This window comes from Durio zibethinus, chromosome 27 (genome assembly GCF_047325235.1).
Source record: "Durio zibethinus cultivar Kanyao isolate XHJ-2024 chromosome 27, ASM4732523v1, whole genome shotgun sequence".
In the NCBI taxonomy this organism is placed as follows: Eukaryota; Viridiplantae; Streptophyta; class Magnoliopsida; order Malvales; family Malvaceae; genus Durio; species Durio zibethinus.
In genome coordinates this window covers 16,700,279-16,755,882 of record NC_143188.1, presented here as the reverse complement: position 1 = coordinate 16,755,882, position 55,604 = coordinate 16,700,279, and the positions used below count along the sequence as shown (strand labels likewise).

The following is a 55,604-nucleotide window of genomic DNA, read 5'->3' as shown; positions in this document are numbered from 1 at the left end:
TAGCTTGAATGAATTAGGGACGGATCCACATGTTTAGTTAGAATGTTCATGGACACCTTTAAAAATTGCAAAGCAAGAAAATTTGAAGAAAAAAATTCACTGAACATATATATGTCCATCGATAAATTGATAAATCCGTCGACAGCTTTCTTTATATATTATAAGTAGACATTCCAAAAAAAATCTTAAATCCCGCATTGAAATTAACTAATCATGAAAATCACACTATCCCCCACACCATCAAAGAAAAATTTGCAGTGAGACAACAACGCGTCTTGTTTGGAAAACCAAGCACCAGAGGTTATAATTTTCAACGAACTAAAACTCTATTCAAACACGAAATTCACTTTCATATGAATCATGTATGGAGTATGAAATAACATTACGGGGCCAACCGAGTTAATTTTTCGAAAGGACTTAATTTCTATTAGGCCTAACGAGCTCAGGTCAATGTCAGTGTCATTAACATCACACTCTTACAAAAGTGGCTGACATAATTTAAAAAAAAAAAAATCAATGAGACAAGTACGCGTTAAAAACCAAGCCAAAGACATTGTTTTTCAAAAATTATACTTTGTTCACGAGGATTGAGGTCTTGGAACCTTTGGATCTCATGACCGAATCTCATCGTATTTGGACTTAATTCAACTTTTGCTTTGTTTTTGTTTGAATTGTTTATTGATTTTGCTTATGAATATATATTATATTAGTTTTCAGCATGTACGTGATGTTAATGTAATTTTATCTTTAAAAATTTTATTTAATAAATAATTTTTTGATATTATGATAATAATGATAAATATTAACAATTTAATTTCAATTTTGGTATCAAATGAATAAAATTTGATAACTTTTGATATAATTTTGATTTGGATTAATATAATGAATGGTCCCTAAACTATAGTGAAATGTTCAATATGTTATTAAACTTTAAGAATTTTTAATATGATATCTGAATTATAAATCTTTAAGTTAATATGATACTTGGAGAATTATTTATCTATCATGTGTTATCATTTAATGCTAGTAATGTTAAGAGTGAGTACTACATGAGTTAGTAAATTCATAGTTCAGTGTTCAGGTACTACATTAAAAAATTTTAAAGTTTAAGTACCACATTTAACATTTCAATATAATTTAGGGGCCATTCATGACATGAATCCTTTTGATTTTGATCACCTTTGATATGTTTTGGTAACCTTTGTTAGAAGTTTGAAAACTTTTGATAAAATTTTGATAACTTTCGATATAATTTTGGTAACCTATGATTAGTTTGGTAACTAATTATATAATTTTACTAATCATTAATATAATTTTGATAATATTTGATGAAATTTTGATAACATCTTGATGTAACTTTGATAACCTTTCATATATATAATTTTGATAACTTATAATATACCTTCGGCAATTCTTTACAAAATTTGTGTCACTATATATTTAAAAACGGATTCCCACTGTAAAGCATGGGTTTCATTCTAGTATAAGATAATTTCTTTTTATATAATTATATTATTACTTCATTCAAATTTAAAATTTTTTAATAATTTTTTTATTGAATAGGTTTATGATAGGCTTTTCCTAACATTCCAAGATAAAAGTTCTAGCTTCATTTCTACTAGACTTGGCAATTCATGCATTCATATCATCTAAAATACTAAAATTCGTATATTCTTATTATATTTTACACAAAAACTATGTGTCATAAATTCGTGTTGATACGAAAACATGAAATACATTTTTTTAGTTTGTTAAACCTATATATAGTGATTACTAAAATTTTAAGCCATGTCACTTTCGCGTCCTATTTTCATATCGTGCTTGTGTCATGTAACCATGTTATATTTTAAATTATCAGGTTTAATTTCTATTAGTAACTAAGGTTTAATTCTTGATAACCTTAAGTATAATAAAATTATCAATAATTAACAATTAAGTTATTATTGATTTACTATTATGTTATCAATTATTTACTATTAAGTTATCAATAATTTATTATTAAATTAGTATTAATTTACTATTAATTTATGAATAATTTACCATTAAGTTTTTAATAGTTTCCTATTAAATTGTTGTTGATTTTCTACTAAGTTACTGATAGTTTATTAAAGTTATAATTGATTTACTATTAATTTATCATTGATTTACTTCAAAATTATCAATAACTAACTAATTTACTGTTAAATTATCACAGATTAATAGCTAAATTATCACTGATTTGTAACAAGTTATTAGTAATTTCCTATTTATTATTAATGGTTTACTACTAAGTTATCAATAATTTACTATTAAATTATCGATGATTTAATATTATATTTATTATGCATTTATTACTATTGTAGACACCCAATTGGGTCCGGGCCCGGATCAATTGGGCCTGACCCGGATCAATTGGGCCTGACCCAGATCATTTGGGCCTGGCCCAAATAGGCAAGGCCCAATTGAATTTTTACCCGTATTTTTTATTTTTTATTTTTATTTTTTTTCTCTCTTGTGTATTTTATTATTTATTATTATGTATTAATATATGTATATATATATATATTTTTTTTTTTCATTAGAATAGATTTATATGTATATAGTTATATATTTATTATTATTATATTATTATTCTTATCTTTTTTTTTTTAATTATCTGTTCTGATTTTTTCTGATTTTCAGATATTATTTGAAAATTTTTTATCTTTTGATTTATCTTTCCAATTATCTAGATTTTTTTTTTTAATTTTATTTTAATTTTTATTTTGGAGGGCTAGGATTCAAAGTTGAAGACTCCCACTCTGAAGGGGAATTCAATCAGAAGAGTCCAATTGGATTCAAAGACTAAATTCCCGTCCAAAGAGGAATTGGGATTGATCAGAAACTCCTGATCAATCCCTATAAAAGGGACCCCCCTGGAACAGTCAAGAACACACAGAAAACAGAAGCAAAAGCTACTGATTGAGAGAATAGGGGTGTTTAGAGAGCTAAGGAAAAGTTTAGGAGTGTTCTGGCAGTGAGAAAAATTTTTTAGAAAAATTTGGCGAAAAAATTTTCTGGAAATTTCTGGGAAATTTCCAGATTCCGACGAAATTTCCGGCGACTTTTGAATTTTCCGGTGACAATTCCGGCGAACTTTGAAGTTTCCGGCGACAGACCCAGTTTCCGGCGGAGAATCCCAGAAACCGGCGACCATCCGGCCAACTTCCGGCCAATTTCCGGCGAAATTCCCAGATTCCGACGAAATTTCCAGAATCCGGCACCGGCGTTCTTCAAATTCTAGAGAGAAGGCAGAGAAGAAGGGAAGAAGAGAGAGAGAGGGGAGGAACGGTCTGCTGAAAAACGGAGGAAGGTGCCTTTTATACCCTCCCAAAACGACGTCGTTTTGGCTTTAAGTTAATAAGAGGATCCGCGCGTTTTGCCGAACCCGACCCGACCCGAAGCGTCGACCCGCTTTCTGACCCGCGCGTTTCAGCCCCTCCGAGCCGAGCCGAGCCGAGCCGAGCCGCACCAAGCCGAGCCGCGATCCGAGCCGCTCCAGGTTTTTTTTTTTTTTTTTTTTTTTTTTGAATTTTTTTTTATTTGACTTTGATTTTGATCTTGATTTTTTTTTCTTTTTTCTTTAATTAATCCGACGACGGAGCCTCTACAAGTAAAAACAGTAGTTTTTCTTGCATACTCCTGAGGTGAGGGAATTTTCTCAATTTTCTGCTAAAAGTATTAGAGTCAATTGAGAATAATTTCCGATAATTAATTACTTGGCTGATTTTGATTTTTTTTTTCTTTAATTAATCCGACGACGGAGCCTCTGCAAGTGAAACAGTAGTTTTTCTTGCATACTCCTGAGGTGAGGGAATTTTCTCAATTTTCTGCTAAAAGTATTAGAGTCAATTGAGAATAATTTTCGATAATTAATTAATTGGTTGATCTTGATTTTTCTTTAATAAATCCGACGACGGAGCCTCTGCAAGTGAAACAGTAGTTTTTCTTGCATACTCTTGAGGTGAGGGAATTTTCTCAATTTTCTGCTAAAAGTATTAGAGTCAATTGAGAATAATTTCCAATACTTAATTACTTGGTAAAATTTTAAGGCTTTTGGATAACACAAATTTAAGCTGGTACCATCTTTTGATGGGCGTTGTGAGGGTGCTATAACCTTCCTCACACGTAATCGAACTCCCGAACCCTGTTCTGGTTAGTAGACCTGAACCTATTCTTTTAGGGACCCTTAAGCTTAGGTGTTCCCTGAAAGGACAGATTCTTTAGGTGGCCAATCACACCTAGATAAAAAAGATTGGTGGCGACTCCCTTATAAGTCAATGTCTAGCGATAGATCCTCGGATCTAGACGTTACGACAACTATAATATCATTGATTTACTACTTAATTTTCGATTATTTACTACAAAATTATTCTAGATTTATTACCTAATTATCTCATGATTCACTATCAAGTTATCACTGATTTATATTAAGTTGTCCATGATTTACTATTAAATTATCACTGATTAACTATTAAGTTTTCAATAATTTTCTACTAAATTATATTGATTTATTTTTAAGTTTCTAGTGATTAACTATTAAATTATTATTGATTTACTATAAGTTATTTATGATTTATTACCAAATTTATCAATTAGTTACTATTAAACTAAAATCAATTTATTATTAACTTATCACTAGTTTACTATTATATTGTGATTGATTTATTACTAAATTATCAGAGATTAACTATTAAATTATCACTTATTTTTATTAACATATCTTTAACTTATTAATATGTTGTCATACATTTGCAACTATGAAACATGGATTATAAAATGTTAACTAACAATATATGAGATAATTTTCTTTTTATATAATAACATTATTACTTTACTCAAATTTAAAATTTTTTATTAAAATTTTATTAAATAAATTCATGATAGGCTTATCTTAGCCCCAAGATAAAAGTTTTGCCTTCGGTTTTGCTAGATTAGGCTTCAATCCTTGATACTTGCAACTATAAAAAAGCTATTAAAGATTGACAATTAAGTTATCATTTATTTACTACTAAGTTATCAATGATTTATTAGTAATTATCAATGATTTACCATTAAGCTAAATGATTTACTATCAAATTATTGGTGATTTACCATAAAGTTATTGGTAATTTATTATGAAGTTATAATTGATTTATTATTAATTTATCAATAATTTACTATAAAATTATCAATAATTAACTAATTTATTGTTAAATTGTTACTAATTTACAACTAAGTTATTAGTAAACTGCTATGCTATTAGTAATTTACTGCTATGTTATCAATAATTTACTACCAAATTGTCAATAATTTACTACTATATTATTATGTATTTACTACTATGTTATGATTGATTTACTATTTAATTTTCGATTGTTTACTATAAAATTCTCATTTATTTATTATTAAATTATCTATGATTAACTATCAAGTTATCACTTATTTATATTAAATTATTCATAATTTACTATTAAGTTATTAATTATTTATTAATAAGTTATATTGATTTACTTTTAAATTTCTAATGATTAACTACTAAATTATATTATTTACTACTATCAATTAATTACTGTTAAACTTATATTGATCTATTATTAATTATCACTAATTTATTATTAAATTATCATTCACCTATTAAGTTATTAATAAGTAACTACTAAATTATCACTTATTTTTTATTAAATTATCTTTAATTTACTAATATACTTTCATGGATTTACAACTATAAATATAATTGATTTATTCTAAGTTAAAATCTACTTACACCTCTTTAAATTTAAAGATGAATGTTGATGTAATTATTAAAATTTAAAATTACGATATGATTATTAAGTAATCAACTTCATTCTATCTAAATTGGTGAAAATACTGTAAATATAAACTCTTATACGAATTTGTCGCAGCGGTTTTGTGTCCGCTCGATGAATTTGGAAATGAAATAAAAAATGGAAAACGGAGTTGCAATCAATTTTTTTTTGGCTTGGTGCAATTGGCCACCTATTAAAATTTATCCTTCTAATAAGATTTAAAAATTAATTAAAATTTATTAAAAGGGTAATTTTATGGTTTGTTGAACAGTCAGGGTTTGGAAGTCAGTTACGCGTGGGGAAGGATTAGCACCCCCACAGCGCTCGTTTAAAACAGTACCAATTAACTACGTGTTATCCTTCAATTTTGATAAAAAACAGTCTCATTTTCTATGTTTGGAAAAATAATTTTCTTGATTTTTTTTATTTATTGGAAATTAGTTTTTTTATTTAAACTTATTTCATATTTATTATTCAAGTTTAATTCAAGAAAAAATAAAATTTAACCCTTTTATTGAAATAATTCTTAAAATATTCTAGTATGTTGGTAACATTAGAATAACTTTTTCTCATCTAAAAATTTCTTAGGCATCACTTCTCAGAATACCTTAAAATCTCATCCTCGGTCGTCCAAATTTACTTTTTGTAAAAATTATGTTGTGCATGAAATGCAAATACTGACATGTTGATGCACACATCTTATGTTTTATTTTTAAAAATTTATTAATTTTTGTTAATATTTTCATTTAAAAAAATGAAAAAAGAGGAATTTTTATTATATTAAAGATTTTTTTATAAATATTTCAATACACTGGTAATATTTAAAAAATATCTTCTCACTTAAGGAGTTCTTAAAGTATCTCTACCCGAAATACTTTTAGAATCCCATTATTGGAATAATTTTCCTTTTTTTTCTCATTTTTATTACTTATTCTTAATTTATTAATTAATTTTTTTATTATTTTTTTAATTTTTTTATTGCATTGAAAATTTTTTAATAAATACTCCAATACACTGGTAGTATTTAAAAAAAATCTTCTCACCTAGAGATTCATAGATATCACTACTTGGAGTACCTTTGAATCTCATCATCGGATAAAAATTTATTTTTTTCTTATTTTTTATTATTTTATAAGATTTATTTTAAATAAAAAATAAAATTATCACAATTTTTTACTATATGTTTCATTATTTAATTTTATTTGTTAATATTATAAAACAACAAAAATTTATTCTAGCAAATTTAAACATTTTAACATGCATAAATATTAATAACAAAATTTAAAATAACAAAAATAATATTTTAAAAAATTCAAAAAAAAAAAATTTTTACTTGAATTGGACCGATCAATGGTCCAGTCAATGTGAGTCCGGTCGGTTCGACGGCTCAATTCGGTCTGGGTGATTCTGTAGTTCGATGCGATCTAGTTCGATCTAGTCCAATTTATGTAGATCGATTAGGGTCAAAGGGTGAGTTGGGTCAGTGGGTCGGGTGCGCAAACCCCGGTAGGGTCACGGGTTGACGCGTGAATCCTCAGGGGCTTAAAACGATGTCGTTTTAGGGTTTTATTGAAACAACGTCATTTTGGCTTTGGTAGTTTCTATAAAAGGACTAAAATTTTTTTTCGTTATTTTTCCATTTCTCCCTCTCTCTTTAACTCTCTCCCATTCCTAAAGCCCCTATTTCTAAGATGATTGACCGATTAGTCTGGCCACTGTTGCCACCGCTCTGGTGGCCATCGGTTGTCATCGGGCGGTCGTATGAAAATACCCAAAAACACCAAAACGTTCCCCTCAATCCCCTCTTGTCGGATCCGAACCCCTTTTCACCAAAAATAGCCCTGATCGACGTAGATCGGAGTTTAAAGTTTTGGTCTCCTTTTTTTTCAGAAAAACTAAAACTAACTTTTTTTTTTGTTTCTGCAGGTCTTGCTTGGTGCTAGATTCCTTCCTACGGGGAGGACTGTGTTGAATTTTTTTTTATTTTTTTGGCAAAAAGCTTTTCTCTTTCTTTTTTGGCAGGATATCCTTCTCTCCCTTTTAGGTTCAGCCAGGAGCTCTATTTATAGAGCTCCGGTCGTGCCCTATGCTTGAGTAGGTGACACAGGGCTTAACATGAGGCTTAAGCACGAGTTCCTTACCCCTTTTATTTCTTCTGTCTTATTCAACAATGGTAGGGCATGATGGCTATAGGGTAGTGAACAAGGGATGGTAGTGGCGAACATAGTATGGGTGACCAGAGGGTAGGGTATGGTGGCCAATGGTGTCGTACAAAGCACCACTAGCATTAGCCTTTTTGTTTTTTTTTTCTTTTTTTTTTATTTTTTTATTTTTTTTTTTGTATTTTTTTGTATTTTCATTTAATCAATAAATTAATAAAATAAAACAAAAAAAAAACAAGCAGGGCCTAAATAACAAATTGGGCTTTAGGCCCAATTGAAATCACTTTTGGCCCAGTTAAAATTAAAATTGGGCTTGAAGCCTAGTTGAATTAAAATCGGGCCTGAAGCCCAATTGAATTGCAACCAGGCCTTAGCCCGAAAACCCAATATATTCTATAACCAAGACTTAATTAAAATCCGGGTAAATTTGTTGTCTATAAAACTTTTACATTAGAATACAAAAGTTCCTTTTCTTATAACAAGTGCTATTAATCATGATAGATATTGTTTGGTCTTTGTTGCACCAAAAAAAAAAAAAGATATTGATTGGTCCCTTTCTTAATGATTCAACTAAGAATTTGGCAAGAAGCCACGAGGATGGAACATACTTTTATAATTTATTGGTGCAATTGTGGAATGTTATAGAATATGATATGATTCGCTGGAATAAAATTATTTTCTCAAAATCCATTCATTCATGGTGCTAAAGACGACTATGCTGTGAAGTGCTCTTTTGGTTTAAAGTGTTAGTCAAATATATATTATTAAAAACAAAGACTTTTTATGGCTATCATTTTTTAATTAAAAAAAGTTATCTCTATTTTTTAAGTAAAAAATAAAAGCATTAATCAATAAATCCAATGTTCGAATGCTTCATATTATAATTAATCAAGCTATCATAAAATCAAAATATTATAAATTGATATGAATGAATAACATTAAGATACACATTAGTAAAATTCAAAAATTGAAAATTTTTTTGGATTAACAATAACTCGGCGACACATCTAATTGCATTCACGGTTGCAAATAAGAATAACGACTTATTTTATTCCATTCCTTGGCTTAAAACAAAAGAAGGATAAGAGCAAAGCAAGATGCATTAGCATCAATAGTCAATTCCACAATCCTAGGCTTGGCAAGTCAAGGTCTCCTCTCTCTCTCTCTCTCTCTCTATCTATCTCTCTCTCTCTCTAATCATTACTAAGTTCCAATTCTTTATAGTTGAAGACAACTTGAATGGACTAATCATCAAAATTAGACAATCTCTAACACCATTTAGGAAAATTTGCATTCCAATTCTTTATAATTGAAGCCAACTTGAATGGACTAATCATGAAAATCAGTCTGTAACTCCACTTTTGAAAAATTTGCAATTCAAATCTTTATAATTAAAGGCAGGTTGAATGAATTAGGGATGGATCTAAATGTTTAGTTAGGGTGTTTATGGATATCTTTAAAAATTGTAAAATAATAAAATTTGGAAAAAAAAAATTTTGTCAATAAAATTGATAAATTTGTTGACAACTTTTTATACATAATATAACTGGATACCTTAAAAAAAAAAATCCTCAATCTCGCTCTGGAATTAACTAATCATTAAAATCACAGTATCCCCCAACACCATCAAGGAAAAATTTGCAGTGAGACAATAAGGCGTCTTGTTTGGAAATCCAAGCACCAGATTTTATAATTTCCAATGAACTCAAACTCTGTTCAAACATGAAATTCGCTTTCATATGAATCATGTATGGAGTATGAAATGACATTGTGGAGTCAAGCAAGTTAATTTTTCAAAAGAACTTAATTTCTATTAGGCCTAACTAGCTCAGGCCAATGTCAATATCAAAAAGGTGGATAAATTATTCATTTTATCACTTAATTTTTCGGAAACTTCTATTTCTGTCATGTAACTTTGAAAAATGAATTCCAAAAATTAAAGAGGAGTGTTAAACTTCTATTTCGGTCACTTAATTTTTATTTTCCATAAATTAAAACTTTATTCACGCTAAAGTAAAAGTAAAACCATGGGTGCGGGGTAACAATAGTCCCCAAAAATTTTAATACATGTATATATATTTATATTAAATAAATTTAAATTGATCTCTAAATTAAAATTATAAATTTTTTTATGATTTTATTACTTAATGTATACATTATAATTTAAGAGATGTTTAAATCACATTGGTATTTATTTGTTTTTTATACCAAAATAACATTACTTGTAAATTTTTAAAATTAAGAGACTTGTCAAAAATTTTAAATCACAATCATGTAAATTTAATATTAATTTAATTTTAATTTTAATTTTCTGGACGAGTCTCTAAATTTTTTTATAAGTATTAGATTTTTTTTGGGTACAAAATAGACCTAACCTAGGAGATTTAGGGAAAATGAAATTACAAATTTTAAGAATTGAACTCTAACCCTCTTTTTAGCTTACTTCAAATTTTACTCTCCATATAAATTTTTTTTTTATTTTAGATCTATATCTCATGTTGTTGTAATTTTTTTCCAACAGAAAAATTATATGGAACTACTTTGCAAAAGAATAAAAAAAATATTATAACTTTTAATCTCAAATTTTCATCATCATTCTTTTAAGAGTATATTTAATTTTTCTTGTTCTAACAAAATGTTTAATAATTTATTTATTGGTATCTCTTTTTTATTTTAATTTTCAATAACCAAAAAATAAAAAAATTCTCATAATTCATTGATAAATTATGTAATTAGTAATTCTATCATTAATTCTAAATCCTTTTATTGTTAAAATATAATATTGTCACAATAATATTTTTACTTTATAATTTTATGTACGGGTCATATTTTTATTGATCCATTATTTGCACTAATAAGTATGATATAATATGTCTTTTGAAAAAATAAAATAAAATATATTATATATAATTAGTTGGTGCCTTCAAAATTAAACGTCAATATCTGCCATGGTGAAGATATGACTGGAAATAATGTGAAGTGTCAAGCAAGTTGGAGATAATTTCTCAATAACTTTCTTTTGGGTTTGGCCAACACCCAACATTGCAGTTGCTTTTAAGGGACCAATATTTACTTTTTCTATTTAGTTGTTTTTATATGTATTTTACTTTTTTTTTTTTCACTTTTTTGAATTCCTTTTTTCCTGCATAAAAGCTAAAAGTCCAATTTGATATTAAAGTAAGTATTTTGAAAATTTAAAAATTAAGAAAGCATTATTTTTTATAAGTATTATTATTTACCAAATTATTCAGTTTAAAATTATTTTTTATAAATGATTTTTTTTAAAAAAAATCCCATGCAAAGCGAGAGCTTCATTCTAGTGATATATGAAATTATAAATTATTTTATCCTTTATTAATTGCTTATGTAAATTTTTAAATTACCATTATGAAATTTAGTATTATATTATCGATCGATTACTACTATTTTATTCATCATTTACAAAGAAATAAAAAATGAAAAAAAATTAGACAAATCACAACATTTTTTATTCATTATATTCTTTAAAAATCTAAGCATATATTCCAATTAAATAACGAGGATATGACGCAATTGTGAATTTCAAGGTTGACGCCAATGTCAAGATCCACTCAAACAATGCAATATTTGACGTTATAGTCTCGTAGACTTAAAAAAAAAAAAAGATATCAAATGGAACTCGGCATAAACGTTTCTTCTTTCCACGAAGAAATAAAATGCCACAGGAAGCTACTTCGAAAAGGTGGAAAGAAATTTTTAACCCAAACCCCACGATTTCATGTACAAGTCATATGGGCTAAAGTATTAATTACAAAATGGAAAAAAAAAAAAAAGGAGAGAGAAAAGTCAAATATATCATTTACAATTATTATAATAATTAATCACAATTTAAAATTATATAAGGTGAATAATTGTAAGATTATAATAAAAATTTACAAGTGAAATACACCCACATTGATTTACTCATTTTAATTAAATTAATTATTAAATTATTTTTATATTAATATTTTCATATTAAAATTTAATATAAATATATTATTTATTAGTATAATAAATTTCTCAAGTTGAACTCAAGCCTGAAAAATCATATTTAAGATTGGATCCAAGTCTTTTGACCAATAGCTTAGAAAGTAGCTGCGTTTATAAACACCTAATAATTAACAAGTACTCCAACTATAACAACTAAGAGAACGATTGTGAAATGAATGATTTTTAATCAACATTGATCATTGGTACAAAAATAATAATAATCAAGAAAATTGTATAATAGAACATAGTAAATTGATAGAAAAACAATAAATAAATCAATCTAAACCAACATAGAATTAAATTAAATCCAACATACAATGACAATGGATAAAATATCTAATATTTCCAATCCCTTTTTCTTATTATTAAGACAAAACCACATTGATAACATGAAAAAAGTTTTAATTTGAGGAAAATAAAAAGTCTATTGCTTGATTTTACACGCAAAGGCACGTACTTGTCTCATTGCAAAAAAATTTTTAAATTATGTCAGCCACTTTCGAGAGAGTGATTTTAGTGTTTAGTTTATTCAAGTTTCAATTCCAAAAATAATAGAATTTACGAGAAGACAAAGAAAGAGACTAACACTTCTTTTGGTAAGAAGGAAAGGAGAAGGGAAAAATTTTCCGTATTGCACTGTCAATATATGTTGATTTTGAATAAAAAAATAATTAACCAAACTAAAATATTTAGCAAAATATTTAGACAAATGTTCATCATTTTATATTCAAAAGTCACTTTATAGATGGATGACTATTATTGCCTGCCTCCTTGGTTATCTATATATATTAAGCTTGATGCAAGGCTTGTTATTATACGTTTAGAAGTAGCAGTTGGGAGAGAATTGAAAATATAGAGATCATATATAGAGAGAAAGAGAAGATGGAGGCCAAATGGTTGTGGTTGAGTATGGTGGTGTTGCTGTTGTTGTTACTATTTGATTTTTTAAAATTTTACTTATTTAATTTTTAATTACCAACATAAATTAAATTTATTATTTTTAAAATTTAAAAATAATGCATTGAATAAAAATAATAAATAATGAAAATAATAAATTGAATAAGTGAAATTTTATTATTTTAATTTTTTAAATTCAATATTTTAAGTTTATTGTTTTGGTTTTATTATTATTCATATTATTTTAAAAATAAATATTTTAAAATTAGTATTTTTGTTTTATTATTTCCATTATTTTGTTTTATAAGCATTATTGGAATTAATTACCATATTATTCAATTTTAAAATTATTTTTCATAAATAATATTTTGAAAAAATGTCCCGTGCAACATGATAGCATCATTCTAGTGATATATTGAAGTGTAAATTTTTTCCTTAGTTAATAGCTCATGCAATTTTTTACTATTAAAATTATGTAATTTAGTATCAGAGTTTCTAACTTTGGCAAAATATCAAGGATTGAATCTCGAAGATATAAAAATGAATTACATTTGAGAAAAGCAAATGCATAAGCATAAGTAGTAATTAATTAAATTACAAATTGAATGAAATTAATTTGGTAAGTCCTATGAAGGTTGTCTTTCTCTCATCGTTGGTAAATTCTACTGTTCTTCGAATTGATATTTGAATGAGCTAGTCGTTAACATCACACTCTCTCGAAATGTGGTCAAAACATTATAGAAAAAATTTGCAATGAGACAAGTAACATTTTCCTTGACATGTAAACCAAGCAGAGAAAGAACTTATTTTTTGAGATATAAGGTTTAGTTTATTGCTATTATTATTGTTATTTATTTTGCTCAATTTAGTCACATATTTTCATGGGATAAAATATATTGAATTTTATAATTTATATTAATGGAATATAAATTTTTTAAATAAAAAATTAAAAGGTTAAAAATTAAATTTGATCTACTTTTCATATAACAAAATTCGAATAAATGACTAAAAATATTCAGTCGAATTAGGCTATAATAATTGTCCAATTATCTACAAGGAAAGTAACAACAGCTATATAAAGATGCAATTATAAAATCAAATTATTCAATTTTATTTTAAATAATGGGATGAGATATATTTAATTTTATCATTTATATTTTAGATTTGAAGGAAAGGAGATTCGATTGGGTTAAATTAATATTTAGGTGTTGATCTTTTATATTCTTTTTTTGTAATTATTTATATTCTTTAAAATGAAAATAATCTATTTATATACTGTTGAATTATATAAAATTTGTCAATAAATCTATTGGTAGAATGATGAAATCTTAATTTTTAATTCAATCATTGACACTCAAATAAAAAAAAATGTTTAAATTATATTAGTATGTAAAAAAAATGAGTTTTTAGGCATCAATTAGAAACATGCCACACATAATATTTTAGAATGCTTTTAGGGAATATTATACACTTACCAACATCAAACCAATTCTCTTTTTAAATCTTAATACTAGTTAACTTATTTAAAAACAATTAATTGAATAAAATTAAAAAAAAAAGAAAAATCTAAATCATTTTTTCACATTTTCATCTAAAAATATCGAACGTGGTTAGCAGTACTTTAAAAATCTTATGTTCAGGCAAATTGCTAATGTCATTTTTTATTTATTATTAAGATATTAAAAAGATTTAAATATTAATAATTTAATGTTTTTAAATATATTTTAAATTAAATTAGCAAATATTATTTAATTAAAACATAATAAACAGTCAGCTTTGATAGAAACTTTCAAAATTTTATTTAAAATTCTATTGAATGAGACTAGTAGATGGTCTGATGCATAGACGAGTCTAATAACAAGATATTGTAGAAACATTTACGCTATTTTATATAGACAACATCTAATTTACAGTGGCAAATAATAAAACAAATTATATCATTGTAATTGAATATATTGCTTTAAAAAGAAAGACCATTCATTTAACCCCAATGATCAAGATTTGTAGGACAAAAACAAAGCAAATGCATCAGCATCATCAATTGTAATTAATTAAATTGCAAATTGAAGGAAACTTGGGCAAGTCAAGTCAAGGTCGTCTTTTCTTTCTCTGACTTTTCGATCTCATTAGTTGTAAATTCTATTATATTGTGACAATTTTATATTTTTAGTAATAATTTTTGTCTTCACTAAAAATGCATTTTGTTCGAATACATTCTTTGAAAAGACACTTGAAATAATTAATGATTACCATCACGCTCTCTTGAACGTGATCGAAACATTATAAAAAAAATTATGCGATTAAAACAATTAGTATTTTGCTTAGTGTGTAAAACCAAGTGGAAGACCTTATTTTCCACAAAACTAAAACTTTTTTCACGCTACATTCTCAAAGTATAAGTCTTTGCCAACATCATTAAGTGCATGAACTGAATTGGCTGTGACGTTTTGACCTAACGCGTTTATGATGCAGATATATTACTCTAACATTGCACTTGCTTTTTAAGAGACCAATAATTACTTTTTTTTTTACTTAGTTTTTTTTTTTTTCACTTTTATTTGCAGTGTTAATATTTGATATATTTTAGTATAAAATTTTAATTTTATAAGTGATGTTAATAGATTAACACATATTTTATTTTTATTTTTAATTTATTTTTTTATTTTTAAATATATCATGTCACCCTCTTACTCTCCAGTGAAATAAAAAAATTTTATTATTAATATATTTAATAATTTTTTTAAATAATTTTTTTCATGTACCTATAAAAGCAAGATGAAAAAAATGCATTAGAGAAATCCAAAGATTTTGACAGCTATGAAAGAAAAAAAAATGAAATTAAGTCTTGTTCTCAGGGCATTTGAACTATGGAAAAGTTAGTGGGAGTGACAACAAAATTAAGATCCAAGGGAACTATAAAATTGGCTAATTCAATGTCTTCTTCATATGTTGTGGCTTTCTAATTAAACATCATAATAATTTGTTAATAGGGAAAATAATTCTTGAAAATAAACATCCTAATAATGTTATTTGCAAGGGATGAGTAATTGTGGAGAATTTTATTATAGCCGCAACAATAATTGGCTTTCTTAATTTTGCAAGAATATATTGTTCAAAAATAAAAAATAGAGATGTCCATGAACTAAGAGTAGCCAAGCATGGCTAAAATCTTGAAATCTTAGGTTTAGGTTCAGTCTGCTTTGCATTTCATTTTTATTTATTATTACAATATTAAAAATATATTTATATTAATATTTTACTATTTATAAATATATTCTAAAATAAAATTAAAATAACACAATTGACTTGAGTTGGACTTTTTGGTTTCATACATAGTTGTGTTATTAAGAATTTTTTGAATATCCAAATACCCAAATTTAAACCAACTTGAACAAAAAAGAAATGATTCGAATCAATTTTTTATTTTTTTTTATTTTTTTCTCATATTACAGGTTAGCTTCTTTATATTCTTTTATGAGGAATAATGATGAAATCCTCGTGGCTATGCTGAATTGGTTCCTATATGGTTATCTGGAGAAGAGTTTAGGTATTGGTAAAATATCAAGAATTGAATCTCAAATGTATAAAGACGGATTACATTTGAAAAATCAAAATGCATCAAAATCAGTAATAATTAATTAAATTGCAAATTGAAGGTTTGGCAAGTTCTGTCAAAGTCGTCTTTCTCTTATCGTTGGTAAATTCCATTATTCTTCAAATTGATAACATCACACTCTCCCAAACGTAACCGAAACGTTATAAAAAAAAGTTTACAATGACACAAGTGATATTTTCCTTAGCATGTAAAATAAAAGCAAAGAAGAACTTATTTTCCACAAAACTAAAACTTTGTTCATGCTCCACGCTAGAAAGTAGAAACTCATTGTCCAGCAAATTGGAGTTAATTTCACCAATTACTTTCTATCAGGCCACCCAACATCATTAAATGCATGACCTGAATTGCCAATGACGTTTTAACCCCAAACCCGGTTATTACTTTTGTTTGAATTGGATTTTTCATGTATAAAAAGCTAAATGCAAGAATGCATTTGAGAAATCCAACAGCTTTGGAAAAAATAAATGGAATGAAGTCTTGCTTATTAGGTCATTTAGTTGTAGTATGAGAAAGTTAGTTGGGTGCCAATAAATTTAAGATCCAAGGGAACTATATAATTGGCCAATTCAATGTCTTTATATGTTGTGGCTTTCAAATTAAACAGAGTAATAATTTGTTAACAAGGAAAATAATTATTGACTATAAACATCCTAATCTTGTTGTTTGCAAAGGATAAGTAACAGTGGAGAATCTTTACAATTACGTGTTATTAATGTGTTATGAAGAGAATCTATACATTATATTAACGCTTCAATTAGTTTTCATTTTACTATTTTATTTCAAAATTTTTTGCGCTATTTAATTTCTAATTACCAGCATGAATTAAAATTATTTTTTAATAAATAAAATAATGCAGAATAAAAATAAAAAATAACAAAAATAATAAATTGAACAAGTAAAATTTTATTTTTTTTATTTTTTTAAATTCAATATTTTAAGTTTATTGTTTTGGATTTATTATTTTTATTCTATGTTTTAAAAGTATTATTAAAATTAAATACCATATTATTCAATTTAAAATTATTTTTCATAAATAATGTTTTAAAAAAAATCCCATGCAACATGAGGACATCATTCCAGTAATATATTAATAGCTCGTATAATTTTTTACAATTAAAATTATGTAATTTAGCACTATGTTATTGATAGACAAATCTAAACATTTGGTATTCATTGTTTAAGAATATGTGCAGACATACATATCCCATTTAATTAACGTGAATATGAAGTCAATGTCAATATCAAGATACTTTCAAATAATGAAATATTTGATGTTATATAGTCTAATAGACTTAAAAGTAGAAATTTTCTGGAACTTACAAATAAAAGTGGTGGACCCATATATAATTTTTTAATGTAATTAAATAATTATAATATTGTAATAAAAAAATTATAGGTGAAATGTTCCCAAAAATCATTTACTTATTTCAATTAAATTTGTTATTAAAATGTTAAAAATATTTTATGTAAATATTTTAAAATTAAAGTTTAATTAAAATATATTATTTATTAATATAATAAAATTCTCAAGTTGAACTCAAGTTTTAAAAATCATATTTGGGACTGGATCCAAGTCTTTTGACCAATAGCCTAGAAAGTAGTTGGGTTTAGCAAGTACTCTTAACTATAACAACTAAGAGAACGATTGTGAAATGAAGGACTTTTTTTTATCAAGATTGATCATTAGTAAAAAAATAATAATAATCAAAACAATTAAATAATAAAAAATAGTATATTTATAGAAAATTTAAATTAAATCCAATATATATACAATGAGATTCGATCATAAAATCTAATTCTTCCAATCACTCCTTATTATTGAGACAAAACCTCATTTATATATAGCACGAACAAATTTTTAAAACCTCATTTATATATAGCACGAACAAATTTTTAATATGTGGAAAATAAAATTCATTGTCTTATTGCAAAATTTTTTTCTACATTATGTCGGCAACTTTTGAGAGAGAACGATTTCAGTGACTAGTTTATTCAAATTTTAATTCCAAGAATAGTAGAATTTGTTGGGATTTGCCTTGAATCTCAGAATCCCACATCGAAAGTTAAGTAAGTTTGAGTTTGTCTTGTATCCCACATCGGGAAGTTTAGTAAAGGTATAATGGGTTTCATATTTATAAATATGATGTTTTGGTTTTGGTTTGGAAACCCCAGAGAGTTAGACACCAAGAGAATAGCTAAGTGAGTAGGCTATTAAAGGGTGTAATTGGGTTTTGCGTTAAGTTTTGAGTAAGGAGTTTTAGGAGACTTTTCTCATTCTAAAAGTCTCACAATTGTAAAGATTTATTTGTTAGTGGATTGTGTTTGGAGTAGGCCATTTTGAGTTGGGCCGAACCAAATATATTTGTGTGTTCTTATTCTTGATTTGAGCTTGCTGTTTTATGTGTGGTTGCTGCGCATGGGTGTTGTTTTTCCCAACAAGTGGTATCAGAGCGAGGTTCGAGGTTTGAGGTTTAAGGTTCGTGGGTCTAAGAGATCGTGAAGTAGTGTTTGAAGATGTCTGAAGAAGGTATGTCTGGTATGTCTATGCCTAAGTTTGAGATTTCGTTATTTGATGGAAAGAGTAATTTTATGTTATGGCAAAGTACGATTCAAGATCTGTTAGTACAACAAGGGTTGGATCAGGCATTAGAGAGTAGTAAGCCTGAGGGAATGTCTGATGCTAATTGGAATAGGATTCAGAAGAAGGCTGTTAGTACTATTAGATTGGCGTTAGCTCCAGAAGTAAAGTACAGTGTGTTGACTGAAAGTACTCCAAAGAGTTTGTGGGATAAGCTTGAAGGTATTTATGCTTCGAAGTCGTTGACTAATAGATTATGTTTGAAGATGGATCTGTATTCTTTGAAGATGGAAGAAGGTATGAGTCTTCATAATCACTTGAATGAGTTTAATAGATTGGTTTCTCAATTGCTAGCGATTTCTGTTGACGAGTTAAAAGATGAAGAGAAGGCTTTAATTTTACTGGCATCTTTGCCCAAGTCTTATAGGCCTTTAGTTTAGACTGTGTTGGTAGGTAGGTCTACTTTAAAGTTGGATGATGTAACTGCTCTATTGCGTGAGAATGAAAGGTTTATGGGAGCTCAGAACTTATCACCTGGGGGAAGTACACTAGCTGTAAAGGGTTTTGATCGAGGGAGGACTCAAAAGAGGATTGATGGATCAAGATGGAGATCTAAGTCAAGAGACAGAGATTACAATGATGTAGAATGTTATTATTGTGGTGAGAAGGGACATATCCAAGTACGCTGTAGGAAGCTGAGAAGGGATATGGCTGCTTTTAAAAGGGCGAATGATGAGAAGAAATCAGATGAAGAAAAGAGTGATACTGTTGCTGTCGTGTCTGATGATGATGATGTTGTTTTGACAACTTGTGTGGATGAGAATCAGACTTTGAAAAGTGATAAAGGTTGGGTTTTAGATTCAGCTGCTACAGTTCATGTTTGCAATGATAGGAGCTGCTTTGTGGAGTTGAATGAGAATGAAAAGTATGGGGATATTGTGATTGCTAACAAAGAAAAGGTGCAGATTCAAGGCATTGGGAGTGTTCGCCTTAGATCTCACAATGGTGTTATTAGGACACTTCGTCATGTAAGGTATGTACCAAATTGTCACTACAATTTGATTGCTTTGGGTGAGTTAGCTTCTCGGGGGTACACATTTTATGGTAGTAATGATTGGTTGAAAGTGTATAAGAATGGTAGTGTGATTCTACAAGGGAATAGGGTCAATCACTTGTACATGTTTGATGGAGGCTCAGTTGCTGAGATGCCTGTGATGAAAGAAAAGAAGAAAGGTAAGCATGTTAGCTTTGCAGATACTATTGAAGTGTTTGGAGATTCAAGTCAAGGGAGGATTTGTTGGGATTTGCCTTGAATCTCAGAATCCCACATCGAAAGTTAAGTAAGTTTGAGTTTGTCTTGTATCCCACATCGGGAAGTTTAGTAAAGGTATAATGGGTTTCATATTTATAAATATGATGTTTTGGTTTTGGTTTGGTAACCCCAGAGAGTTAGACACCAAGAGAATAGCTAAGTGAGTAGGCTATTAAAGGGTGTAATTGGGTTTTGGGTTAAGTTTTGAGTAAGGAGTTTTAGGAGACTTTTCTCATTCTAAAAGTCTCACAATTGTAAAGATTTATTTGTTAGTGGATTGTGTTTGGAGTAGGCCATTTTGAGTTGGGCCGAACTAAATATATTTGTGTGTTCTTATTCTTGATTTGAGCTTACTGTTTTATGTGTGGTTGCTGCGTGTGGGTGTTGTTTTTCCCAACAGAATTTACCACCGATGAGCGAAGACAAAGAAAGAGACTAACACTCCTTTTGGTAAGGAGGAAAAGACGAGGGAAAAAAAGTTCTAATTGTTCTTGACTTTCCCTTTTCTTTCTTTCCTACAACAGAGTCTAAACGATCGAGGACTACCTTGATTTTCTATATATATTAAGCTTGATGCAAGGCTTATCGTTATATATTTACAAGTAGCAATTGAGAGAGAATTGAAAATATAGAGATCATATATAAAGAAAAAGAGATGATGGAACCCAAATGGTTGTGGTTGAGTGTGTTGTTGTTGTTATTAGAAGGATGCAGACGGTATGGTACTGATGCGTGTTGGGAGGATGAGAGGATTGCTCTCTTGCAACTCAAACCTTTCTTCAATCCTTACAACGATCTGAACAGCTGGGTTGATGAGATCAAGGGTTCAGATTGCTGTCAATGGGATAGGGTCGAGTGCAACACCTCCTCCTCTTCCAAGCGAGTCATAGGACTCTTTCTTGTTTATATAAGATGGTCCAAAAACGAAAGATGGTATCTTAATGCCTCTTTGTTTCTTCCTTTCAAGGAACTGAAGTATCTTTATTTGCCAGGGAATAACATCGCTGGTTTTGTTGAAAATGAAGGTCCCTTTTGCCTTTTCATCTTTAATTTTTTCATTGTTAATTTGCAATATGAAAATTCATTAATCAGTTCTTCATTTTTACAATTTCATATTTAATTCTATTTTTATTTTATTGAAGAAAGCCGCTAAGTCCTTATTATATATTTAAAAGAACTCTCTTGCAGGTTTTGCGAAGCTAAATTTGGAGATCCTTGATTTAAGTGACAATTACCTCGATGATACAATTTTATTATCTTTGAGTGAGTTTTCAACTCTCAAGAATTTAAATCTAGCAGAAAACTTGTTCAGAGGATCAACTCATGCAAACGGTAGAGTTAAAATTAATCTAATAATGATTACGAATGATATACAGTAATTAAAATATTAATTTGTCTTCATTACAGGTTTCCAATGGCTCTCAAGACTTAGTACTTTGGAAACTCTTGATTTATGGGGCAACTCTTTGAAAAATAACAAAGTGTTTGATATAAATGGTCTTTCATCTTTAAAGATTTTAACTTTAAGTGAAAATCACTTGGAAGGAACCGTTCATTTTCACGATAAACTCATTTTACCTCTAATTTATGTTAAATTCAATTGTTGTTTCAAGAAAAGGTCTTGCATATTATTTGATTTTATATATAATATAATTAATTACTTGTTGAGGTTGAATAGAATTGAATAATTTGACGAACTTGAAGAACTTGGATTTAAGCTACAATAGAATTGAAAGCTTCCGACCATCAAAGCAAGGTTAAATATATATTTCAATTCACTCAACTAAGATCTTAACTATGTGATCATCATATAAAATTTTCGATTGACAATAACATATAATAGAATTATATATTCTTGTTCAGGAAACGAGACACAATTGACGTTGACCAATTTGGAGGAACTTGATTTGAGCCATAATCTCTTCAGGAACAACATATTTTCCTTCCTTAGGGGGTTTTCAAGTCTAAAGTACTTATATATGTACGAGAACCAATTGCAAGGCTCCATAGATGTTAAAGGTAAAGCTTTTACTACCTTTGTTTTTTTTTTTAATTCTTTTTGAAAGCCTTACACTCATAAAAAGAAAAATTTTTTGCTAAGTCAAAGGTATTTATTAATTAATCAAAAGGGTACAAAGCCAGCATAAAGTTAATTCAGCAAAGCAAATAGATCTATGCATTCAAACCAAACTGACAAAACACCACCCAAAGTATATAACTGAAGACAAAACACCTAAAAGCTACACCACCATAAGCCAATTACCCCCCGACCAAAGCGAGCCATGTGTGTTTTCAATTTCTTGTATTGTCGGCATAGAATCACTCTCCATTATCACCTGCTCTGTACCCTGTTCAAAAGCTAGTTGCAGTCCCCAAAGGATCGCTCTTACCTCTGTATGAAGGGAACTTTCAGTCCAGTCTACTCAAGTCACTGCTGAAAAAAACACGTTACTATTTGAATCTCTAAGAACAGCACCTAGCCCAGCTTCTTGTTCTCTGACCCTATTCACTGCATCCACAATGACCTTTAACATATCCAGTACAGAGGTTGCCAACTCTACCCTTGTGGCGTCCTCGAGATCATAGTTGGTTGGGCAACCAATTCTAGCCTTTCCCTCACGCGGGCTGTCTTTACTAATGATTTCCACATAGCACATGTTACTTGATGGAGGCATTTTAATTACAATCATCGTATTGTAATTCTTATTGTGTTAATTATAATATCATAATCTTAATATTATTATGTTTGATTGTATAATTACATTAATATTAAGTTAACAAATATTATATTATTTTCAAAATGTGAAATGAAACCCAGTTAAGATGTTAATTGTACCTTTTGACTATTGGATAGTTGCAGTTGCTAATGTTAAAACTTTTGGTTGCAAATAACATTTCTTGTTCATACTGTCTGGTAGGAAAAAAGCTCCTAGCTTAAGAATGAAGCTACACTTATTGGCCCAAAAAAAAAAAATCAAGCTACACCTACTTAAGAAGGAGGATGTCACTTATTATACTGTCAGTCATTTCAAATTTTTGATTGGGATAAGAAATTCGAATCCAACTCTATGTAAGATAAAGACAACCAAACCAAGTGCTCAAGCGTGATACTTATTATTGAAGTGGGAAAATCGATACATGACTGAATTAGAAACTGTTGAGAAACCATTTTGTGGTTTTTTTTATTCACTTTTGTTTTCTGAAGTTTCCTAAGTATTTGTGTCAATGGATCAAGTCATGCAAACGTTAAGAGTTAAAATTAATCTAATAGTGATTATGAATGACAAATAGTAATTAAAATATTAATCTTCTTTCATTATAGGCTTTCAATGGCTTTCAAGACTTAATGATTTGGAAACTCTTGATTTAGGATACATCTCTTTGAAAATTAACATATTATTTCATATGAATGGTCTTTTATCTTTAAGGACTTTAAGTTTGATGGAAAATTACTTGAAAGGAATCATTCATATTCACAATAAACTTGCTTTATCTTTCTTTTATGTCCAAATCAATTGCTGTTTCATGAAAAGGTGTTGCATATCATTTGCTTTTATATGTAATGTTAATTTCTCATTGGCATTGAATAGGATTGAATAATCTGACAAATTTGAAGAACTTGGATCTAAGCTACAATAAAATTAAAAGCTTCCGACCATCAAAGCAAGGTATAAATATATATTTCAATTCACTCAACTAAGTTTTTAATTATGTGATCAATGTATAAAATTTCCCATTAATAATGGCATATAATAGAAATATTCTTTTACAGGAAAGGAGATACAACTAAGGATGACTAATTTGGAGGTTCTTGATTTAACTAATAATTTCTTCAAGAACGACACTTTTGCATTCCTTTCTGGCCTTCCAAGTCTAAAGTCCCTGTGTATGGGGGACAACCAGTTGCAAGGCTCAATAGATATTCGAGGTAAAGCTATTACAGTTTTTTTTTTTTTTTAATTCTGTTTTAGAACATTTTTGCTCATAAAATAGGTAAAATCTCATATCACATTTGGGGATTTTTCTTCTTCACTTAAAGCTTTAGATTTGTCTTGCCGTTTACTTCATTATACATTAAAAATATTCAGTAAAAGATTATTTGAGTAACCAGGCTAACATAATGATTATTTGAATTGAACTTGGACATAGAATTGAATAATTTGATGAATCTGAAGAATTTGTATTTATACGCCAACAAAATTGAAAGCCTTCATTCCTTACAAGGTATGCATTTATATTTGCTCAATTAGTTAAGTTGTTATATATAATTAAATATTATGTAAATCTTTTTTTAGTGATGAAATTATGCAAACCTTATGTAGATAGTGGGAGACAGCTGAACTTGACCCATTTAGAAGAATTTGATTTGAGTGATAATCTCATTAAGGACAGCATATTTGCATCGCTTAGCGGGCTTTCAAATTTGAAGTTTTTGGATGTAAGCTCCAATCAGTTAAATGGATCAACAGATATGAAAGGTAAAATTACTTTTTTTGCAAAAATTTTAAATTTGTTAACAAAAATCTTAACTCATGTTTCAAAATGATATAACAAATAAGTTCATCTGTTTTTTTCTTTAATGATGAAATTACGTAAATTATTTATAGATGCTGGGAGACCGTTAAAATTGACCAATTTCTAAATGCTTGATTTAAGTCATAATCTAATTAATTATTACTTTTCAACCAAAATTTCAACTCTATTATAAATACTTAAAAAAAATACAAATTTCATGTTTTCAGATGATTTAATGACGTTTATTTATTACTTTTTTTTTTCCAGACTTGGGTGCTTTTACCAACTTAGAGGTATTGGATATGAGCTCTAATGATCTGAATGAATTTGTGGCCTGTAAAGGTATGGATTTAAATAAATTTTCTATTTTTATTTGTGAGGTTTATAATGATGTAGATGTTTTAATGATCAACAAATTTAGTATATTAAAATTTAATACTCAATTTTTTAAAGGAAGAAATTAATTATTATTATATGCTTTTTACTACAATACTACAATTCTCTAATTATAATAAAGAATTACGTAAGAATCCATCATTTATAAGTGTGAACTCCACATAAAATTTTATTAGACCTCATGCAATTTTGAATTGTGATTGCTTAATGTATTACAATGATTATAGGTGAAATGCTCTTATTAAAATTAATGCCCAATTTTTTAAAGGAAGAAATTCATTGTAATTTGATTACTGATTAGAAAATGATATATATTTGCCTTAGATAATTGCTTTCTTTAAGAAGTGTTGCAACGGCATATCAAATATTTCCCTTTTTGTTTGTGTTAGCTTGTTGTGTCTTAGAGTTGGACTTGTTTGCCTTTTGTCATTTTGTTTTAGATTACTACGTATTCTTATTACCGTTTAAAAAATTTTGCCTTTTCATGTTACCGTTTTGTTTGATTTTCATCTTTTTGATTGTTTTGTATATTAAAATTTATATTAAAAATTCATCTTGCATTAATCTTGAATATATAATCTTATCTACAAAAATGAAAATTTTCACTTGTTTATTTTTTTCATTTACAGAGTATAAGAGTTTGAAAAAGTTAAAAGTTCTTCATCTAAATGCGGTTTTCACCAATCGAAGCATTCCACGACTACTAAAATTAGTATATGCATTCCCATCAGTTAAGACCTTCTATCTAGAAAGGAACTACTTAAACAAGACTATGGCTACTCAAGATCAAGGTAAGTCATTAATTTATTCCAAAAGAACGTAAATTAGTAGTTGTTTGTTGATTAACATCTAATAATACCTCCTATTCTATGATTACTCAGAATTGCATGTGTGGAGCAATGTGGAGGATATATTTCTAGACGGTTCTTATCTCAACAACAACATTTTGCAAAGCATTGGAGTATTCACTTCTCTTAAAACTTTGTCTTTAAGTGACTGTCGACTTATTGGTTCCTTGCCTAATCAAGGTAAATTAAAGACTATTATTGTCCAATATAACTCATGGAATACACCTTTTTCCAATAATCCTTTATTCTTTTTCTTTCATCTAATATCTTTTATATATATTCTGTTTTGGAAATCAAAATTTAATTAAAATTTCTTCCATGAATTTATAAAATTTTCAGGTTGGTGTGATCTAAGGAACCTTAAGAGTTTGGATATCAGTGAGAATGCACTTGAGGGGATACTTCCTTATTGTTTGGGTAACTTGACATCTCTTCTTGAGTTAGATATCTCCAACAATCAATTTACTGGAAATTTGACTCCTTTAGCAAATCTTTCATCACTTAGATTTGTCTCCCTTTTAAGAAATCGTTTGCAAATTTCAATGCCATTCTTGTCACTTGCAAACCTTCCAAATCTCAAGTGTCTTTTGGCTGATGAAAACAAGATAGTAATGGAACCTAATTCCTTTCATACTTCAATTCCGAAGTTCCAACTAAACATCATCAGTTTGTCAGAGTGTATAACAGACAAAGGACTTAGTCTACAACCTCCTAAGTTCCTTTATTACCAATATGACTTGAGATATGTTGATCTTTCCAATAACAATTTCAGTGGAACAGTCCCGTTATGGTTGCTAGAAAACAACACAAAATTAGAAAATCTCTTCTTGTTGGGTAATTCTTTCACTGGTCCTTTCTTGTTACCACATCTTTTTCATCATAATGTGTCTTTAATTGACATATCTGAAAACAAATTACAAGGTCAAATTTCGACAAATATATGTTCAACTTTTCCAAATTTGGAATTGTTATTCTTATCTAAGAATGCCTTTGAAGGTAATATCCCTCCTTGTTTAAGTGGCATGAACACTTTATCATTTTTAGACCTATCGGATAATCATTTGTGTGGAAGAGTACCAGAAGAGTTGATCATGAGAAGCTCATTAGATGTTCTTAGGCTATCAAATAACAACCTAAGTGGAAAGATTGTTCCTTTGATGTTCAACACAAGAAAGTTGTCAAATTTGTATTTGGATGGCAATAATTTTGCTGGAGAGATTCCTGATATTGATGTCTCTACTACTGATTTTTCACATTCATCACTAGAGGATGTTGATCTCAGTAATAATAGTTTTAATGGAAAGCTCCCAAGATGGATAGGGAATATATCGCATTTGAAGAGATTGGCTTTGTCAAACAATCATTTTGAAGGTTCTATTCCAATGGAATTTTGCAACTTGTTTGAGCTTGAATTTTTGGAGCTTTCTCAAAACAATTTATCTGGCTCTATTCCTTATTGTTTCAATCCACCATATTTGAGACATGTCCACGTGAAGAGAAACAGACTAAGTGGTCAATTGACACTTACTTTTAATAGCTCTTCATTAGTGACATTAGATCTTGGAGGGAATAATTTGACTGGTAATATTCCAAAATGGATTGGCACATTTTCTTCTTTAAGCGTCCTTCTTTTGAAAGATAATCATCTAGATGGTGGAATTCCAGTTCAATTATGCAAGTTGTATTCATTGAGCATCATAGATCTTTCTGGAAATATGTTTTCTGGTCCTATACCTTCTTGTTTAGGTAATTTAACTCTGGCAATGAAAGAAAAGAAGTCTTCTGTAGATGTTGTTTGGGATGGACTAAGTTCAATGAATGATCTACCAATAGACGTTCCAGCTTATTTGTCACATGATTATCCGAGTAGCTACATGGAAGAATGGATAGAGTTTACAACAAAGAGTGTGTCCTATTCATATGGTGGTGACATTCTTAAGTACATGTCTGGGATTGATTTATCTTGTAACAGGTTAACTGGGCAAATCCCACTCGAAATGGGAAATTTAAGTGAAATTCATTCGTTAAACTTATCTCACAATAACTTGGTCGGAGTTATACCTTCATCATTTTCACAACTTAAGCAAATTGAGAGTTTGGACCTTTCTTACAACAACTTGAGTGGTAGAATCCCTATACAGTTGGTTGAGTTGAACTTTCTAGAGGTTTTCAGTGTGGCACATAACAACTTGTCAGGTAGTACTCCAGAACCAAAAGCTCAGTTTGGGACCTTTAATGAAAGCAGTTACGAAGGAAACCCTCTTCTCTGTGGGCCTCCATTGCAAAATAACTGCTCAAAAACTGAGTCACCACCAACAGTACCGACTACAATAGACAATGAAGGAGAAGGTAGTTTCGTGGACATATATGTTTTTTATGTGAGCTTTCTGGTTTCATATGTAATTGTTTTATTGGGAATTTTTGTTGTTCTATACATAAATCCATATTGGCGACAAGTATGGTTTTCTTTCATCGAGAGTTGCATCACTTCTTGTCGCTACTCAGTTGTAGGCAATTTTCTTGAGTTATACATCTTCAAAAGATATGCTTAGTTGTCATGGGAGCTCTTATGATTTGCCTTTTGTTTGAATGTGGTGAAGATTTGGATGAAGTTGTTTTTTGTTATCAAAAGAAGTTTGGTGATTTGATCTCTTAAATGAGGGATTTCTTTTAGCAGACTGTTCTTCTAAGATGGTTGTAGGATGAGTTGTAGATTTGGTTACCCATATGTCTTAAAAAGAGTACTTTGATGATTTTGCACTCTCAACAGAACTTTTTGTCTCTGTCGGAACTCTGTTTTTGGTATTCATTTTGTTGTGAAGGAACTTGTTGATTTTATGTTTGTATACAAATATTCAATTCTCTATTATCCATCTTCTCTAATTTATTGCTAATATCTTTTCCAAGCTATTATTCAAGTAGTATTAGTAAGAATTTGAATTTTAAATGAAATACATCACAATAGGTCAATAATTAAGAATATATCAAAATCTTTGAAAGAGTTTATCATATTGTAGTAATATGAAATAGTTAAGAATGTGTTTTTTCTTTTTTTTTCTTTTATTTATCAATTTCTCATTTCTTGCCCTTTTATAGAGGTTTTATTTTTATTTAAAATTACTTAATATTTGTTGTCATTTGGAAATTAATATTAATTTATAAAATGAGCCAAATAAGCATTAGTCGTTGAAAATATCATTTTGATTGCAAAATGCAATTATTTTCTTTGATAGGATTACAAATTATTCCAAAATAATAAAAAAAAAGATTTATATATCTCACACACATGCAAATCTCATCAAATAAATAAATTAAATGCATAATCTTCCAAAGCAACAATAAACATAAGGTGTTAGCCAATGAGACCATGGCTTAGTATAGTTTGTTAATTAATTATTTTATGATTGTACCTTGATGACGATGTAATAATTGATTATTCAATTCATTATATGAATGTAATACTTGATTATTATTATTATAAAAAATAAAAAGAAAAAAACCTAAAATTTCTAAATTCATGCTTTGCATGGTTAATTTTATTTATAGTACTACTTTTTCATTTTTAACTTAAAATTTGTTAAATATAAAACTTTTCCATTAAATTTAGTGAAAATACATAATTTATTTATTTATTGACAAAGAATATAATTTAAACCTACTTTACTTTATTCTTTTAAGATAATTAAAAATATTTTCAAATTTTAACTTCGATTTATTTTTAGATAATTTTAAAAATATATTCTTTCATATTGATTTGATAATTTTGGAGTGTTTTTTTGCAAAAGTCTTATTTTAATTTTTAATGAAAATAATTTAGTAGTAGAAAAGAAGGATTAAAATGTTGCATGTGATTTGAATTTAAAAATTTTTTAATATAATATTTGAATTATAATTTTATTAATTAATATGAAGTACTATTTATTAATCACGTGTCATTATTTAAAACTTACAAGATTAAAAATAGATATCAAATAAATTAATAAATTTGTAATTTAAATTATTAAAATTTTTAAAATTTCAATTTCTTAGTTTTTAATATTTAACTTAAAAATCTATTTATAGATTGAAAATAAACCCTTAAAAAATTATCAAACTACCCCTCTCTTGATTTAATAAGAATTTGACACATGACTAAATTGACTATTTTACCATCATACTATAATTATAAAAATACCTTTTTTATAATTATTTACTATAATACCCCATATCATAATTACAAAAATATTTTTTTCTTAAATTGATTATTATGTCTTCATACCGTAATTAAGAAAATAACTATTCTCTTATAATTATTTACTATAATGCCTTCGTACCATAATTACAAAAATACTTATTTTATTATTGAATTACAAAACTCTTATTATTGATCCAAATTACTATAATACCATCCTAACATAATTATAGAAAACCTTTTTCATAATTGATCAAAATTACTATAATACTTTTCCTACCATAATTACGAAAATGCTTTTATGAATACTTAATAAGAAGTTGACATGTGATACTTTTGTTTCAAAATTAATAACATATATTAAAACAATCCTTTGATAATTATTATAATAACCTTTTGTTTATTTGATATCGATGTGTGTTCAAATTTACTATAATACTTTTTATCATAATTACAAAATACTTATTTTTTATAATTAATTAAAATTATTATAATACCCTCTTGCAATAATTATAAAATATCCCTCAAAGTATAATTGACTAAATTACAAAAATATCTTTCCTACAAAAATTACAAAAATACCCTTACCATAATTGGCAAAAATTTACTATAATGCATCTCATATGAAAATGCTTTTACGAGTACTTCATAAAAAGTTGACATGTGATACTTTGTTTCAAAATTAATAACATATATTAAAATAATTCTTTGATAGTTACTATAGTAACTCTTTGTTTATTTGATATGATATCGATATGTGTTCAAATTTACTATAATATTTTTTTACCATAATTACAAAATACTTATCTTTTTATAATTAATTAAAATTATTATAATACCCTCTTCAATAATTACAAAATACCCCTCATAGTATAATTGACTAAAATTAAAAAAATATCTGTCTTATAAAAATTACGAAAATACCTCTACCATAATTGGCAAAATATTACTATAATGCATCTTATATTGAAATGCTTTTATGAGTACTTCATAAGAAGTTAACATGTGACATTTTGTTTCAAAATTATTATAATACTTTTATTGAATTATATATTAATTTTTAACATAATATAAAATTAACCACATATTAAATTATTAAAATATCATTACAATTGGTTTATGAAAATTTGACATGTGATATTTTATTTAAAAATTACTATAATACCACTATTAAATTACATATGAAATTTTAACATAATATAAAATTAAGTATATATTAAATTATTAAAATACCCTTGTCGTAACTTCATAAAAATTTGACATGTGAAATTTTGTTTGAAATTCACTATAATAGTCCAATTAAATTACTTATTAAATGTTAAATAATATATACTGAAATAATTCCCATTGAAATTACTATAACACCCTTTCATATATTTTGATATGATTTTAACATGTATCCAATTTTACTATATTGCCTTTCAATTATAATTAGGAAAATATGACTCTTTTCATAATTAGCCGAAAATATTATATACCTTCCTACCATAATTATAGATATATCTTTCCTATTATAATTAACCAAAATTAATAAAATTAAAAAAAAAACTCTTTTACTATATTTGATCAAAATTATTATAGTACCCCTCATACTATACTTATGAAAATATCTTTTTTTAAAATTACTATAATGCTTTTTATATCATAATTACGTAAATATCTTTATGAGTGCTTTATAAAAAGTTGATATATAATATTTTGTTTTAAAATTATTGTAATATCCATCTTAAATTACGTATTAAATTTAATATATTATAAAATTAACTACATTAAATTATTAAAATACTCTTATCATTACTTTATAAAATTTAATATGTATCATTTTATTAAAAATAATTAAAATTAAATGATCAAATAAACTAAATAATTATAATTTTATTAAAATGAAAAAATTAAATAATTTTATATTTAAAAATAAAAAATATTTAATCCTCAATATAGTGGCGATCGCACGCTAGTCTAACATCAAAAACACCCACAACACCAAAATACAAAACTTCTCCCCTCCGCCTCCAACCTTTCTAACGGCTCAGTCACGCGCGCCAAACAAAAGCATCCCTGAACCAAAATTTTACCCCCCAAAAAATAAATCTCTTCTCTCTCACTCGTCTCCTCAACCGTCTCGATATTCTCATTTTTTTCTTCTCCACTATGAAAAAAAAAAAAAAGGCCTTTCTTCACTTATTTTTCTAATATCTCCCTCTGTCTCTCCCGATGCCTTAGCCGCCTTCCATTGCCGGAACCCCAAAGGGCAATAGCTGGGACTCGTAAAAGGGGAGGAAACAAAGCAAAAGTTAAGAATTTAAGTTTAGGAGATCTTGTTCTTGCCAAAGTCAAGGGTTTCCCCGCTTGGCCTGCCAAGGTCTCTTCCCTTTTATTTTATTATTATTGCTACTTTTTTTATCCTGAATTATGGGTATTTTATATTTTGATGATTATATTTTTAATTTCTTATATGTTTATTTGAACTTATGAATTTGAATAAATCCATGATGAGTTTGGGATTTTTTTTTTTTTTTAAGTTTTGCATGATGTAGGTAAGTTTATTTTATGCTTACATTGTCTTGCTTTGTATTTTATTTGTTGGTTTTGTACTCAATTTGTTTCCTTTAGTAAATTTTGTTTTATTTTGTGAAAGGCCTATTTTTGGAGTTAAAAGTTTTGCCATGCGTATGTTAGCTGATTGTGTTTTTAGTGTTTCAGGTTTGGTACTTTGCCTGTTTATCAATTGGGTTACTTAATGCAACTATGCAAGTTCTTTATTTTGGGTCTGAAAAAAAAGGGACAAATATATGTATTTTTTTTATTGCATGCTAGATTGATTTGATCCTAGAAAGTGTCGTCAGAAATTTAGCGAGAGATTTTCAATTTATTTTTTTGTTTTTATTATTTTGTTACTTAGAACTCAGTTGGTTTTTCGCGATTTTGGTTTACGGTTGGTTTTTGAGGTAGATTCTATGGGTTATGAATTTCAGATTAGCCGGCCTGAAGATTGGGAGCGAGAACCTGACTCTAGGAAATATTTTGTCCAATTCTTTGGAACACGAGAAATGTAAGCATACTTATGTTCAATTTGTACATGTTTAGTGAATAAGGGAGATGGCAACGTGATGAATAAAGATATGTGATATGTCTGTTTTATGGTTTGCATCTGTTTTCTGGTAGGAGGGAAACCACATTTTACCATAAGATGGAACATGAGATAAATACATGAAAGGTGTTACGGGATAATTTCCGTGAAAAAAATATTAATTTTGTTGTATTCCAAGTAACTTGTTACCTATGCCGATCCTAGCAGACAAACCTTGATGTACTCTTTTTAATTTCCTGTCAATGTTGTTCACATAGGGTGCTTGCTGACTAGAGAATACATTGAAACTGACTTGATTTATTCTATCTCCGTGCTGTTTGTATACATCATTGCTTTTCTTTCCATCCAGCTCCCATGATCAAGAAATTGTAGAATGCACATTGTGATTACAATAGGGGAAAAATTGTAATCGGGAGGGCTCTATGCTGAGTCCTTTATGTGTTAAAGTACTGAACTCTAGGCAGCTCTGTCATTTAGCTTTAGATTGCATAATATAAACTCATGGAGCTCACCATTCTAATGTTCAGGGAGTACTATTTGGCAGATGTGATAGCCATGCAGATTATCTGGGAAATTTACTTATAGTTTTTTAATATGATAATTTGAGAAATAGTGAGATGTCCTTTAGCTAACCAAGCTTTTCAATCTAGGATGCAGAAAACCAAATAATGATACAATGACAAATGGTGCAATATTTTTCTACTTCTACATGTTCTTGATATAGCATGTGCATCTCATGTTGCCTTAATTAATCTTTTTTAATGTAATTTTAATATTTGAGTTATTATTTCTTTTGGTCTTTCCTCCATTTTGTGGTGGTTGTTAGCTAAGCAGCTGATGTTAGTTGATGAGGCTGTCTTGGACTTGTGTTGTGCTCAGGAACATTGGTATAGCATATTTGGGTTAGTTAGGATTGGAGGTTCAAGTTTATTCCTAATCTCCAGTCTGTTACCAAAGGAGTTAGATGCTATGTAGATGTTGAATTTGATAATTGTTAAAATCTATTTAGTGGTTTCATTCTCAGACCACTTTGTTACCTTTTCTCATAATTTAAGTATTTTTTTTTTGTTGATGTCAGCTTATATGGGCAATTATGTGTGCTTTACTCATGATTGGTTTGGCTTCTGAAATATCTATCTTCTCTTCTTTAGAAAACTGAAGTAGGTGAAACATGGATTGGGAAATTAGATTTTATCCTTTATAGCCAATGGAATGAGTTTGTGACAGCTAACGGTTAAGCTCCAAATTGAAATTACTGCTTGCAGAAGGTGACAGGTCTATATAAGAAAAATTGTTTAACAGATCAAAACACCTATTTTAAATAATTTTATTTGTTATTATTATTTTCTTAAATACTCTATTTCAACAATGCTTGGGCTCTTAATGTATGTGTATTTGTGGCTTGTAGTGAATGTTGAAGTCATATTCAAGAAAGCAATGTGTTTAGCTTAATTAGTAGGCATGATCATTTCTTTATCACTAAATTGTAACTTGCTGAACTTGAAAGTTGGTGTAGCTTTTTGGTGTTTGAATTGAATGGCATTGCAATTTTCCATTTTTTTTTATTGTTGGTGTTAAACGGATTTGTGATTTAGTTATTTTTTTATGCTATGTTATTCTCACATATATATTGACATGGAATTTTAGAATTATTTTTTAAATTTATTGTTGATAATGACCATTCTTGATGGAAGACTTATTCATAATATGTGGCTGTAACACATTTAGGGCACAATAATGGATCTTTACTTTGTACAATGGAACTTTTATGTTTGTATAATGGATCTTCTTGAATGTTGATTGGACAGTTTCTGTAGCTACAAGTATCTTGAAAAGAAATAAAGTTCAAACCAATCTTGTATATAGTTGGAAATATAAGGTTTTCAGTTTTACTATCACGTCAAGGTTTGCTTGAATAAATTACTTAAGTTGTGTCTGAGTAGCCTCCCAAATTCTAACCATGAATTGGAGGAGCATTTCTGGTTCTGTTCATACTCTCTATGTTATAGTTGAGCAGTTTGAGATTTTAGGTGAAGTTTGTTGGGCGTCAACATGTGGTGGTTTAGATATGGTATGCTGGGAAGCCTTTGAGTAATGGCATTTTAAATGCCCTGAAAATAAGTACAGCTGGAGTTTTCCTTAGAACATTTGCATAAGTGGTTTATTTATGTGGAACCATTGAAGTGGTTTTGGGAATATTTTGTTTTTTGGAAACTTTCATAAGCTCAGGGCTTCTTTTGGGATTTTTCCTTTCTAAATTCTTGGACATTTTTTTCCATCCATATTTGCATATTTTTAATCATGCTTAAGCTGTGAGGCTTAATCCTTAAACCTTGGATGGAAAACTTTATTCCCTTTTGGATCATAATTTTTAGATGATGATGCTTCTGCTACTGAATTATGTAGAAGACATTTTAATTTGTTGAATTCTTGTCTTTTGTTTATTTTTTAATACTTGGTGATGTATTTTCTCATATTCCTTTAGGGCATCATGTTCATGCACATATGAGCAAGTTGATAAATTTAAATATCTGCATCTTTTTTTTCCTTAAAGATAGTGTTTATGTAATTGGATTTTCATATTTCATTATTGAAGTTTTTGACTCTGCATTTTTAGTGTAAAAAGGAGCAATGCTTTTCATCCCAGCCAAGAGATGCATGCTTGCATCATTATTTTCTCTTACACTACTCTTTGAACTTTAGTTCACTTGTGTTCTAGTTGCTTATTTTTCTCCCTACGTTTTTCTTCTTTTACAGAGCTTTTGTTGCACCTGGCGATATTCACGCATTTACTATTGAGACAAAGAGTAAATTTTCGGCTAAGTGTCAAGGTGTTAAAACTAAGTACTTTGTCCAAGCTGTGAAGGAAATCTGTGTGGCATTTGATGAATTACATAACGAGAAGTCCAGTGGTTTGAGAGATGGAACTGATAGATCAACACCTGGCTGTGAGGCTTCATCTGTTGATGGGGTTGAGGATGATGATGCGGAGGCTGACTTAATGAATGGAACAGGTGCACTAGCTCTTGGCACAGAAACCACTAGTGACAGAAACGGTTATCTTGCTTCTAATTTGGGCTGTTCATGTGGAGGTGAGAATAATAATGACGATGTAAAGTCATCAATTTCAGATCATGTGGATGATGGCTTATCTCTGGTTATGTCTTCTGGAGGGAAACAAAAAATATCAAATGGTGAACAACCTAAAAAGGAGGTGTTATCTTCATCTTTTGATGAGCCTTCTCATATAAAGGAGGAATTCTCTGATGATAAAATTGCTACTGTCAATTGTACTAAGAAAACATTGAGGGATGCTCAGAAGTCAAAGAAGATGGGTCCTGGGCCAAAGAAAAGAACTGAGGAAGGACACAAAAGCAGCAGCTCAGCCACAACATTATTGAGGGATGATAAATCTGGTGGTTGTCTTGATCGGCCCGACTCTGAGGAGCAATTGAAAGATAGAGTAAAAGGCAAAGTCTCTGGCAGTGCTGTAAGAAAATTCTCACCAGATGCTCTCAACTCAGATTCTAATTACACTGGTAGTAAAAATGCAAAGGAATTGCTGAAAACCAAAAGCAACTTCAATGCTGAGGATGATGTATGGGATGCTGTGGCCAATTCCAAAGGTGAGACTACTGGCAAGAAAAAAAGGGGAGAACCTGGACTTGAAAAGCCAAAATTGGGAACAGATGAAATTTTACATCCTGCCAAAAATTCAAAGTTTGTAGATATGAAAAATGATGCTTCCCAGGGATCTCTTGCCAAAAACATGAAAGATTCTCCAAGTTCTAATAATGTCAATAACAAGGCAGTTAAACAATTAGAGTTGAAAAAATCCACATTGCATATTTTAGCATTGAGAGTCCCAAAAGCCATTACGTTTCTGGTGATGAAGCTATGCTGCCCTTATCAAATCGCCATTGGCGGGCTCAGGAGGCAATTTCTGGTTCTGCCTCTCTTATTTCCGATGATAAAATTTTAAAAAATCTTGTTGAGACACTTACAAGTTCTAGTAATGTGAAAATTCCAGCTACCCAGTTGTCCAAGAGGCAGAGAGCTGTTTGCCTTTTTGATGAAGATGAAGAAGAAGATCCCAAAACTCCAGTTCATGGAGGATCTGCCAGGAATGTCAAGGTAACTTCTGTTGTTTCAAAGAGCATTTATGTAAGTCATGCAAGTGCTATCAATGCTCAACATAGTGTTGGAGATTCCACCCAATATGAGAATAGTGATCCTAAGGAGGCTTCTTTACGATTAGCAAATGATTTTGTGTCACCTCTTCAACCATGAACTGTTGAAAGGAGGCCTTCAACGAAGTCTCCTTATCTGGTTTCTGCCACCAAAGAAGTTGTTGAACAACACAGAACTCCTAAAGCTACTGTTAAGGTTTCCAGTCATGGAACTCAGAAAAAGGCTCCATCTGGCTCTGTTAAGGGATCGGATGTTGTTTCTGATGGTCCAAAGTCTTCTCAAAATCAGGTTTTGAGTCAAAGATATAGCCCAGCTTCTTCTGTAGGAAGACTGAAATCTACTCCAAAAGTAATTTCACGTATTAATGACACTGCTTTTGTTACCGAAACTTCAATGGAGTATGGCTCTGCATTATCTGTGTTGTTGTTATTATTTATTATATCTAATTAACCATTTTTAGAGCTATTATATTAATCTTCATTTCATATTGTAGACCAATCTCTTCCTGTACAGATTGGATGTCTTTAGAGAAGATATAAGTGGTTCGTTGATTGATTTGAAGACTCTAGATTCTGCTATGTCTATGAAGCATCTTATTGCCGCTGCCCTGGCAAAAAGGAGACAAGCTCACTCTCAACAATATTCTCTTGGAAATCCTAGTTCTGTTTTTGTGTCAGTGTCTAATATTCAGGGGGCAAGTCCCAGTCCTGCAGTTCAGCCTTTTGTATCTGCAATCAACAATGCAATGCAGCCTGATGCGCAGGGATTTGCTTATCAAACAAACCTAGATTCGCCATCAACTCTTGGTCCCCAGTCAGGATCCCAAAATCAACAGGATACTGAAGAGATCGAAGAGAGAAGATCTAGTTCAGGACACATGGCACCTGGAGGCTCTCTCAGTGTTGGTACTGAGGCAGCTGTTGCATGGGATGCTTTTGAAGGAATGATAGAGACTTTATCAAGGACTGAAGAAAGTATTGGACAAGCAACTCGCCTTGCTATTGATTGTGCCAAGTATGGCATTGCAAATGAAGTAAGTTAAATAATATGCATATTTATGTTTGGTGTTGGTTCAACAATGTCAAGATGAGCTTGTTTAACCCCAGATTTATATATTATGATTTTTTGTTGTGTTTTAAACAAAATGGTAATTATTGCATATGATGTTCATGATGGCAAAATTCTATTGAAGACTACTTTTTGGAGGGAGTCTTAGAATACATTATTTGTATGCAGGTTGTTGAACTTCTCATCCGGAAGTTGGAAAGCGAGCCCAGTTTTCATCGTAAAGTTGACCTGTTCTTTCTTGTTGATTCAATCACCCAATGTTCACACAATCAGAAAGGTTGGTTGTGCTGTCTTGATGAATGTGTTCAATTACTCTCTAATACTGAATTTATTTGGTGCAGGCATTAAGAAAAAATGTTTAGTTTTATTTAGAAAAGGGTATAGTTTATCATTTTTCTTCCTGGTTTAGCATTATTTTCTTAATATTTGTTATGACAAAGAGTATTCTTACTAGGTGAATTCTCCTTTAGACTTTGGAACGAGTGCATGTTTATTTTTACAAGAACACTCTTTGAATTGCTCTTTAACTTGTGCACACATGCTGAAATAGTCATATGTGATCTATTGTTGCAGCAATTCATGTAAATGATTGTGGTTAATGTTTATTTAGGCATAGCTGGTGCTTCATATATCCCTACAGTTCAAACAGTATTGCCTGTCTCCTTGGTGCAGCTGCTCCACCTGGAGCAAGTGCTCATGGAAATCGTCGTCAATGCCTCAAGGTATATTATTTTTTTTCAATTGTAAGAGATTATTCGTCTTTTGTTTCCTTTCCCCCACTCTCTTAAGGATAAAGGGATCTTTGTCTATACCAGGTTTTATGGTTGTGGCTTGAGAGGAAGATTTTACCCGAATCTATTCTGCAGTGTTATAGGGACGACATTGGAGTTTCAAATGATGATACAATTTCTGGATTTTCCCTATGGCGCTCGTCACAAGCTGAACGTGCTATAGATGATCCTATTAGGGAAATGGAAGGCATGCTTGTTGACGAGTATGGCAGGTCTGAAAACACTTTCAACCATTTACACCAAATTATTATAATGATAACAAATATAATATCTACTATATTACCATTGAAGTTTGGTTTTTGTTTTGGTTTGGTTTCAGATATATTTGAAACCAAACTAAGACCAAATTTACTTGTCAGTTTGATTTGCAGGCCAAACTAAAACTTTTTGCTTTTCAAACCAAACCAACCAACCCATATTGGTCACTTTAATCTGATATTCAGCTGAAACCAAATTAGGAACACACCATTTCGCTGATATGCCACTGTTGTTTGATCTGATTTGAATATAGAGCTACTATGTTTTTAGTTATCTTGCATAATATTTTTTTTAAATTACTAAATTTGTAGTTAGTTCAGTGTTTCTTGTAGCATTTGTGTCCCATCCTCTAGTTTCTAGTGTTTGTCACTTGAAAGGGATATGAACTTTCTGACATCAATTTTGTTGGTTCTTATAAGCAGTAATGCTACATTTCAGCTTCCTCGCCTTTTGTCTTCTAATGCATTTGAAGATGAAGAGGAAGAAGATCTTTCAAACAGTCCTTGCAGAGATTCTGCTGATGCATCACCATTAGAACCAGCTCATGCTTTAGGAGAGTTAGAAACATGTACAGTTACTCCAAGTGACAGGCGTCATTGCATCTTAGAAGATGTGGACGGTGAGCTCGAAATGAAGATGTTTCTGGACACCAGAAGGATGATCGACCATCATTGACAAATGATAGTCTTGAAATGGACTTGCAGCAGCAGGGCACTGATAGTATTGTGGAACCGGCTTCAAATACCTCCAATGAATTCCCTCCTCTACCAGAGGGTTCCCTGCGATTGCCCCCTGATTCTCCTCCATCCCCACCACCTTTTCCACCTTCATCACCCCCACCCCCACCTCCATCATCTCCATCTCCACCTCCACCTCCACTTCCACCTCCTCCTCTACCAACACAACCACCTCCTCCCCCTGCACCACTTTCCTACCCTTCAGTCTTTATACCTCAACCACCAGTGCCAACTCAACCTTCACTGCTATCTCAATCCATGCTACCGCCCTAGTCATCAGTACAGTGTTGACCACAGTTGGCATATCAACCACCTGTACCTCATGAATCTGGCGCACACCAAATGTGAGACTCCTAATATGCCTTCTTTGCTTGTTATGGAGTATGTTGTTACTTTTTTATTTATATAACCTATGCCTTTGTAAGCAGGGTAATCAAATAGTTCAAATGGCTGGAAATACTCCTCTTGGGGGCCATATTGATGCTGGTGTGAAAAGCGAATTGTTTCCACAGGAATCACCTTGCTTTCCAACAGGAGTCTGCAATTCTTGAGAGCCTTCTGGATATAATTCTTCAAGGCAACTGGAATATGGACATAATGAAATGTACTTAAATGACCAATCCTCTCAACCAAGTCAACAGTTTCAACCTGGTAGTGCAGCCTTTGTGCAAATACCTTTACCCCCTAGTCTGCCACAAACCTCATCTAGCCATTTCTCATTCACAAAGCCCGCTATGCCTCCACATTATTAGCATTCATGTCCTCAATACTCTCTGCGTGCAACATGATGGCCGAAGGCCATTTGTTGCTGATGAACAGTGGAGCATGCCTGCAGGAGAATATGACACTGATAATCAGTGTGATGGGTGGATAGCAGGAAGAAATCCATCAGCTGCTGGTCCATTGTTTGTCCAGGAAGGTATGCATTATCTTGTCCTTAAAACAAAATTTTGGCTTGAGTGTTTGACTCATTGTAAATTTAAATGAAATTTGTAACCCTAATCCTTATGAAGTTTCCAAGATTATCAGATGGATGTTTAGGGGCATTAATTTGTGTTTTTGATCTGATCATATTGTTATTTCCTGCAAATTAAACATATGCCCATTTATGATGGTGGCAATCAAACCTTCACTCATTTCAAGTGTTTCATGTTGTTGTGATGGATCCTCTACCAAACTAAAAGAGAAAAATCCAAAAAATATAGAACATGCGGACCATATAAATATGAAAAGCATGCCTTGTGCAGTATCTGAAAATTTTCATTGCTATTTGTAGGACACTCTTTTAGTATCCCCTTATTATCTTGCTTTGAACTGATGTCGTGCCTAATTTCTTACTTTTTTTTATGAGTCTTTGCTGGTATGGAATCTCTTTTAAGAACTCACAGATTTAAGTCCATGAATAAGTATGTGAAATGTTCTGTTGTTTGTACTTCTTCATGCATATTTTATGTGCGTAGCCTCCTCTTTCTTGTGTATATCCTTAAAGTGTTGATAAGATGAATCTATGGGCCCTCTATAGATAGTCTCTACCTTTTGATGACACTTATGTTAATTCTTTGGCAGGTTACTTTAGAACACCTGTTGAAAGACCACCCTCAAATGAGATGGGTTTTCTGATTGCTTCTGCCAATCATTTACCAGCTGGAGCTCCAAATTTGGGTACTGCAATTTTTAATTGCTGTCTTGGTTTGCTTTTAATTTTCTTGTTTTGCTAGTTAAATAACCAAGCACCAATTAAACTAGGGAATGACTTCATGATTGTATCTTTCAGGTCATGGTATTTCACAAATGTTGCCATGTCAACCAGACATGTGTGCTATCAATTGTTGGAGGCCAGCTTGAGAATGAAGAAATAGTCTCATTAGGTACTTAGTATATTTTCATACTTATTTGTTAATGAATCTCAGCCTGAATATTTCATCTTTTTTGATTATTATGAATAGAAAGCTTTGTCCTTGTTATTAAGTGAAAGTGAAATTTTTTGTTTTGGAATTTGTTCATCTTTCTGTTGATTTTGCTGGTAAACTACCATTTAGTATAATCTGAAGTTGAAAATTTGTGCTCCTGTTGTTGCAAGAATAGAGAGTATTGTTATTGTCTTTGTTTGGTCACATGTAATCTTCTTGCTTAAGTTTACAAATTTTTCTTTCATTGTCATTTTCAGCTACAAAAATAGCGGAAATTTATTCTCCAGTGTAGAAAAAAGATGCTAATAAACTTTTATTTTATTAAACTTTTCATATGATTCTTTAACCAAATAATAATAAGATTAAATAAAAGGGAAAGAAATAAAAATAAAATTTTAAGTATAAATAATCCCATTTAAACTTTGTCTAAAAGTTAAGAATTTTGGGTGATCTCTTTATATTTAAGGACTTGATTTCAAATTTGCATTTCATCATCTAGCATGACGTTCATTTGCATAAGTTTATTTTGAGATTATTGTTTGTATTTAATTCACATGCTCATGTCTATTAATTGTTATTATTGTTTCTCGGTTGATTATAACATCATTCTTTTTGCATAAAATTTTTTTTCATTGAAATTGCTATTTAAAAAATGGATTTTGAAATGAAACAATATAATATTTCAAGGGAAATAATTTCTGATATCTTGCTTAAATATTGGAGAGTCACTAATAGTTATCATCTACAAAGAATGTTATTTTTATTTTTAAGGAATATAGTAATGAATCTTAAGCATAAAAAATTATCTTTAAATTTTGTCTAGATGTTAGAAAATTTTTAGCTAATTTTTTAACCTAAAAATTTGCATAATATTTTTAAATAAAGATTTTTAATAAAATTAACTTTCTTTTTCATAAAAGTTAATGGAAATATATTATTAAATTTCAAATTGAAACATTTTTTGCCCAATATCAAAGATAACGCATGTTTAATTAGTATTTTTTTTTAAAATAAGTGCTTTAGGGATGTTAATTTTACTTCATATGCAATAATACTCTCAAACTTAACTCTGTTTTTAAAAACCAAAATTATCTATTTAATAAATCACAAATTCTTTTTTTTTGTTTTATTAAAAAAAAACTTAAGTGTTCAATCATATTTAACAAAAAAAATATTGATAGTGACTTTTTTTTTTCAATTTTTAAAAATTTTTATGTCATATGATCGAGATCACGGAGCCACATGTTACGATCTTTAGTACTATAGATACAATCGTGATCACACATGAAAACATAAAGTTTTTTATTGATATTCTCGAAGCAAAATCTTTCAAATTTTTTTAAATGTATACGAAATTGATAATAGATTTATTTATTTTGTTTATTTTGTTTTTTTTTTTTATGGTAGGATGCTAGCATATAAACGTTGTTTTCTTAACTTTTTTTTTTTTTTTGAGCTTCTTATAATAGTAGTTCTCAAACTTCCCTTCGAAACTCAGGGCCGATGCACTTATTCAAGCACAATTTTTTCAGAAACTTTCAAAAATTAAAAAAAATAAAAGAATTTGTAGTAAAATTTTTACTTTGACATTATTTTATCGATAAAATTAATAAATTCGTCATAAATTTTTTATATAATTATAAGTAAACACCTAAAAAATCTTGAATCTATAATTGTCGAGATTTATATAATATTTTGCAAAAAACTATTTTTTTTTATGGAAGTTAGTGAATGATGCAATGTTCCAATCACACTAACAATCTTAAAAAATTAAAATCTCTTAGAAAATATTAACAGCTTTAAAATTTTTAATAATACTATCCCATTAACAACCTTGAAAAATTACAAAAAAAATATATTTCTACTTTAGTCAAAATATCAAAATTACTAATTTAGATTTGATAATTATTGAATATTAAGGAACTTGATAGAAGTTGATATATAATGTAATAGTTTGATCCCACTAACAATCTTAAAAAATTAAAAGCTCTTAATAATATTACGAGTTTTTAATAATTCAATTCCATTGACAATTTTGGAAAATTAAAAAAATATATCTACTTTTATCAAAATACCAAAATTGCTCACTTAAATTTCATAATTATGGAATATTAATTAAGAAAATTGGTAGAAGTTAGTATATAATGTAGTAGTTCAATCACATTTACAATCTTGAAAAATTAAAAACTCTTAATAAATATTTAGTGCTTTTAATAATTTAATTCTACTAACAATCAATCTTAGAAAATTACAAAAAAAGTGTTATTTATTCTTGTCAAAATACAAAAATTTATAACTTAAATTTTCACACACACACACACACACAGATACACACATATATATCAAAACACTCTTGTCAAAAATGAAAACCTTGTAGCTGTGTCTTATTTATAGGATACATGTTTTCAATATAGTATATATATGCAAAAATTTTTCTTTAAAAGGCTTTATTTATTTGCTTGTCTAGTATTATGGCTAATGAAATTACACAAATACAAATAACTTTCACATAAAATATCCTTGTTTATTAAGATAGAATATCGTAAAATCATTTTTTAGTGTGAGGATTCTTAAGTTTTTAATTTCAATGTTTGGTTTGGTGAGGAAAATAGAAAAAAAAAAGAAAAAAAAAAGGGATGGAATGATATATGAAGAAGACATAATGGAAAATGGAAAAAACAAAAACTGTTTTTACTCTTGATTTTTATTTTATTTTTGAGAAAAGAATTCAAACTCTTTTAAGCCAAATGATCAATTGCTATTCTTGATTTTTTGAAGTGTATGCTAGAAAAATGAGGTTATATGTTTATTAAAAAAAAGAAAATAAGGTTAAATGAATATAATTTTGGCTAAATACAAAAAATCACCAAAAGAAAGTTAAGAATTAAAAGTTAAGAATTAAGATGATGATCAATGATTCTCAAATAATAATGGATAAAATTAATAGGAGGGATTTTAGGAATACTTCTTTTATAAGTAAAAACCATACTTAATGGATGCATGAATTGTTTTTATTTTTCATAACGGTGCCATTTGAAAAAAAACTTATAGTACTACTTTTTCTTTTTTAACTTAAAACTTGTTAAATGTAAAACTCTCACCATTAAATTTAGTGAAAATACATAAATTTGTTTATTTATTTAATGAAAAAGAATATAATTTAAACATATTTTATTCTTTTAAGATAATTAAAAATATTTTCAAAATTTTTCATGGTTAATTGATTTAGATAATTTCAAAATTATATTTTTTTCACATAGATTTGATAATTGTGAAGTGTTTTCTACAAAAGTTTTATTTTAATTTTTAATGAAAATAATCTGACAGTAAAAGAGGAGGATTAAAATGTTTGATGTAATATTTGAATTTTAAAAATTTTTAATATAATATTTGAATTATAATTTTATTAATAATATGATACATTATTTGTTAATTATGTATTATTATTTAAACTTATGAGATTAAAAGTAAATATTAAATGAATTAATAAATTTTTAATTTAAAATTATATTACAAAATTTTTAAATATGAATATTTACTTTTAATATTTTAACTTCAAAATATCATAATAAATATTTAGCTTAAAAACGTTAAGAACACCAAAACGGAAAACTTCTCCCCCCTGCCCCCAACCTTTTCTCACGGCTCAGTCAGGCACACCAAATAAACGCATCCCTCAAATAATATTTTACCCCCCCAAAATAAATCTCCTCTCTCTTTCGCTCGTCTCCTCAACCGTCTCGATGTTCTCTTTTTTTCTTCTCCTCTTTGAACAACAAAAGTGTTTCAGGTTAGGTATTTTGCCTGTTTATCAATTGGGTTACTTAATGCAACTATGCATGTTCTTTATTTCATTGCAATCGAATATATTACTTTAAAAAAAAATGCAAGACCATTCATTTACCCCAATGATCAAGATTTGTAGGATAAAAGAAAAGTAAATGCATCAACATCATAAGTTGTAATTAATTAAATTGCAAATTGAAGGAAACTTTGGCAAATGCATCTCTGTCTTATTGATCTCATTAGTTGTAAATTTTACTCTATAGTGGTAATTTTATATTTTTAACAACAATTTTTACCTTCATTGAAAATGTATTTTACTAGAATATATTCTTCGAAATGACACTTGAAAGAACTAACATCACACTATCTTGAATGTGTTCGAAATGTTATAGAAAAATTATGTAATGAGACAATTAGTATTTTACTTAGCGTGTAGAACCAGACAGATGACCTTAATTTCCACAAAACTAAAACTTTCTTTATGCTACAAAGTCAAAGTAGAAACTCTCCAACATCATTAAGTGCATGAATTGAAGTGGCTGTGACGTTTTGACCCAAACGCGTTTCCAATGCAATATAATACTCTAACATTGCACTTGACTAAATTGCAATTTAAAGGAAATTAATATTGGCAAATCCTATCAAAGTTGTCTTTTTCTCGTTGTTGATAAATTTCATTATTCTTCGAATTAATATTTGAATGAATTAATCATTAATATCACACTCTTCCAAACGTAGCCAGAACGTTATAAAAAAGTCTACAACAAAACAAGAAATAGTTTCCTTAGTGTGTAAAACAAAGCAGAAGAACTTATTTTCCTCAAAATTAAAAACTTTGCTGACTCTACAAACTAGAAAGTAGAAATTCATTGTCAAGGAAATTGTAGTTAATTTCACCAATTACTTTCTATGACCATCCGACATCATTAAATGCATGACTTGAATTGCTAGCGACATTTTTGAACCCAAACACAATTTCGTTTTGACCCCAAACACGGTTATTACTTTTGTTTGAATTGGATTTTTCATGTATAAAAAGCTAGATGCATGAATGCATTTGAGAAATCCAAAGATTGTGAACAACTTTGGAAAAATAAATGGAATGAAGTCTTGTTTATCAGGTCATTTTATTGTAGTATGAAAAAGTTAGTTGGGTGCCAATAAAATTAAGATCCAAGGGAACTATACAATTGGCTAATTCAATGTCTTTATATGTTGTGCCTTTCAAATTAAACATAGTAATAATTTGTTAATAAGGAAAATAATTATTGAATATAAACATCCTACTCATGTTGTTTGCAAGGGATAAGTAACTGTTGAGATATATATATATATATATATATATAAGTTACAATTATGTGTTATTAATGTGTTATGAAGAGAATTTATACGCTTCAATTGGTATCCATTTTATTATTTTATCTTTTAAAATTTTACGCTTATTAGTTTCTAACTACCAACATGAATTAAATTTATTATCTTTAAAAAATAAAATAATGTAGCATGAGGTTTTACTCAATAAAAGTTTCTTTTTTCCATGAAGAAATAGGATGCAGCAGAAACCCACATAGATAATGGTGAAAAGAGTTTTTAACCCAAACTTCACTATTTCATGCACAAATCACACTTTTGGCTAATTACAAAATGACAAAATGAAAACCCAAGCAACAGCGAAAGCTCGAGCCAATTTGTCCATTTTTATTAAATTTATTATCAAAATTATAATGAAATTCAAATAAATTTTCTTTAAAACAATAATTAAATTTCAATTTAGATTCAAATAAATAATTAAAAAAATTGTTTGAGAAATAGTACATAACAATTTTAAGCAAAAATTTTATTTAAAATACGCACTTAAAATTTGTCATTTCAAAATATTAGCCAAGGTCTTCTATTTCTCTATCTTTCTCAATCTCATCAGTTGTAAATTCTATCATATAGTGACACTTTTATATTTTTAGTGATAAAAATGCATTTTGTTAGAATATATTCTTCGAAATGACAGTTGAAAAAACTAGTCATTAATATTACACTTCCTTATTTTTTTATAACATGATGGAAACGTTCACATTATAGAAAAATTATGCAATGGGACAATTAGTATTTTGCTTAGAGTGTAAAACAAAGTATAAGACCTTATTTTCCCCAAAACTAAAACTCTCTTCACGCTACATACGCAATGTAATTGTGTTATTAGAAACTTTTAAATATCCGAATATTTGAATTTAAACCAAATCTAAGAAAAAAATCAATCCTAATGAAATATTATATTTTTGAATCGATTTTTTATTTTTTAATTTTTATCTCATCCTACAGGATAGCTTCTTTATATTCTTTTATGAAGAATGATGGTGAAATCCTCATGGCTATGCTGAAATGGTTCCTATATGGCTATCTGGAGAAGAGTTTTGGCGTTGACAAAAAATCAGGAATTGAATCTCAAAGGTAAGACAGATTGCACTTGAGAAAAACAAATGTATCAACATCAGTAGTAATTAATTAAATTGTAAATTGAAAAAAATTAACTTTGACAAATCCTATCAAGATTTTTCGAATTGACATTTGAATAAACTAGTCATTAACATCACACTTTCTCGAACGTAGCCAGAACGTTATAGAAAAAATTTGCAATAAAAAAAATAATATTTTCTTTAGTGTGTAAAAGTAAATAGAGAAGAACTTATTTTCCACAAAACTAAAACCTTTGTTCACGCTACAAACTAGACAATAGAAACTCATTGTCAGGCAAATTTGAGTTAATCTGTCCAATTACTTTCTATCAGGGCCACCTAACATCATTAAATGCATGACCTAAATTGCTAGTGATGCTTTGACCCCAAATCCAATTTCGGTGCGAAGAGGAGCTAGCTCATCACCGAACCGGATTTTTACTAATTGGCTTCCATTTTACTATTTTATTTTTTAAAATTTTATGCCATTTAATTTCTAATTACCAACATGAATTAAATTTATTATTTTTAAAACATAAAATAATGCATTGAATAAAAATAAAAAATAACAAAAATAATAAATTCAATAATTGAAATTTTATTTTATTTTAAATTTTTTAAAATTCAATATTTTATATTTATTGTTTTGGATTTATTATTATTCTTATTCTTTTAAAAGTTTGTATTTTAGAATTAGTATTTTGTTTTATTATTGCCTTTATTATGTTTTATAAGTATTATTAAAATTAATTACCATATTATTCAATTTAAAATTATTTTTCATAAATAACTTTTTTAAAAAAGTACCATGCAACATGAGGGCATCATTCTAGTGATATATTAAAGTATAAATTTTTACAATTAAAATTATGTAATTTGGATTTATGTTATTGATAGACAAATCTAAACATTTGATATTCATAGTTTAAGAATTTATGTATACATATATATTTGTAATTCATTTAATTAACATGAATATGAAGACAAAGTCAATGTCAAGATCCCCTCAAACAATAAAATATTTGATGTTATATACTCTCGTAGACTTGAAAGTAGATATGGACCGGAACTCACAATAAAAGTTTTTTTTCTTTCCACAGAGAATAAAATGTAGCAGAAACCACCTGGAAAGTATGGAAAGAATTTTTTAACCCACACTCCACGATTTTATGACTCACACTTTGGACTAAAGTATTAATTACAAAATGACAAAATGAAAACCAAGTAGTAGTTGCAGCCGCCAATTTGTCCGTTTTGATTATATTTATTTTTCTCTCTGTTTCATTTTTTAAAAATTTTTTTAGAATGTCCTAAAATTATATCTTTTCTTTTTGAACATCTAAAACACTTGTTTTTTCTATATTTTAAAATTATTTTTATGATTTTTTTTTATTTTTTAACATTAAAAATCATGAAACTTTAATTTTATAAAAAAAATTTAAAATTTAATATTAAATACATTAAAGTCAAAACTTTTTTCTTAAACTCCACAAAAGTCAATAAAATGACAAATATTTTGGGACGGATGGAGTTTTAAAATATCAAAATTATATTGAAAGCAAAATAAATTTTCTTTAAAACAAAAAATAAATTTGCATTTAAATTCAAATAAATAATTTTTAAAATATATATATGTTTTTCTTTTAGAAATAGAACATAAAAATTTTAAGCAAATTCATTTAAAATAAACACTTAAAGTTTTTATCATTTTAAAACATTGATGAATTTAAGGCTAATATTATTAATTAAGGATAAAATATTTAAGTTAATAAATTATCTAAGGCACATATATATATGTCATTCACTATATATTTGCACTTTTAAAGTTTATAGTTTTTAATATAGTATAGATATATATAGATATAGTAAAATCTTATAAAGCAAATAACATTAACCCAATGAAAGTACCTAATATGTTCAAGATTTTCTCTTCCCTTTAAACTTCTTGAAATGTATCAAAAAATGGAATTAACAAAGTGGTCTTACATTTTTCTCTTGGTGTTTATGGAAGCCTATAGCATTTGACTTACAAAATCTAAGTAATTTACTCTCATTTTAGATATTACTCCTAACATTTGGGTGTTTATCTTTTATATTCTTTAAAAAGAAAATAATCTATTTATATACTGTTGAATTATATAATATATGTCAATAAATCTATTGGTAGAGAATTGAAATCTTAATTTCTAATTTAATCATAGACACCTTCAAATAAAAAAAAAAGTTTAAATTATATTAGGATGATCCTAAAAATTTAGTTTTTAGGCATCAACTAGAAACATGCCACAAATAATTATTTAGAAGCTTTTCACGAATATTATAAACTTACCAACATCAAACTAATTCTCATTTTAAATCTTAATACTAGTTAACTTATTTAAAAATAATTAATGAAATAAAATTAAAAAGAAATTAGGAAAACTTAAATCGCTTTCTCACATTTTCATCTAGAAGAATCGAACATGGTTAGCACCTTAAAATCTTATGTTCAAACAAATCATCAATTTCATTTTTTATTTATTATTAAAATAGTAAAAGATTTTAATATTAATAATTTAATATTATTAAGTATATTTTTAATTAAATTAACAAATATTATTTAATTAAAACATAATAAGCAAATCAACCTTGATAGAAACTTTAAAAATTTTATTCAATATTCGATTAAGTGGAGACTAGTAGATGATTTGATATATATAGATAAGTTTAATAACAAGGTATCATAGAATCATTTACACTATTTTATAAGATAATGTCTTTACGGTGGTAAATAATAGAAACAAATTATTCAATTGCAATCGAATATATTGCTCATAAAAAAAAAAGGACCATTCATTTACTCCAATGATCAAGATTTGTAGGACAAGAGAAAAGTAAATGCATCAGCATCTATCAATTGTAATTAATTAAATTGCATATTGAAGGAAACTTTGGCAAGTGAAGTCAAGGCCTTCTATTTCTCTTTCTTTCTCAGTCTCATTAGTTGTAAATTCTACTATATATTGACAATTTTATATTTTTAGTGATAAAAAAACATTTTGTTAGAATATATTCTTCGAAATGACACTTGAAAAAACTAGTCATTAACATCACACTTCCCTATTTTTCTATAACGTGATGGAAACATTAGAGAAAAATTATGTAATGAGACAATTAGTATTTTGTTTAGCGTGTCAAACCAAGTATAAGACCTTATTTTCCACAAAACTAAAACTTTCTTCACGCTACATACTCCATGTAGTTGTGTTATTAGAAATTTTTAAATATTTGAATATCTAAATTTAAACTAAATCGAATAAGAAAAAAATCAATCCTAATCCAATATTATATTTTTGAATCAATTTTTATTTTTTAATTTTTATCTCATCCTACAAGTTGGCTTCTTTCTGTTCTTTTATGAGGAACGATGATGAAATCCTCATGGCTATGCTGAAATGGTTCCTATATGGCTATCAGGAGAAGAGTTTTGGCATTGGCAAAATATCAGGAATTAAATCTAAAAGGTATAAAGACGGATTACATTTGAGAAAAGCAAATGCATCAACATCAGTCGTAATTAATTAAATTGTAAATTGAAGGAAATTATCTTTGGCAAGTCCTGTCAAGATCATCTTTCTCTCATCGTTGATAAATTTCACTATTTTTCGAATTGACATTTGAATGAACTAATGATTAACATCACTCTCTCTCGAACGTAGCCGAAACGTTATAGAAAAAATTTGCAATCAAACAAGTAATATTTTCTTTAGCGTGCAAAAACAAGCAGATAAGAACTTATTTTCCACAAAACTAAAATCTTTGTTCACACTACAAACTAGACAATAGAAACTCATTGTCCAGCAAATTTGAGTTAATTTCACCAATTACTTTCTATAAGGGCCACCCAACATCATTAAATGCATGACTTGAATTGCATGTTTTGACCCCAAACCCAATTTCGGTGCGAAAAGGAGCTAGCTCATCACCGAATTGGGCTTTTACTAATTGGCTTCCATTTTACTATTTTATTTTTTAAAATTTTATGCCATTTAATTTCTAATTACCAACATGAATTAAATTTATTATTTTTAAAACATAAAATAATGCATTGAATAAAAAGAAAAAAATAACGAAAATAATAAATTGAATAGTGAAAATTTATTTTATTTTAATTTTTTTAAAATTCAATATTTTATATTTATTGTTTTGGATTCATTATTATTCTTATTCTTTTAAAAATTTATATTTTAGAATTAGTATTTTGTTTTATTATTGCTGTTGTTATGTTTTATAAGTATTATTAAAGTTAATTACCATATTATTCACTTTAAAATTATTTTTCATAAATAACTTTTTTAAAAAATGTCCCATGCAACATGAGGGCATCATTCTAGTGATATATTAAAGTTTAAATTCTTTTCCTTAATTAATATCTCAATTAATTTTTTACAATTAAAATTTTATAATTTATCACTATGTTATTGATAGACAAATCCAAACTTTTGGTATTCATAGTTTAAGAATTTATATATACATATATATTCCATTTAATTAACGTGGATATGAAGGTAATGTCAATGTCAAGATTCCCTCAACCAATGAAATATTTGATGTTATATAGTCTCGTAGACTTAAAATTAGACATCGACTGGAACTCGCAATAAAAGTTTCTTCTTTCTATGAAGAAATAGAATGTAGCAAGAAGCTACATGGAAAGGGCGGAAAGAATTTTTTAACCCAAACTCCACGATCTTATGTAAAGTCACACTTTGAGCTAAAGTATTAATTACAAAATAACAAAATGAAAACCCAAGCAGCAGTTAGAGCCCTAGCCAATTTGTCCGTTTTGATTATATTTATTACTTCCTTTGTCTATTGTTTTTTATTCATCTTTTCCTTTTTGGAATGTTCTAAAATTATGTTTTATTTTATTTTTTGAACATCTAAAACACTTACTTTTTATATTTTAAAATTATTTTATATTTTTTATTTTACTTTTTGATATTAAACATCATGAAACTTTAATTTTATAAAATAATTTAAATTTTAATATTAAATACATTAAAATCAAAACTTATTTCTTAAACTCCATAAAAGTCAATAGATAACAAACATTTTGGGACGAAGGAAGTATTAAATATCAAATTATATTGAAAGCAAAATAAATTTTCTTTAAAACAAAAAATAAATTTGCACTAAAATTCAAGTAAATAATCTTTAAAAGAATATATAGATATTTTTTGAGAAATTGTAAATAACAATTTTAAGCAAATTCGATTTAAAATACATACTTAAAATTTTTATCATTTCAAAACATCAACCAATTTAAGGCTAACATTATTAATTAAGGAAGAAATATTTAAGTTAATGAACTATCAAAGGCACACACACACACACACACACACACATATATATATATATATATATCGTTTGCTATATATTGGCACTTTTAAAGTTTATAGTTTTTAATATAGTATAGATAAATATAGAATAGTAAAATCTTATAAAGCAAATAACATTAACCCAATGAAAGTACCTAATATATTCAAGATTTTCTCTCCCCTTCAAACTTCTAGAAATGTATAAAAAATGGAATTAACAAAGTGGTCTTACATTTTTCTTTTGGTGTTTATGCAAGCCTATAGCATTTGACTTACAAAATCTAAGTAATTTACTCTCATTTTAGGTATTACTCTTAATATTTTCTTTCTAAAATTTAAATTTGAGACTTTCAAGTTAAATATGTTGTCCTTGAGTCAGTATCTTATATATTATGAATATGATCATATATATTGGATGCAATGTTGTAAGGTGAATAGGACAATACCACCTCATTAATGAATAAATTTTTAAAAATATATATTAATTTTTGTATATTTTATTTTATGCACTGATATTTATTCATTAATAAATTGACATCATCTTATTCAGTTACAATATATAGAATCTATATACTAATGCATTAAATATAAACCCAAAATGAAATTACTTATAGTAAAATAAAAGAATTTGATGAAACCAACAAAAACATAAAAGTAAAATTGTAAACTTTTATTATGGTAGAACTTATAATATCATTATTCATTTCTGAACCAATTTGTTTTAATACGTTAATAGCTCGAATTTATAAAGAAATATGAAAAGAAAAAAAAACTCTTAGTTGACAAATCAAAATATTTTGTGTTCATACCTTAAGAATCCAAGTATACAAATATATATATATATATATATATATATTCCAACTGATTATAGTGGATATGAAGGCAATGTCAATTTCAAGGTTGACGCCATTGTCAATATTTGATGTTATAGTCTTTTAGACTTAAAAAAAAAATAGAAAAGTAGATATATTGACCCGAACTTGCAATAAGATTTTCTTCTTTCCATGAAGAAATAGTATGTACCAGGAAGCTACATGGAACATTAAGTGTGGAAAAATTTTTTTTTTCTCTCATTGATTTTTCTTTTTATCATATTAACTCAACTTTAACCATTAATTTTGAAAATATAATGTAATAATAAATTTTCAAAAATATATAATTTGAAAACTTTGGAATTCAAAATTTCAAGTCTTAGTTTTTAAAAATATATAGCATTATAATCTTCTGAAAAATAATAGTTAAAGTTGAGTTCATTTAATAAAAAAAGTCACTAAAAACAAATTAATTGAAATGGATAGAACATTAAACACCGAAACAAATTTGACATTGTACTATGGATTAATATTTAATTTTTTCCTTAAAATTTAATTCGTTGAATTTTGTCACAATACTTTTAATTTAGGTAATTTTTTAACAAAAATGAAGAAATTGAAATAATTCACGAAATAATTTATTTATGCAAACGACAAATCTGCTCAATGCACTGTCAATTAATGTTGATTTTGAATATATCAGTATGAAAATGACAAACTTTCATTAATTTCATCCCTTATATTCAAAAGTCATTTTTTAGAGATGGCTATTATTGGGTAACTCCTTGATTGGCTATATATATTAAGCTCCATGCAAGGCTTATTGTTATATATTTTAAT

General features: G+C 28.2%; 2 protein-coding genes and 1 pseudogene across 3 annotated transcripts; all 3 read left to right on the top strand.

Moving 5' to 3' along the window:
- The first annotated feature begins 21,038 nt into the window (after positions 1 to 21,038).
- On the top strand, positions 21,039 to 21,812 carry LOC149511071 (receptor-like protein 9b). The gene is made up of 3 exons (XM_089756386.1): positions 21,039 to 21,405; positions 21,569 to 21,686; positions 21,788 to 21,812. Exons 1-3 carry the CDS (start codon positions 21,039 to 21,041, stop codon positions 21,810 to 21,812), a joined length of 510 nt encoding a protein of 169 aa, XP_089612512.1.
- A 2,345-nt stretch (positions 21,813 to 24,157) lies between these two features.
- On the top strand, positions 24,158 to 29,004 carry LOC149511070 (cuscuta receptor 1-like). The gene is made up of 7 exons (XM_089756446.1): positions 24,158 to 24,308; positions 24,530 to 24,604; positions 24,703 to 24,858; positions 25,163 to 25,237; positions 25,921 to 26,082; positions 26,173 to 26,319; positions 26,479 to 29,004. The coding sequence occupies exons 1-7, from the start codon at positions 24,173 to 24,175 to the stop codon at positions 28,689 to 28,691; spliced, it is 2,964 nt and encodes a 987-aa protein (XP_089612572.1). The 5' UTR covers positions 24,158 to 24,172; the 3' UTR covers positions 28,692 to 29,004.
- A 3,461-nt stretch (positions 29,005 to 32,465) lies between these two features.
- On the top strand, positions 32,466 to 42,441 carry LOC149511069 (ENHANCER OF AG-4 protein 2-like; annotated as a pseudogene). The gene is made up of 11 exons (XR_016334601.1): positions 32,466 to 32,672; positions 33,286 to 33,362; positions 36,159 to 37,990; positions 38,106 to 38,625; positions 38,829 to 38,937; positions 39,271 to 39,382; positions 39,476 to 39,663; positions 40,132 to 40,790; positions 40,875 to 41,365; positions 42,013 to 42,108; positions 42,221 to 42,441. The product of XR_016334601.1 is annotated as an ENHANCER OF AG-4 protein 2-like (transcript).
- Positions 42,442 to 55,604: the final 13,163 nt, after the last annotated feature.

Excerpts from the sequence above, each read along its gene's own strand:
- LOC149511071 (XM_089756386.1), top strand. The coding sequence starts at position 21,039 with ATGGAACCCAAATGGTTGTGGTTGAGTGTGTTGTTGTTGTTATTAGAA. Across the intron at positions 21,406-21,568 it reads TGGTTTTGTTGAAAATGAAG|GTTTTGCGAAGCTAAATTTG; the intron begins GTCCCTTTTGCC and ends ACTCTCTTGCAG. Across the intron at positions 21,687-21,787 it reads TTAAATCTAGCAGAAAACTT|GTTTCCAATGGCTCTCAAGA; the intron begins GTTCAGAGGATC and ends TCTTCATTACAG.
- LOC149511070 (XM_089756446.1), top strand. The coding sequence starts at position 24,173 with ATGACTAATTTGGAGGTTCTTGATTTAACTAATAATTTCTTCAAGAAC. Across the intron at positions 24,309-24,529 it reads AGGCTCAATAGATATTCGAG|AATTGAATAATTTGATGAAT; the intron begins GTAAAGCTATTA and ends ACTTGGACATAG. Across the intron at positions 26,320-26,478 it reads TGGTTCCTTGCCTAATCAAG|GTTGGTGTGATCTAAGGAAC; the intron begins GTAAATTAAAGA and ends TAAAATTTTCAG.